This window comes from Myotis daubentonii, chromosome 3 (assembly GCF_963259705.1).
Source record: "Myotis daubentonii chromosome 3, mMyoDau2.1, whole genome shotgun sequence".
NCBI classification, from domain to species: Eukaryota; Metazoa; Chordata; class Mammalia; order Chiroptera; family Vespertilionidae; genus Myotis; species Myotis daubentonii.
This window is the reverse complement of record NC_081842.1, coordinates 129,529,710-129,601,798: the sequence shown is the minus strand read 5'-3', so window position 1 is coordinate 129,601,798 and position 72,089 is coordinate 129,529,710.

Below are 72,089 nucleotides of genomic sequence, written 5' to 3'. Positions count from 1 at the left end.
TAATTTATCTAAGGTCATGCAGCCAGTGACAGGAGTAGAACTTGAACCTAGGTCTATGAGTCCAATCCCTTAACCAATACAGAATATTCACTCCTCCTCAGGGAGGAGTTAAAATTCTTGTGGGGCCTCCCGGAGCTTAGGTTTAATGCCTTAAGCACCTGCCTATTCTTATCTTTAGAAAGGCAAGAATTGCTGTAAACTAAACCAAAACAATGGCAGCTGTTTCCTTAGACCATCCATCATTAGTCACTTTTTCCTTCATCACTTCCCAGTGGATAGTAGGTTAGCAAATGGTTTAACTATTACCAAGATCATCCACACATTTATGCACAGATGGCACTGGGCTAGTTATGACTTAACCTAATTACTCTGGCCTTTCTAACATTTCACTTCTAGTTACAGTCATCAAAAAAGGGGAGATTTTGAAAGACTTACTTAACTATCTTAAAGAAGAAGGACACTTTTTTTTGAGGCAAATGAGTCCTAGCTTTTAGAAAGGGGGATTATTTATTATTTGTCTAAGCAGGAGTTAATTAAGAGGATATTGCATACAATAGCTATTAAGTCAGTAAGGACATGTGAAAGCTGAAAGATCCCACTCACCAATCAACACATGGTGGCTAAAACAATGGGCATCTTTTTTGGTTTGGTTTTGTTTTTAATAATTCTTTATTGTTGAAAGTATTACATATGTCCCCCTTTTTCTTCCCATTGTCCCCCTCCAGCCCGCTCCCGCCCGCTCGCCCCAGGCCTTCACCGTGGGACGTCTTCTTGATATGACTTCACCTCTAGCCTCTGAGTGCTCTGACATGGAGCTCGCTTTCTCACCTCCTGGACTCATTTCAAGACCCTAAGCCGAGAAAAACCAAGATGGCGGCATAGGTTAACGCCGGAGATTGCTGCCTCGAACAACCACTTCAGAGATATAACTAAAGGACAGAACAGACATCATCCAGAACCACAGGAAGGCTGGCTGAGTGGAAATTCTACAACTAGGAGGAAAGAGAATATCATACCCAGACTCAGAGGAGGCGCAGTGCTGAAGTGAAATACTCAGGTGCGGAGTGCGCTCGCGGAGCGGGCTGGCGGGGGAGGGCGCGGTTGTTGTTTTCAATCGGGAGGGAGTTTCAGACTCTGAGCTCCAGATCCGGGCAAGTCTCTGGGGACCCAGACTCAAACGGGAGAAGCGGGACTGTCTGGCTTCGGTCGGAACTTGAAGGCAGCTTTCTCTCTGAGGTTTGCAGCAGTTGCGGGGACTCTGAGAGGCAGAGCCCCTAGGGACGGAACTGAGAGCAGCCATAACTGCTCACTCCGCCCGCCCCGTAGATCCCCGGGGACCTGCCCCGCCCAAGCCCTGCGCAGAACCATTTGCTGGATAGCCTCAGGCAAAGGCTAGATTAGCACCGCCCTAGAGACCCAGCACAGAAGCTCTCCCATTGCAGACCCAGCTGACTCTCATAGCCAGTTAGCCTGGAGGTCAAATCACCCCTGGTATTACCGACAACAATCAAGGCTTAACTACAAGACTGCACACAAAGACCACAAGGGGTGCCCAAGAAAAGATAAAAAAAATGCGAAGACAAAGAAACAGGACGCAAATGTCAGAAATGGAAGATATAGAGCTCAAAACCACACTTTTAAGGTCTCTCAAGAACTGTCTAGAAGCTGCCGATAAACTTAGTAAGGCCCTCGAAAAGACTGGTGAGACCGCCGATAAATGTAGTGAGATCCTCAAGAAATGTAATGAGACCCTCGATGTTATGATAAAGAACCAACTAGAAATTAAGCATACACTGACTGAAATAAAGAATATTATACAGACACCCAACAGCAGACCAGAGGAGCGCAAGAATCAAGTCAAAGATTCGAAATGCGAAGAAGCAAAAAACACCCAACTGGAAAAGCAAAATGAAAAAAGAATCCGAAAATACGAAGATAGTGTAAGGAGCCTCTGGGACAGCTTCAAGCGTACCAACATCAGAATTATAGGGGTGCCAGAAGATGAGAGAGACCAAGATATTGAAAACCTATTTGAAGAAATAATGACAGAAAACTTCCCCCACCTGGTGAAAGAAATAGACTTACAGGTCCAGGAAGCGCAGAGAACCCCAAACAAAAGGAATCCAAAGAGGACCACACCAAGACACATCATAATTAAAATGCCAAGAGCAAAAGACAAAGAGAGAATCTTAAAAGCAGCAAGAGAAAGAAACCGAGTTACCTACAAGGGAATATCCATACGACTGTCAGCTGATTTCTCAACAGAAACTTTGCAGGCCAGAAGGGAATGGCAAGAAATATTCAAAGTGATGAATACCAAGAACCTACAACCAAGATTACTTTATCCAGCAAAGCTATCATTCAGAATGGAAGGTCAGATAAAGTGCTTCACAGATAAGGAAAAGCTAAAGGAGTTCATCACCACCAAACCAGTATTATATGAAATGCTGAAAGGTATCCTTTAAGAAGAGGAAGAAGAAAAAAAAGGTAAAGATACAAATTATGAACAACAAATATGCATCTATCAACAAGTGAATCTAAGAATCAAGTGAATAAATAATCTGGTGATCATAATAGAATCAGGGACATAGAAAGGGAATGGACTGACTATTCTTGGGGGGGAAAGGGGTGTGGGAGATGCGGAAAGAGACTGTACAAAAATCGTGCACCTATGGAAGAGGACAGTGGGTGGGGAGTGAGGGCGTAGGGTGGGGCGGGAACTGAGAGGAGGGGAGTTATGGGGGGGAAAAAGAGGAACAAATGTAATAATCTGAACAATAAAGATTTAATTAAAAAAAAAAAAAAAGACCCTAAGCCATTTTGCCATCATCAGCTGAGGACTTTATCTGGTCATTTTCCTCATTTTGAGATGGATGAAGATGAAGCCTTTCTAACCACTCCTACTTTAAGTCCAATAGGACTGTCTGCCAGATTGAAACTCTTGCCCCTCTCTTACTAGGAAGACCAAAACCAAATGTAGGCAGTAGTACAGGCTGGCATCTTACAACATCTTCCACGGATGGCATAGGTCGTCACCAATCCTTTGGCACAGAAGTAGGAGGAAGTCACCTACGTTTGGGAGTGGGGAAGAAGGGGAGTGTCTCAGCAAGGCCAGACACTGTGGTTTCTGGATCCTAGGAAGCCGTGAGACAGCACAGCTGAAAGCATGTGCTAACTGTCAGGTCGCGCTGGCCCTGGGCCTGTGGTGGTGGTGGTGGTGGTGGTGGGGGATGGGGAGAGAAGGGGGACAGGGCAGCGGGAAGACCAGCACTGCCTCTTAAAGCAGCCAAGTCCCCTCAGTGAGACTGAGAGGCTGCGTGCTTTGTGGAAATAGCTGAAAATATAGCCTGAGGTTAGGCCCTGAGTACTGGCTGCCTGCCAGTGGTGAGGAGAGAAGCCAGGGTCTCCCCTACGCAGGGTCAGACAACGTCCCCTGTGCACCCGGGGCCCAACACGCCTGCCTGCCTGCCTGCCTGGGATTCGGGCTCTCAGTCCTGGCTTGTGGAAAGAGCTCAACTTTTTAATACTATTTGTCCTCTTGCCTGGATAACCAAGAAGTTAAAATAAAAAGGCGTGTCTATGTCTTTTCCCCCTAGTTGGTTGATTTGGGTTACATTTGTAGTTTGCACTGTGCCTCTAAAGTTCATGTTTAAGAGAATGCGGCATTTCAAACCACAAATTCGGCTGTTGAAACACATTTGCTCTGGCTGCTGCTCTCGACCAGATGAGGCAGGTTAAACCCTTGTCAGTCATCCATTGATTTGTTAACACTATCCATGTCCCAGGTAGGAGGCTCAGATGGGTCTCAAAATAGAGCAGGCACACATGGCAGATAAGATGCCAGTGGGCAGAAGGTAATGTTACACCATCTATGACATAACTTCTAGAATAATCGCTGTTGCCCTTTGCTCCAGAATCCAGCCCCAGTGCATTAAAGAGTGGAAAGTCTTCAAGCCGTTGGGGGTTTAGTGTGTGTGTAGTTTCTCTGAAGTTGGTTAAGCCTCCACTGAGCTTTGGAAGCTTATAATAAGCAGTGCACAGCCTTTTCTTTTCTTTTTTTGGCTTTAGAGGGACAGATGGACAAACAAACTCTCTGGTGGCCATTAAGAAGGACAAAATTCTTTGCCGATGCACGTGCCAGCGTTTTACAATCACGGCACACACTGGGGCACGAGCGAGCCCTGGAGCTGGCGGCCTAGGAGCTCCGTGATTTGTGCAGCCGCTGCTTTAGAATGTGAGCGGAGGACACGGGTTAGGAGCAGGAAGTCAGGGTCTCGGGGGAATTGGTTTTCCAGGCTCAGCAACGCTGGTGAAGGAAGGGAAAAGCCCCATTTCAGGAGCAGTTCAGGATCTGCTGACCTGCGTGCCTGATGTCAGGTAGCCTGCCTCTCCCCAGCATGACCTGAATCTCCTCTTCCCTCCTGGAAAGCTGCCTCTCTGAAGGGAACATGCTCTAATGTTTACAGAGGAAACCGGGAAGTGACAGTCTCTGCCCCGCTTCCTGGTCAGGCCGCTGACTCACACTGTCATCCTTTAGGCCATTTCCTTCATTTCTCGGTACCTCAGTTTCTCAGTTAAATGAAGGATGAAAATGGAATTCCCCTAGAGGCACTGGGAGCACCTAATTAATGTTTATGTTTCTTTGAGATAACTGGGATTAAGAAGTCCTATTACAGCAAAGCATCATTACACGGAAGATTACATCTTTATGTCAACTCCAGGCGTACACCGAATAGCTGCAGCCTTTAAGGCCATCTTTCTGATCGTCCCCTCGTGACATTCCCCCTCTCCTTCTATCCTTCCCGGTGTGGACTTCGTGTTGTTTTGTGCATGAAATTTTGTTTCTAAACAGGAGGTTTTAATTTCTCTTCAGTCATTCCAAAACCAAGATGAGAAGGAAGAGAGAGAGAGAGAGAGAGAGAGAGAGAGAGAGAGAGAGAGACTGAGACTTTTTTTTTCTTCTTTTTATCACACACATACACACTGGGAGAGACGTGTTTGAGGAAAGGGATGGATGGTAACTGCAGACACAACCTTCCATGTTCTTTAAGGAGTTCTGCTATGCCTTAGTACTTGATTTTCTTCTCCTTTCAAAATATTGGCTTCATTGTTTGCCTGGGGTAACTATATCACTTCCTCTTGTGTGTGGGGGGCTGGGGGAGAGGGAAGGGGGGGGGGTCTGTGTTCTGTCTCCTGCTGGGACTGAAATGTCATGTAATTTGTTGGGTTTTGCTGGGTTATGTTGGGGGTTCATTTGTTTTTTGTTATTCCCAGATCATCACTGGTCACCAGAACCCTCACCACCCTGCCCCCCGATCCTCAGCACTGACCCAGAGATCTGTGTTTGTGTGTAACTGCTTTCCTGGTTCTGTTGCCTATAAAGGGAGTTCCCCTGCAAGGGCAAAACCCAACAAAACCCACATTGCTTTATCTCTTCTTCCTGCTGTGCAGGCAGGCTGCTCTGTCGCTTTGCTCATTATCTGAACTTCACTGAACAGTGGATCTCCATGCCTCTCATCCAGAATGTGGTGCTAACCTCTTCAGACTTACCAGCCCTTCCTTGGCTCCTCACAGATGACTTTGCCATTCCTGGCAGCAGTGTTTCTCTGCTCTCATCAGTACATTTTGGTAGATGCACTTGGAATTTATTGACTGCATGTGCCAGGCACACTAGACCCTGGGTGTGTGATGGGAATTGTGAGGCCTGAGTGCCTGCTCTCTGAGGGCAGGGTAGTGGGCAGGGCAGCGGGTGGAAGGTTGAGAACGACAAACAGACTCATAAGTTACAGTGCAAAGAGAAAGATTTCTGAAGGTACCTGGGATCTAGTACTAATAATATCCCCAATATTCACAGCATGATGCTGTTATTTATTATAATAAAGATATGTCCCCGAGCTCTCTCTATGTGTTACGCATTGTGCTAATTAATCTTATTCAATCCTCACTCAGCCCTCTGTGCTGAGTGCTATTTCATCTCTGTTTTCCTAATGTGGGAGTAGAGACTTGGGGAGGCTAAGTAACGAGTGTAAGGTTATTAGCTAATTTCAAATTTAGGCAGCAAAACTCCGCTGTCCAGGGAAAGAAAAGCTGGCCAGGGCCCTTAGGGATGGAGTCCTGACTACACCTACGACAGCACTGGAAATTAAGTTTCCCTGAACAGAAAGGATGTGTTTCCTGCGTCCTAGGAGGATGCTGGGTGGAGTTGCCATGTTCTGAAGCACATCGAAGCCCTGGGTTCTAGGCTCCTCTGATTTAGTCCTTCCTCAGGCTCATCTTAGTGAGCTCGCTATAGGGCTTAGGGGAAACTGTGGGCCATTCTGCCAATCCAACGAGGGGGTTCTGGGGTGTGTGGAAATCCAGTGGCAAAGTAGCTCTCCCTTACCTCTTCAGAAAGAAAAAAACTCTTACTAATGTATTTGAAACTATTAAGATTACGTTGTAGACCTCAGATGAGCATCCCTGAAGCTGATGTGCTTATCCGGGTCATCAACAAAGACCTTGTTGTTATATTCAAGGGACATATCACAGTTCTTACTATTTGGCTTTTAGTATAATTTGCTGCTGACTGCAATTTTTTGAATGAACCTATTCTCTTGATTTCCTTCCTGTATCTCTGAAAATGCTTTATTTGTCTCTTCAGTGTTGGTGCTTCATATATGCTTTTGTTCCGGGGGGCACCCTCGTTTTCAGAGATCTCATTCATCATCAGGGCGTCAGTTATTATCAGCCTGATGGGAAGGTCAGTGTGATCAGGACCAGCACCAGGCGCTGGCCGTGGGTGCAAGTGGAGCCAGTGCTGGCAGTGGGTGTGAGTGGCAGCACTGGCACTGGCAGCTGCGGTAGAAGGGGCCAGGCAGGGGCATCGAGGATGGGCCAAGACCCACCCCTGTGCCCACCGCAGTCTCACTGCCCATAGTTCCCTTCAAGGTGCATGAATTCGTGCACTGGGCCTTTAGTTATAGAATAAGAAACAACAGAACTTGTTGAAGGAATAGATGTAGTGGGGAGATGGAATGGGAAGAATTGAGAGTGCTATCAAGGCCCCTGGCTTAGGCAAGTGTCACCTTTGACAGAGAGAATGTGAGAAGAGGGTTTGGGGGTAAAGAGGACAAGTTCAGTGCTGGACCTTTTGAGTTTGAGATGACTGTGAGCCACACAAACTAGTTGGGCATATGTCCCCTACCTTAGAAGAAAGAGGCAGCCTGGACACAGAGCTCTGCAAGAGGCAGCTGATCGCCCCTGAGCACTTCTCCACCTCCTCCTGCTCCCGAGGGGCAATTGGGACAGCAGCCGCCGCTCATACCTGCTACCGGCACCAGCCCCACTCACACCTGCAGCTGGCAGCAGTCCCAATCGCCCCTCAAAAGCAGTGGGAGGTGGAGAAGTCCTCTGGGGAGATAAGGGCTGGCGGCCGCCTCTCTCACTCACTGATGGCGCCAGGTGATTGGGACTGGCGCCGGGTGCGAGCGCAGGGCAGGACTGTGGTGTGTGGGAGCAAAGAATTTTCAGTAACCACTAGAGGCTTGCCCCGATGACAGCAACCAGTGCCCCACCTTGGTCTGGCGCCCCTGCTCACCTGCTCCACCATCCCACTGTGGCCAATGCCCACCATGTTCCGTGCATGCCCCTGGTGGTCAGCGCATGTCATAGCAGCCGGTTGTTTGTTTGTTTCAGTTGTTCCACCATTCAGTCTATTTGCATATTAGCCTCTTATTATATAGGATTACTTGAAACTTTTACTTCTTGCATTTAATTGCTACCATCTCAGTTCATGCTACCATCATCTATTGCTGGCTTCTTGCAGTAACCTACTACCAGTCTTCCCTGTGTGAATTCTTGCTCCTGCCATTCCAGGCAGGTAGAGCAAATTTTCCAAAATGCAAATTTGATTATGTTACTTCCCTACTTAAAACTTTCCAATGGTTGCTACTGCTCTTGGGATAAAATTTCAATGCTTTAACACGGCTTATAAGGCCCTATGTGATCTGGCCCCTGTTTATGCTATACTCCCTCACTTCACACTCAGTTCTCCAATTTAACATGCCACAGCTTGCCTGTGTAGTCTTTAGTGCATGCTAATCTGTCTGCCTGGCCTAGTCTCTCCTTTCCTGATATGCTTTTACCTGGTCTCTCCCCACCCACATTCCCCCATTCATATGTTGAAGTCCTAACCTCCAGTACCTCAGAGGGGACCTTATTTGGAGATAGGGTCTTTAAAGAGGTCATCAGAGTGGCCCTGATCCAATATGATTAGTATCCTTATAAAAAGGGAAATTTGGACATAGATAGGCATAGAGAGAAGACAGGGCAAAGCCACATAGAGAAGATGGCCATCTACAAGCCAAAGAAAGGGGCCTACAAAAGACCCTTCCTTATACAGACTGGTGCAGCCACTATGGAAGACAGTATGGAGTTTCCTCAAAAAACTACAAATGGAACTCCCATTTGACCCTGTGATCCCACTTCTAGGAATATATCCCAGGAAACCAGAAACACCAATCAGAAAGGACATATGCACCCCTATGTTCATAGCAGCACAATTCAACATAGCTAAGATCTGGAAACAGCCTAAGTGCCCATCTGTAGATGAATGGATTAGAAAACTGTGGTACATCTACACGATGGAATACTATGCTGCTGTAAAAAAGAAGGAACTCTTACCATTTGCAACAGCATGGATGGAACTGGAGAGCATTATGCTAAGTGAAATAAGCCAGTCAATGAAGGAAAAATACCACATGATCTCACTCATTTCTGGATAATAAAGACCATTATAAACTTATGAACAAAAATAGATACAGAGGCAGAGCTGCCTCGAACAGACTGTCAAACTACAGCAGGAAGGCCGGGGAGGGTGGGAGGGCAGGAGGGGGGTGGGTAAGAGATCAACCAAAGGCCTTGTATGCATGCATATAAGCATAACCAATGGACATAAGACACTGGGGGGTAGGGGAGGCCAGGGGATTGTCAAGGGCGGGGGAAAAAGAGGAGACATATGTAATACTCTCTAATACTTTAAGCAATAAAAAATAAAATAAAAAAAAAGACCCTTCCTTCACAGCCTCACCTTGACCGTAGACTCACCTCCAGAACTGTGAATGAATAAATGCCTGTTGTTGAAGCCTCCCAATCTGTGGGACTTTGTTATGGCAGCCCTAGCCGACTGAGACACCTGGATACCTGCTTATCCTTTAAATCTAAAACTTACTTATCACTTAGCTGTGACCTCTTAGACTGGGCCAGATGACCCTCTTCTATGTGCCTCCGAAAATCCTGCTCATTGCTATCTCATTCTTTCTATTAGAGCACATGTCACTCTACATCAGTGGTTTTCAACCTTCTGGCCCTTTAAATACAGTTCCTCATGTTGTGACCCAACCATAAAATTATTTTCGTTGCTACCTCATAACTGTAATGTTGCTACTGTTATGAATTGTAATGTAAATATCTGATATGCAGGATGGTCTTAGGCGACCCCTGTGAAAGGGTCATTCGACCGCCAAAGGGGTCGCGACCCACAGGTTGAGAACCGCTGCTCTACATTCATTTTTTTAAAAAAAAATATATCTTATTGATTTTTTTTTACAGAGAGGAAGGGAGAAGGATAGAGAGTTAGAAACATCGATGAGAGAGAAACATCGACCAGCTGCCTCCTGCACACCCCCCACTGGGGATGTGCCCGCGACCAAGGTACATGCCCTTGACCGGAATTGAACCTGGGACCCTTTAGTCTTCAGGCTGACGCTCTATTCACTGAACCAAACCGGTTAGGGCTTCATTGTTTTTTGTCTGTGCTGCCTCAAAGGCTGAGCTCTGTAAGGGCAGGGACAGAACTATCTCACATACCATTGTATCTCCAGAGCCTTGCACATAGAAGGATAGAGGCCTCCATGAGCTGTTAATTGCTGCTTAACCAAAACCCACAACGTACTTACTGGCTTAAGACAACAAATATTGACTATCTTCTAGTTTTTGTGGGTCAGGGTTGGGGAGCAGCTTAGCTGGGTGGTTCTCTCTCTCATGAGGTTGCAGTCAGTGTCACCCATCATCATAGGCTTGACCAGGTCTAGAAGCTTTCGTTCCAAACTGGCTCCCTCACATGGCTGTTGGCAGGAGGCTTAGCTACTCACCCATGTGAGCTTCTCCAAACACCCTTTTGAGAGCTCTCATGACATGGCAGTTGATTTTTCCCAGAGAAGGTGATTCAAGAGAGAGAGCATGGAAACTGCTGTGTCTTGTATGTCCTAATCTTAGGTGAGCCATTATTTCAGCTATGTTGGCCACATTATATTAATTAGAAGTGACTAAATACAGTCACACTGCATTTAGCATACTTTGATAGGCAGGAGTATAAGAATTTGTAGATATATTTAGAAATCACCATAGGACTTGTTGAATAAATGAAACATTTTGCATAAATGCACCAATATAAGGCCCCCCCATTCATTAATTCAGCCAGTATTTACTGAGTACCTTCTATTGCAAAACTTCCTCTGGGTAGAAGAAGGCTGAAAATTCCCTGGGAGAGTGGGACACATAAAAATAGAGGTAGCGCCACCAAAGGTGGTAGACTGGTGCCTCATCTCTCAAATACGGGTGTGACAAAGATCAAAGGGCCTCTCTACCCCAGAAGCCCTGTCGCTGCTGCCCCCAACTATCCCAACTCCTGGTCCTCTTGCACTCATCTCCACTCCTTATTTCTCATTACCCCTGAGCTTTTCAAGATAGCTCTTTCTTGTTTTTATTTTTTAATGTACATTTTGGAACTATTTTCATGATTATTTGTCCCATATCTCCTCAGACCATAAGCTCTTCAAAGACAAAGCAAAGGTGTGTCATATTTGGTACAGAGCTCCGCACACATTGGTTGCTGAATAAACGTTAACAGACTATGTAGGTATAATCCGTCCTGCACGCGCGTGTGCACTTAATAGTAGCTTCGGTTTACACAGCACAGGGGCTGCTGCTGCTGCCATTGATTGGAGAGTTGGGGAACCACCCAGGGCCCTTCTCTCACCTCCACTCCTGCCCCTCAGGCCCCATGTAGAGAGTCAGAACCTTGACTTCACTTTTTGATAGGTTGCCAACCTCTGCCGCAGCCCTTTCTACTTTTTAACACTCTTTTGCAAAGATTGCCTCATTTCCTTCCCTAGCAATCCCTAATACTCAAGGAAGTAAAACTTGTGGTTTCTGGAAAATCCAACTGGAAGAAAATAGCAGTAGAGCATAGTTTGGCCAAACATTTTTAGATCCTTCTCCATGTTACTCAATGTCTTGAGCTAGTGCAAGTATCAGAAGTCATACTTGAGCCAGTCTGACTCCTATCCTGTGCTCTGTCACCACTATTCAACAAGGAAGCAGTAGTTAAGAATATGGGCTTCATAGGAAGGCTGTCTGAGTGAATAGCTTGGTGCTGCCACTTGCTAGATGCTTTAAGCCTCAGTTGATCATCTGTAAAATGGGAATATTAATGGTACCTACCTCATAGAATGGTTGCGATGCCTAAGTGAGATAATCCATGCAAATCTTGGCATATAAGAGCTCAGTAAATATTAACAATTATTATACCTTCCCTATATATATTTTATTTGGGGGTAGGCGAATAGAAAAGATTTCATATTACCCATGTCAGTTAAGAATCTACATTTCCTCATTTTTGTGTCCTAAAGAAGCAACTACAAATCATTCTTTAAAAAATTTTATTCATTTTTAGAGAGAGGAAGGACAGAGAGAGAGAGAAACATTGATATGAGCAAGAAACATCAATAGGTTGCCTCTCCTCACATGCACCTGGCCTGGGAATCAAACCCACAACCTGGTATGTGCCCTGACCGGGAATTGAACCCACCACCTTTGGTGTACGGGATGACAGTCCAACCGAGTCACACCGGCCAGGGTTCAGTTATTTTTTTATACACTACTAGTGGCCCCGTGCATGGATTCATGCACATTGAAAGGAAAATAATTAGAAAAAATATTTTAATATCACTATTTGCCCTTTCTCCCTCAGTGCCTGGGAGTCAGGCAGTGGCCCCACCCCCCACCTTGGCCTGGCACCACCCGCTCACCTGCTCCACCACCCCGCCACGGTCTGGCTCTTGTCCGGGCCCATTGGGGCCCAGCAGTACCTCCACAGCCTCGTTGCCGACACCTGCCATGTTCCACATGGCCCCTTGGTGGTCAGCGCACATCATAGCAAGCGGTCAAACTCCCGGTTGGACTCCCAGGACCACCTGAGGGGTCAATTTGCATATTAGGCTTTTATTATATAGGATATTTTTTGTTCCCCTGAAGTAGAAAGCTTGCTGAGAGCAGTTCTGACAATTTAAGATTAAGGTGGTGGTGGTGTGCACCCTATTTATGTGATAAATTGCATAAAGTTTCTTACTGTCAGCATGTCATCTTTTGGTTATGACTGTGTTGGTTGGGCCAGTCTACTAAGATCAACTGATTGGAGACTCCTATTTCATACCTATACAGAAGAGAGAGAGAGAGAGAGAGAGAGAGAGAGAGAGAGAGGGAGATCCTTTTAAATTTTGCCTGACATTGGCAAAAACTTAGACTGGTATAGAGATTGGCTGTTTATTGCACGAGTCATGGAGAGTGAAACATGAAAGGATGGAGCACATCCTCCTTAACTACTTGGATAAGGAAAGAAAGGGAAAGGGAATTTTTTTATAGGTGGGTATCAGCATCTGAGGAAGGAACCATAAAATTAGCCAATAATTCTCAAATATTTTAAAGTTCCTTTGTCATGTTGCTTTCTGTTTCATTAGTGACTTTCCCTCTGCCAATATATTGTTTAAATAAAGCAAATTGAGAATAATTTTATTTGAGGACAAACATGTATCACAATTCCCATTGTAGTATAGGCAATCTATACTAACAAAAGGGTAATATGCTAATTAGACCGGGAGACCTTCTGGGAGACCTTCCGGACATCCTTCTGGACAAAGCCATGGTGGCAGGGCAGAGGCAGAGGAGGTTAGGGGTGATCAGGCCGGGAGTGGAGGGCAGTTGGGGGTGATCAGGCCAGTGTGGGGGGGGGCAGTTAAGGGTGATCAAGCCGGCAGGGGGGGCAGTTGGGGGCGAGCAGGCCAGAAGGCAGAGTGGTTAGGGCGATCAGGCAGGCAGGCAGGTGAGTGGTTAGGAGCCAGGGGTCCTGAATTGTGAGAGGAATGTCCGACTGCCAGTTTAGGCCCAATCCCTGTGTTGGCAGTCAGACATCCCCCGAGGGATTCCAGATTGGAGAGGGTGCAGGCCCGGCTGAGGGAGATGACCCCCCACCCCCATGCACGAATTTCATGCACTGGGTCACTAGTGATTAAATAATGAGATATATTTAAATGAGGCCAGGAATGCCTGGGCAGCTTCCTCTGCCAGGTGTAGTTGCCCGAGTGGCTGAAGTGGGCTCCCATGCCCACTCCTGATGCCCTTTCTTGAGCTTCATTAGTTCCCAAAACATTGGTGCTTCCCCCCACTCCTTTAATTCTTTCAAAGGGAAGGTTACTCTTAGAAGATTCCCGGTAGCTACTTTATTTTGCAGAAACAGAGTCCAACTTTCTACATAACCCCAGTAGCTTAAGCATGTAGTTTAACTTTCTTTTGATTCTCTTATCCCCAGACTGATAACTTAAGACAGAAGCTTCAGATAAGGTCCTAAGCAGCAAATGGATTATTTGTGACATAGACCCAGGAGGAGGAACTTGGATGGCTTTATTTAACTCCCACTCCAACTTTATTTTACTAAGGACTTTTAGAGATGGAGCGAGGAGGGTGGGGACAGTGGTTTGTTTTTCTGCGTTTAAAGTGCTGAAATGCTCTCCCCTTCTCCTTCCCCTTTATCCCTTGGCAGTGATTCTTTTTCTCAATCCAGAATAGCTTTGCTGCTCACAGCGCCTCCTGTATGCTGCACACTCCTGTTAATGGCAGTAAAAGCAAGGGCTTCTCTTCTCAGAAACCCAAATGCATTCATTAGAAAGGAGGTTTTTTTTGCCCTAACTGGTTTGGCTCAGTGGATAGAGCATCGGCCTGCGGACTCAAGGGTCCCAGGTTTGATTCTGGTCAAGGGCATGTACCTTGGTTGCGGGCACATCCCCGGTGGGGAGTGTGCAGGAGGCAGCTGAATCAGACATATCCCCGGTGGGGAGTGTGCAGGAGGCAGCTGAATCGATGTTTCTAACTCTTTATCCCTCTCCCTTCCTCTCTGTAAAAATTCAATAAATATATTTTTTAAAAAAGAAAGGAGTTTTTATTTTGGAAGTTCCTTTGAGTAACTTTAGTTGTGTTTTCCCAGTTTTGCCTTCCTTCTATTTGATACATTCTGGGTCTGGATTCTGGAAGTCCGAGTTATCTGAGTGAGTGCCAATAGAGAGGAATGGATTTTAAACAGAGGAGCAGGGCGATCCAGTGCCTAGAACTTGGGCAGGGGAAACTCGCACGTGGTGCCCAATAAATGTGTGAAGTGACTTGGGCCTGACGGTTTTCTCAGACTCCGAGACTTGCCTCTCTTACTGGAGGATACCAGTCTCAACAGTTGGCAAAGCACGTTTTCCTTTTACGCCCCTTATGATGTTCATTTCTTGATTTTTCTGCCTTGCACTTGCTCATTTTCCTTTTGCTTTTTGCCGACATCACTGCTCAGCACTTCATTTTCCAGACTCAGGCAAGAGAGCACAGAGCCAGGAGCAGTAGGGGAAACTGCTTGGAAAATACTGGCCTAGAGGGCCTAGAATTCAGGGTCAAGGCTCCCCTTCTTGTCCTTCACTGACAGGCGATATCAAGCATGAGGGAGCTGCTTGCTGTGCACGGGGTGAGAGGAGGTATTTTTCAACATTACTACTTGCAAAAGTGAGGGCTGCCTCAGAAACCAGACCCCTTGCTGTGCAAACTCATCAATATTGTTTAAATGTACCTCAATCTGCATAGCATATCAGACTATTTTCTTGAAAGGTACCTCCTTCTAGAAATGCACAACAAGCTTGCATTCCTCAAGCAACAGAGAATGACAAGGAGAATCATGTAAAATTGGAACACATGGGACAAACAGACAGCAATGAAACCCTGACACAGGCACACATGAGTTATGCACACTTCATACCAGAGTGGAATATTTTTACAAAAGCAAAGAAACTATGCTATCACAATCATTAAAGAGACAACTTTACTTTCCATGATCTTTCCATGATCTTTCTTCTTTGTAAGCATTAGGTTTGTGTGTTCCCCTCCATCTTCTTTAAGGTGTGTTCACGAGGCAAGAATAAAATGCATCAGAAGGAAATCTCCTTAAGGGCTTTAGAGTAACTCTCTAAGACACTGCTGGTGAATTAAATTTATAAAACCAACAACTTCTTTGGCTCATATTTATTTTATCTATTACCTGGCAAGACTTGTGAAGAAACAGATGAAACCAACAGAGGCTCTGCCTTCAAAAGCTCTTGGTCTAATAAATTGAACCATATGAAATTGCTATTTCTTTAAAAATATTTTTTTATTGATTTCAGAGAGGAAGGGAAGGGAGAGAGAGATAGAAATAGTAATGATGTGAGAAACTCATCGATCAGCTGCCTCCTGCACGCCTCACACTGGGGGTCAAACCTGCAATCCAGGCATGTGCCCTTGACCAGAATCAAACCCAGGACCCTTCAGTCCGTAGGCCGACGGTCTATCCACTGAGCCAAACTGGCTAGGGCTGAAATTGCCATTTCTGTGGGACAAACACAGTGGACTGTTGGCTGTCTTATATGGTTCGACCTGGTGATAGGAGAGAGGGAGGGGGATGTTTGTAGCTTCCGATCTGGGAAAGCTTAACTGAGGGGTGGCTGCTCAATGTGGCAGACAGCCCTTCAGCGGCCACCCCTCCGTGTATCAGCTACCAGGGGGCAGGGGCGCCATTGCTATGCTCACGGCTTCCTTCCGAGCTGCTTGCTCACACTGATTGCCTGCTCTGCCCGTTTCTGCTCTGGAGCCTCAGCATTACAGCCTAGTCCTCGGGACAGGGCACAGCCTGTGGCACTGACCTTGGTCTCTCCAGCTGGCTCGGCTCCTCCTCCCTCTGGACTGTATTAGGAAAACAAGCTCTGGTTGAACTTGGCCTCAGAGCCCCATCCTCAAGGTCATTCATTTAGGTGTATGTGGGGCCATTTTAGGTGCAAAGGACAATATTCTCAAAAGTGAGGGGCATTTGGATATGGCCTAGGGTCCAGCTGGGCGGCAGTGCTGAGCCCTGTCCTGGGACAGACCTTATGGGATCCCCTATGATCTCTTACTCAGAATGGGGTCCACTCTCAGGCCCCTCCTGCCCAGTGAGACACCTTGTCCCTTGCTTTGGGCTTCCTGCTTGCTGACTACACTTCCATCGCCTCTTGTCACACTTGCCACTGACCATCATCTACCTGAGAGGGCCTCCCTCCCAGCCACTGCAATGGGTCTGCCTCTCCCAAAGCCTGCTCCACCCTCCTGCTGCAAGACTGCCAGCCTCACCGGCCTCCGGGGCCACCCCCGAAAAGGGTGTGTTGGAGACCAGGGAGAGGCAGATTTGGTGTCTATTTGTTCACTCGTCCCTCAGTTACTGAGTTCTTCTCTGGGCTGGTTGTGATGGGGAGGAGCTCACAGTCTGGCGGGGAAGCTCATTCTGTGAGCATGTGATCCCATATAGGATGCTAAGTGCTAGGAGTCAGGCACACAGATGAGGGGATGTCTGACAGACAACACAGAAAGGCGTAGCTTCCATGAGCAGGGGAATCTGGAGGACAGAGAAGGGAATTCATGTGTTGCCTCAAGAGGCAAATATTGACTGGCCCTATTTTGTGGAGTACTGGGGGATGCAATAGCAGAACCAGATAAGGTTCTGGCCTTGTGGAGTTTATTTCTGTTGGGGGACTATTAATGAAATAAGCACAAAAATAAATGAATACTTAAAAACTGTAGGAAGGATGGGGGAGCATGGGGAGAGCTGTTGGAAGGGGAATTGGCTGGTCCGGGGGATGGAGGAAGGATTGGGATCTGAAGAATGAATCGGAGTTAACCAGGCATAAAGGGGGTGACTATGAGTGTTTCAGAGAGAGGGCTAGGGCTGGTAAGGGCTCCGTGGTTGAAGGAAAGCCATACATCCAGGGAGCCATGGTGGAGCACAGCAGCAGGGGAGGGGAAAGGTCAGGATAAGGATTTGTTTAGGCTTTCTCCTAAGAATGATGGGAATCCAAGGTTAAGTTTTAAGCTGGGGAACAGGGTGCACACAGGGCTGGTGACAGGCTCCGATTTGAATTTTGCAAAGGCTTTTGGCAGCAGAATAGAAGATTACAGAGTAGATGAGCAGAGGCAGGAAGTCAGTATTTATTTATTTATATATAACTAGAGGCCTGGTGCATGAAATTCGTGCACGGGGGGTGGTCCCCTCAGCCCAGCCTGCACCCTCTCCAATCCAGGACCCTTTGGGGGATGTCCGACTGACGGTTTAGGCCAGATTCCCAGGATCGGGCCTAAACCGGCAGTCGGACATCCCTCTCACAATCCTGGACTACTGGCTCCTAATCGCTCACCTGCCTGCCTGCCTGGTCACCTCTAACTGCCCCCCCCACCTCCCCTCCGCCAGCCTGGTCGTCCCACGCAGCCTGCTTGTACAGTCATTTGGTTGTCCCTCACTAACCCCACTGCTGGCCTGGTCATAGGCAGCCATCTTGTGAGGGCATGAAGGTCAATTTGCATATTGCCTCTTTATTATATAGGATGGAATTCTATTGTATGTATTGTTTTGTAACTTGCCTTTAAAAAAAACTTACTATTTCATATTGTCTCATTCAGCTTAATGATGCTTCCCAATATTCTGTAGGATAGCTGTACATAGTCTATGCAACCATGTGTAATTTATTCAATGATTTCTAAGTTGCTCCTAATTTTTCATGTTTACAAACTCTACTGGCAGGAACATCCTTGAGCATGGGCGTGGCAGGCAGACTTCTGAGACAGCCCTAGGATTCCCACCACTGTGGCACTCACCTTGTGTAATCCCCTCCACTTGCGTGTGGGTAGGACCTGTGAATAGGGTGGGATGTAACTCCTGTGACTGGGTTGATGAAGCTGTATTATTTAGGGTGGGCCTGGTTTAAACTGGGGATCCCTTAAAAGCAATCTCTGAAGGGAAAGATTTGAAGTGTAAGGGGCGGAAGGAGGGGGGTCACAAGGCAAGGTCCTGAAAGTGGGCTCTAGTTGCGGGGAGTGATCTGTCTCTGCCAGCTAACATGCACACAGGACCTCCCTACACAACTGCAAGGACATGAATTCTGCCAGCAACCTAAGGCAGCTTGGAAGCAGCTCTTTCTCCTATTCAACCTCCAGATTATAACGCACTGGGCCGACATCTTGACTTCAGTCTTGTGAGATCCTGAGCAGAGGACCCAGCTAGAACCTGCCTGACTGAGATAACAATTTTGTGTTGTCTTAAGCTGCAGAATTGGTGGTAATTTGTTATGCAGTAATAGCAAACGAATACCATGACCATTTGAATACATTTTCCAGTATTTCTCTAGGGTAGATATACAGCAGTGACTTCCTGGAGTTTGAAGGTATGCACATTTACATTTTAAAAATGTATGTATTTTTATTGATTTCAGAGAGGAAAGGAGAGGGAGAGAGATAGAAACATTAATGATGAAAGAGAATCATTGATTGGCTGCCTCCTGCATGCCCTGCATTGGGGATGGAGCCCACAACCTGGGCATGTGCCCTGACTGGGAATTGAACTGTGACCTCCTGGTTCATAGGTTAAGGCTCAACCACTGAGCTAGAAGGCCACATTTACATTTTTAATAAGCATCTTCAAATTGTTCTCCAACTTACATTCTCACCAGTGGAGACTAAACGTATCTATTTTTCTACACTCTCACTGATTACTATCAGTTTTTAAGTGTTGCCAATCTGGTGGATAAAAATGGTATCCCATCTTTTTTTTTTTATGAAAATATTCTTTGTTTTTTTACTCTATAAAGTTGTTCATTTTTTTCTTCTATGACCAAAAAAAGGTATAGAAAGATCCTGATATATGCTAAGGGCTTGCTAAATGTTAGTGATCATCACTACCATTATCATCATCATTATTGATTCACAGGAATTAAAAATATAAATATCCTATTACTCTCTTATTATAATTGTTGCATATGTTTTATTTCAGTGTGATTTTTATGAAAAAAATCCCATTTTTAAAATGTTGGCAATGAATTCAGCAATTAAAATTAATACATAAATAAACTATATTTCAATTTAAAATTGACAGAACCAATTTTGTGGGTCAAACAAAACCACTAGTGTACTTACCTTCCCTCCTTTCTTCCTTTCCATTTTGCTGTCCTGACTCATTTTTTAGTACAATGATATTTATTCCTATTAAATGAGTGGGGATGCCTTGGGTAATTTCCCATGTCAGGAAATAGTTTATAAGTAAGATTTATCTGTTTTTTTTTTTTGAAAGATTGGAAGAACTTACCTATAAACCTGTCTGCATTTGATGTTCGTTTTTTGGAGAGGAGTGAGGTATATTTTTGTCTATTTTTTAAATTTCTTGTCTGTTCATTAGCCTGGGCTGGTTTTCTATCATTACTTTAAGTCAATTTTTAACATATATATTTGCATAAAAATTACGCTTTTCATCTAGATTTGCATATGTATTGGTACCAACATTTAAATGAGGTTCTCCGAATACTTTTTGAATTTTTATCAAATCTATAGTTATGACCCTTTGCCACTGCTAATGTAACTTCTTTTTATTTATTTATTTATTTGTAGATTGATTTTTAGAGAGAGAGAGAGAGAGAGAGATTGATTTATTATTCCACTTATTGATGTATTCATTGGTTGATTCTTTCTTTAAAATCCTCACTTGAGGATATATTTATTGACTTTTAGAAAGAGGAAGGGAGAGGGAGAGAGGAACATTGATTGGTTGCCTCCCATAAATCCCCAACTGGGCATCGAATCCAACCTCGGTATGTGCCCTGACTGGGAATTGAACCCACAGTCTTGGTGAATTGGAATGACCCTCTAACCAACTGAGTCACCTGGCATGGGCGCTAATGTAATTTCTTGTAAAATATTATTTTACTTATTTGTGAATAGGTTATTATACATGTGATACAAAATGTGATTCAATATGTACACAGGATATACAGTAAAATATATGTGTCCTGGGACACCCCTGTCCCCTAGCTGACAAGTCCCTTTCCAGAAGCAACAACTGTAATCTGTTTCTTGTGTAACCTCCACAACAATCAATTTTAGAACATTTTCATCATCTCAAAAAGAAACCTTGTACCCATTAGCTGTCACTCCCTATTTCCCCCCAACTTCCCCTCACCCTCCAGCCCTATGCAACCACAAATCTACTTTCTGCTTCCAGATTTTCCGTTCTGGAAATTTCACATAAAAGATATCATAAATATGTAGTCTTTTGTGACTGGTTTCTTTCACTTGGCATAATATTTTCAAGGTTCATATTCCATTGCATGGATATAGCACACTTTGTTTATCCATTCGATTGATGAATATTTGGTTGTTTCTACCTTTTGGCTATTACAAATAATCCTGCTGTGAACATTCTTATACAACTTTGTGTGTGAATATGTTTTCATTTTTCTAGGAGTGATATTTCTGGGTCATGTGGTAACTTCTTGTTTAACATTTTGTGGAACCACTAAACTGTTTACCATAGTGGATGCAGCATTGTACATTTCTACCACCAATGTACAAGAGTTTCAATTTCTTCACATCCTTCCCAACACTTGTAATTTTCCATTTTTTCCCCAATATGGCCATCTTAGTGAGTATGAAGTGGTATATTATTGTGACTTCAATTTGCACTTCCTTAATTAGTAATGATGTTGAACATTGGCCTTCTGTATTTTTTTGGGTGGAAATATGTGTTCACATCCTTTGCCCATTTTTCCATTGGGCCATTTGTCTTTTCCTTGTTCTCTTAGGAACAATTTCTGAACAATTGCATTAAGTGTCACAGCCATACTATTCCCAATTATTTATGCTGTCCAATTGAAATACAATGCTAGCCACAAATGCAAGCTGCTTATGTAATTAAAATATTCTAGTAGCTACAGCCATGGCCACATTAAAAATAAACAAGAAGATGCATCGCCAATGTGGCTCAGTGGTTGAGCATTGACCTATGAACCAGGAGGTCACTGTTTGATTCCAGGTCAACGCACATGCCCGGGTTGTAGGCGTGGTTCCCAGGAGGGAGCATGCTGGAGGCAGCCGATCAATGATTCTCTCTCATTATTGATGTTTCTATCTCTCTCTCCCTCTCCCTTCCTCTCTAAAATAAATAAAAATATATAAAAATAAAAAATTAAAAAATAAACAAGAAGAAACAAATAAAATTAATTTTAAGTGTATATATATTAAAAGTCCTTTTTAAAGATACATTTTTATTGATTTTTTAGAGAGAGAGGAAGGGAGAGAGACAGAGAGAGAGAAACATCAATGTGAGAGAGAAACATCTATCAGTTGACTTCCGTACCCACCCTGACCAGGATCAAACCTACACCTGAGCATGCACCCTGAACAGGAATCAAACCTGCAACCTTTTGGTGCATGGGATGATGCTCAACCAACTGAGCCACACTGGCCAGGGCTTTAATGGTATATTTTAACAGTATTTATTACTTAACCCTATATATGTAGAATAGTATTCTTTTTTCTTGTATAAAGTCTTTTAAGAACATACTTTACATCTACAGCATATCTCAATTCAGACTAGTCATATCACAAGTGCTCAATAGTCTCAGGTAGCTATTGTCTACCATGTTGGACAGACGTGCTTAGATTTTACCGTAAGTTTACAATTGTAAAAGTATTGTTTTGCTTGCTGCTGTTTCTTGTATTCCACATTTTCATCTATGTTGGCTTCACATTTTGGGATGGGAAGTGAGAAAATTCAAACCTAGTGGCCTCTTTTTACTCTGAGTGGCATGAGGCCAGTTTGGAAATGGTGCTGGGACTTGAGGGGAGCACCTAGAGACAATGGAGAAAGAAGTGCTGTAGACTAGGACACCGAGAGTGAGGCACTTACAGCACTGTAGAACCATAGTTGGAATTGGGATGGTGGCTGTGGAAAAAGAAAGGAGGGGACATATTCCAAAGACATTGAGGAGAAACCATAGAAAGGGCTTAATTGATCAATTGGGTGTGGAGAACCAGGGAGAGGAAAGAGTTGAGAATGACTGGGGACTCTTGTCTGGGTGAATGCGGACACACACTCAAAGGGGACTTCAGAAGAAGGCAATGGTTTGGGGAAGATGCTAAGCAGTTTGACTCCACAGAATCCGAGAGGCCTCTGTGCCATCTAAGGGAGCTGCAACATGGGAAACCTGGGTGTGGCACTCAGTGAGGAGGGGGATGGGAGAGCCACAGAGGAGGGTGTGGGACTCATCCACAGAGAAATAATAGCTTGAGACGACCATTGGGGTGAGGCTGCCCAGGAGGGATGGAGGCCAGTGCTTTGAGGAACTCCTCAGGAGTGAGAGGATGAAGAGGAAGCAGGAAAACAATCTGAAAAAGAGCAGCCAGGAAGAAACAGTAAAGCCAGAATGGAAGTAAGTGATTAGTGTGAGATGCAGTAGGAAAGTAAGTAACAACAATAATAAAATACTGATATTAATCAGCATGGGGACTATTACTCTCTATGCACTGAACTCTGGAGAATGAGACAACCATTGCTTTTCATGCGTAAGAATGCGATGACTACTAATATATACATTTTGGTAACTCTTAAAGATAGTGTACATTTTGGGCCTTTGTTGTTTTCATCCTCACCCGAGGATATGTTCATTGATTTGAGAGAGGGAGGGAGGGAGAGTATCAATGTGACAGAGAAACACTGATCAGCTTCCTTCCGCATGTGTCCCAACAAGGGATTGGACCCGAAATCCTTCCATGCACGGGATGACGCTCCCACCGACTGAGCCTTGCTGTTTGGGGAATCCATGACTTTAACACCGCCCACCAACCCACAAGCCGTTGGGTGAGCTTAGTACATCCTGATTATGTCAGCCCTGCTGCAAGGCTCCAGAGCCTGCCTAGAGCCTTCAGGGTGGAGCCACTGTGTCCAGCATAAGAACCTGGGTGATCTGGCACTGGCCTGCGTCTCCAGCTTCTCCTCTCCCCAGCCCACCTGGTTTTCTGCACCCGCCCTCACACGCATCCCTTGGAATGGGCTGCCTCTCCAGGGGCCTTTGCACATGCTCTTCTTTCACACTCTCTCTCTTCCCCACTCCCTCACCCGACCAAGCAGCTGGGGCGATTACTTTAAAACACAAATCTAATCATGTCACTTTCTGGCTTAAAACCTTTAACAATTTCCCATGACGTATACAATAAAATTCAAACTTGTAACCCTAATCCATAAAGGCTCGTGTGATCTGGTCTTTGCTTATCTCACTGATCTCAGTCAGCCCCTTCGCAATGCTCCTTGCACTAAATCCTAGCCACAGTGGTCCGTTTTCCTCTCCGCTCCAATAGCACAGCAAGCTGTCCTTGCAGCCATTTCCTCTGCTTGAACATCCCCTCACTCCATCTAATCACTGAAGTGTTGGCCTCAGCAACCCCATCCCCCGCACCTCCTTGGCCATGTGGTTGCTCGGTCACATTCTTCTGTGCATTAGAGGGTCTCTGCCTCCTGGAATGTAAGTTTCCAGTGAGGAGGACCTTGTGTGTGGGGGCCACTGCTCCACCTCAGCACTCAGAGCGGCTCAGAGCCATGATAAGCACTCAGTATCAGCAGGAGGGATGTAGACGCTAGAGTCACCTCCATCCCAGTCTGGTTTAGGCTCTGCTTGCATGGAATCTGCTTCTCTTGGGCCCAGCACCTTCTGTATTAGGTTGCAACTGCCTTCCCGTCTGACTGCCCCATTGCCCAGTGAGCTTGGAGGCCCAGGATAACTCATCTTGGTCTTCCCAGTGTGCGGTAGAGCTCCTTGGCCAGCACAGACCTGCAACCAGTGTCCATTAGATGAACAAGGCAAGGGTAAGGGCAACTCAGAGAGGAGTCCCTCTTCCTGCGACTCCCGGAAAACATGCGGGTTCCTGTGGTCCCCTCTCCTGGGTGAAGCAGGAGGCAGCCATTCTTGCAAAGTGAAGGCCTTGACACCCGTGGCCCGTGGCCCGGGGCGTCGGCAGAGGCAGAGGCACGGGGAAGGGTTTCTGGCTGCAGCGAGCGCCCCAGTATATGCAGGCCGGGCGCCACGGGCAGGGGGCAGGGGAGGCTTGTGAGACGGGGTGACGGTGGAGACCAGCCCGGGTGGATCAGGGGACGGGCGGGCAGGAACCGGGCCTGGAAGAGGCGCCTGAGTAGAGTAGCCGCTGGTCTGGCGGCCTGTGGCGGGGTGGGGCAGGGACAGAGACGGACACTCCGCTGACCCTGCAGGGGCAGGAGGGGCCAGAAGTCGTCGATTGAGCATACCCTGAAACAAAAAGCTGGAAACAAGAGCATCCATGGAAGAAAAGCCTAGGAAGGAGGTTTGGCTTTAAACCAAAAGGCCACGTGTCTCATGAATGATTTTTGCACCCCCCTTGGCATTGCATGAAATTACGGTAGATGATCATGGATTTGAGCTGGGGTAAAGACACCTGGATTCTATGCTCACCAGGTTACTCAGTTATTCTCAGAACCTCAGGTACTTTAGTCATCCCCAGTCTTGAAAAAAATTTTGCAATACTATATTTATACTCATTGTGTAGTTTTACATTTCAGTTTTTGTATTTGGACAAAATTCAAATGTTCAAGGTTGCTCTATAAAAGCTTAAAAGTAAAAAACAAACAAAACAGCAACAACAAAATTAAGTGAAGGCCCTGCCTGCACCTTTGTGTATGTCATTCCCTAGTGTGTCTGTTCCAGACACATCTTCCCGGGAGAGCCAGGTAGTCGGGGTGTTCCTGGGGGAGTGGGCCCAGCGCTACAGATTGCCTGGGAAGCTTGTCCTGCTGGGGAGAGGCTGAGGCCCAGAAACTGGCCTGAGTGATTCTTACCAATCTGCCTTTGAGTGCATTTGCATGTGAAATGTAACAAAACAGTTACTTACCAATCACTGTCTGCAAAACCATGTCAGGCAAAAACAGTTTTACTCAACCTGATCTTGGTGAAGTAATCATAAAACTTTAAAAGTCAAACACCTGGATCTAAGTGGCAAACATTATTTAAGAATTAATGTTCTAAAACTTCGCTTTCGTGTGTGTGTGTGTGTGTGTGCGTGTGTGTGTGTGTGTGTGTGTTTAATATCACCCTGAGGCATTAACCCCATTTCCTTTTCATAGGTGCGGTGCTAAGGTTGAGGTGCTGAAACGAAAGAGAGTGTGGTGGGAGATACTGGGTTCTTCTTGATCAGGGGAAATGTGGTAAAGCACAGCACACGAAAGTCAGAAGGTAAGGAAAGTAAATCCAATGAAATGAATGTCCTCTTGGCTTTCTCATTCCTCTTCTCCTTTCCTCCACCAATTCTTACCCCAACTCCTCAAAAAAAGTTTTCCAAGTCACACTTCCTTGTTCAAAGTTAGACCCACAAGCACTGCCTCAGAAGGCTGGAATTCAGGCTGTGAATCTCCCTGTGACAAAAACAAGGGAAAAAATGTCTGTGGCAGATTGGATTGGAGACTTGAGGGAGAAAACAATGAGCTAACTATTACTTACTAGAATTACATACAGGTACACTACGGTCCAGTGACAAACTGACTACCACAAGGCAAGGCCCTCCCACCGCGGCATCTCCATTGTGGCCAGTGGGACAAGTGTCCCAGAACTCTGGGAGACCAGCTGTTGGTCCACAGGATTCCTGTCTGTGTTTGTCGACTCCTTCAATGCATCCCCCAGAGTGTAGGCAGCAAAGGAACTTTATTATGATTATTATTTTTACATTGCAAACACTTCCAACATTGACCCTCCCCCTCCTATATGTTCACTTGTCTGTTTTTTGAGACACTTGTACTGTTGTTTTTTGGACAGTTTGGGGGCAGTGGAGGGGGTGGGGGGAGTGGGGAGGGGGAAATGAAGGTTCCCAGAGGCCCTAATTCTTGCCTCTGGCAGTCTATTTTTTTTCTGGACAACTTTTTTTACTTCATCTTTGCTCCTGACTTTCTCCATTCCAGGCCTTGACTGAAATAGATGTCCTTGCTGCCTTTTGCCAGTAAATCAGCCTGGATGGTCAGATGAGCCACCTGGTTGACCTTGAACCCAGGTCCCTCCAGGAACACCTGTGGAATCTTCTAGGTTTGGGTCTGCACCATGCCACTCAAGATCCCAATTTAATCTACTTTATATTTGCTCCCGTGCCAAAAAGGAGTTGCAGTATTTTCCAATGTTTTCATGCAGCTTCTAATCTTGCTAAACTACAGGGATTTTGTCTCCCATTTCTTTTCTCCCTAAGGCACAGCCTCCACTTATATTTTTGTAAGGCTTTCCATGAAGGTGAACTGGAATTTCCCATTTCTGTGTCTTCTGCTCTGACCAGTCAGGGAATCAAGCCTGCAACCAAGATACATCCCCTTGACTGGAATCAAAACCAGGAACCTTCAGTCTGTGGGCAGGCACTCTATCTACAGAGCTAGGGCCTCCATCTTTCTTTTTGTTCCCCCTTCCATCTTGTGGCTTGGCTTTTACTAGGACATCATGGACAGATTGCACCCCCTGTTCATTGCTAGGTTCTTCTCCCAGGAGCCTGCATCTCGCCTTTTCTGAGAGAGTGGCCTTGGAAAGCTTGGGTTGGCTTCAGAGCCTCTATTGTTCTGACCACACTGCAGATAACATGCTAAGTTAGGTATGAAAGATGGAGATTTTTCAAACCTGAAATTTCCTTTGAATTCTCTGTGAAGTATTACAGGTTGAGAAGGGCAGATGGGCCTTTCTTAGGGAACCCAGAGCCCAGTAGGGGATAAGAGAGGTTAAGCAAGGATGATAAACCAAATAATGGTGGGCTGTGGGCTCTTCAGGGAGATATAAGTAACCTACTTTCTCACTTAGACATGCCTTTCCTTCATGGGCTCACTATAGTAAACAATGTCAGGGAGGGAAAAGGGACCAGAGGAGAAGTGTTTGTCTCATCCATGCTTCCAAAGCTGCCCAGGCCCTGACTTCCCCATTTCTGTGCCTGCATCACCTTCTCCCTGTGGTGGGACTCCTTGCTGCTCTCACTTGCCAGAGCCTGCTGGGACAAGTCCAGTAGATGATCTCTCACAGCTGTCTTCTTCTTTCCCCACCATCCTGTCTCCTTCCTCAGCTTCTTGTGGTCTGTACTCTGGTCTGTCCCATCCTGGATTCTAAACCTGGCTGACCAGCCCACACATCGTGCCCTTGCCTGCATGATTATACTCCACCTCTCCTTTTGCTCTGGGCCCTTGGCTCTGTACTCCAACTTGGTCTAGCTATCCCTCTCTGGCCTACCTAGGAATGGCCCTTTATCTGGCTTGCTACCTTTATTTGGATCTCTAGTCTCCAGCCTGCTTTCTGGTCTGGCCAAAGCCAGTCCCTCTGGCACAGCATTATATAGAGACAGGCAGTTCCTTTGCTTTTATGTGATTTTTATTCAAGCGAGAGGGGCTAGATTGAAAGAACAGAATCAAGGGACAAGTTCTGAGGGGGCACTGTAGAGGCCAACCCCTCTCACATTTTGCTAAAAAGCCTACAGAAGACCTAGGATCTGAGCCACATTTGTTGAACAAAATACACTACTGTAGTTGTAGAACACAGGACATGTAGAAATGCTTAGAAAAGGTGCTAGAAGAATATAGTATACTAAACTGATGGGAGGAATATTCTGTCTTTCCTCCTATAATCTTTCATGTAAGAATATCCTAATAGCCTTGGCCGATGTGGCTCAGTTGGTTAGAGTGTTGGCCAGTGTACTGAAGGCTCTTGGGTTCCATTCCCAGTTAAGGGCACATGCCTGGGTTGCAGGTTTGATCCCCAGCCCCAGTCAGGGCATTGGTTGGAGGTGACCAATTGATGTATCTCTCATGTTGATGTTTCTCTTTCTCTCTCATCCCTCCCTTCCTTCTACTCTCTTAAAAGGAAAAAAAAAATCAATGGAAAAAATATCCTCGAGTGAGGATTCAAAAAAAAGAATGTACTGATATAATGTGTTTTGTATGTATAATTTTTTTTTTAATGGAAAAGTAAAGCCCAGTCTACCAGTGCTGGAGAGGACAACCTATATTAGCATTTCTGACCATCCTAACCTGGTTCTTGGTGGTGGTCAACACCAGGACAGGATCCCCAGGGAGGACTGTGTCTGGGCTCGGTCCGTGAGGGGTTAGCTGAAAGCAGTCCATTGTGCCTCTTAGGCTGCATGAGGCAGAGGATAAGAAGACCTCTGGGAAGGATTTTAATAGGTAATGTGAGCTTGGCCTCCTGGGAACTGTGAGAGTGCAAAACAGATGTTGACTCAATTGACTTGTCAATGAAGCAAACCAAACATCACCACAGTGGGAATTAGATTAATGTTGCTATTTTATTTTTATTGCTTAAGTTAATTTAGTGTGAACATATTTGGTTAGTGTGGACTTTACTTATCAGATACTATCACATCCTAATGGCTGAACCCTGGAAATACTGTGTCCTGGATTTTCAAGAGAGCATGATTGATTCCTAGTTTCATAAACTACACAGATAATGTGTATAAACTTCCCTAATTACTAATATCTTGCTCTGGTTTAATTACTCAATTTCAGTATCCTCTTGACTGCTCTGAAGATATAAGAATAAATTTTATGTCCTACTGCCTTGTTATTTTAACAAGTAAAAGGGTTTCTGGTGTCGCTGGCCTTGCTTTTTAAGTGTGACTATGCTTTACGTGGGCTACCATAATACTCTTCAAACTTCTTACCCAGGCATAGTGGGACCACTACACAATGTTGGATGGATGTAGAAATAGCACTCCCCGTAGGAATCAACCTTGTTATTATGGAGCCAATATACTTACTGTGCTTAGAGTGCACACTTTCTGACCTGAGGAATGTTCAGATGCTTGTGCTAATGAGCTGTGTTATAATGAAGTTCTCCTGGTCTTTGAACACTACCTTTTACAGACAGAGCTACTTCAACTCCATCATGAAACACATTTGGCAGCTAGAGAGATTAAAATCTGTTGCAGTTGCCCTGGCTGGTGTGGCTCAGTTGGTTGAGCATTGTCCCATGCACCAAGATGTGGCCAGTTCAATTCCAGTCAGGGCACATGCCTGGGTTGCAGGCTGGATCCCAGGAGGCAGTGTGCAGGAGGCAGCTGACCCGTGTTTCTCTCTCTCATTGATGTTTCTCTCTCTCTCTCTCTCTCTCTCTCTCTCTCTCTCTCTCAAATCAATAAAAAAATGTAAGAAAAAAACCCATTGAGGCAAAATGACTCCTTAGTGATACATTTAGGCATTTTTCATTTTTGCTAAAAGGAAACAAAAAAGTCGTTCCTTATATGGCTGAAGAAACCTAGCAAAATGTTTCATTAACATTTAGAGTTGACTAATAGCCCAAAGTCATTTATAGAAAACCTAAACTTTGGCACAGAGCACAATATACAGTAATGAGCAAGACAGAGAGAAATGGTGGTTGCCTGAGTTGGTCTTTAGCCTTTTCTAACTGCACTTTTCTGGATCTTAAAACTCTCAGCATTGGTGTGGACTACCGTGGCTGCTCGAGCTCCTCAGGGGATGACGTCAATATGAGAAGAATCTACCTTACAGGTCTCCGTGAGCCCACCTCCTGTTCCCTCACGGGGCTCTCCTGTGCAGTCTCTGTTTCCTAAGAACCCCACTCTAAGCTTGTTGTTCTGTGAAAAACCAGTCTTTCAGGACAAGGTGTGGGGGTCAACAATCACTTTCCCTCAGAGCTATTTTTATTTTACTAGGAGATTCCTGTTAAAAGTACCAGTGCCTTCATCTAAGTAAATAAACCTCTGGTGTTGGGAATTTGAGGTATGTGGCATGACAAGTTGGGTAGATATTTTTGCTTGGGAGAGGGGTTCTCCGACTAAACATGTGTAGGAACTAAACATTTTACAAACCATCATCACTAAGTCACTTCTTTTCATTTCCTCACCTGTTAATAGTTTCCTGCTCTAACATTTTCTGATTCCATGAAATGAGTGATTTCTTGGTACTAGTGAGATAGAGGTCACCTGCTTAATTTTCCTGGGTGTAAGTGGCTCACCAATTCTTAAAACTGTGTGTTGACTATTTGTACAACTAATTCATAGCAGCATTATTCACAATAGCCAAGAGAGGGAAGCAATCCAAGAATCAATCAACAAATAAATGTATAAATAAAAAGTGATAGACACAAACAATGGAATATGATTCAGCCTTAAAGGGGAAGGAGATTCTGACACAGGCTACAACATGCTAAGTGATATAATCCAGACACAAAGGACAACTACTGTGTGATTCTACTTATATGAGGTTCCTAGTGTAGTCAAATTCACAGAGATAGGAAGTAGAATGGTGCTTGCAGGGGCTACATAAGGATGTTAGTATTTAATGCAGCCATGGACAAACTACGGCCCGCGGGCCGGATCCGGCCCATTTGAAATGAATAAAACTATTGAAAAAAAAGACCGTACCCTTTTATGTAATAATGTTTACTTTGAATTTATATTAGTTCACACAAACACTCCATCCATGCTTTTGTTCCGGCCCTCCGGTCCAGTTTAAGAACCCATTGTGGCCCTCGAGTCAAAAAGTTTGCCCACCCCTGATTTAATGGGTACAGAGTTTCAGTTTGGGAAGATGAAAAAGTTCTGGAGATGGATGGTGGTGATGAATGCAGAACAATGCGAATATACTCAATGCCAGTGAATTATACACTAAAAAATGGTTAAATTTTATGTGTATTTTCTCACAATAAAAATTTGCATTGAACCTAGAGTGAATACTTGATAATTGATCAATACATGAACACAGTGCAGCACATTTCAATTTGTAGTCATTTTATTTCACCATATTGGTTTGTACCTGCTAAAAGTAGTTGAACCATGTTACCACAACTCTTCAATTGGTTTTATTTTATTTATTTATTTATTTATTTATTTATTTATTTATTTATTTATTTATTTAATATGCTTTCATTGATTTTTCAGAGAGAGAGGAAGGAAGAGGGATAGAGAGATAGAAACATTCATGAGAGAGAAACATTGATCAGCTGCCTTCTCCACGCCCCCTACTGGGGATGGAGCCCAAAACTGCATGTGCCCTGACTGGGAATTGAACCAGTGACCTCTTGGTTCATGGGTCAATGCTCAACCACTGAGCCACACCAGCTGGGTTTATTTATTTATTTTTAAACATTATTTTATTGAATTTATTGGGGTGATGTTGGTTTCCACTGTTGTTTTTTAAATTTTTTTTCCCACTGGTTTATTTATTTTTTATTTTTTAGATTTTTTTTTTATTGCTTAAAATATTACAAAGAGTAGTTAGTACATTTGTCTCCCTTTTTTCCCCCTTGGCCTTCCCCCAGCCTCTCCTACCCCCCGTGTCTTGTGTCCATTGGTTATGCTTATATGCATGCATACAAGTCCTTTGGTTGTCTACTGGTTTTTAAAGAGCAGCTCTGATGTGGTTCCATGGTCAGTTTGGAAGGCAGGGTCTGAACAGTCATGACTCGGCCACAACTTGGTTTTGCAGATCGTCAAAAAGGAAGGGAGAACACGTTTTGCCAAGTGTTATCACTCATCTAAATGAAACAAATGTGACGTAATGTAGGTAATCTGACACTATCCTCAATTTCTCTTTCTTGTGAATATGAAAAACATTTTTATAAAAGGCAAGTATGTCTTCTACCCCAAAGCACTGAATTTAAATTTGCAATTTCCTTTATCTCCCTTCCTCCACTTTCTCTCCCCCTCTTTCTTCTTGAGGGGAAGGGGGGGGGGGAGAGGTTAATATCTATAATAATAAAAGTGTAATATGCTAATTAGACCGGATGTCCTTCTGGACATCCTTCTGGATGACCTTCCAGACGAAGCCGGGGCTGCAAGGGAGGGATCCAGGCAGCCGTCACACGGCTGTGAAGGCCTACTCTTGCACGGATTTCATGCATCGGGCCTCTAGTTTAGTATAAAACATAAAGCAGTTTATTAAAAGGAAATAATTAGGTTTAATTCTTTCAGTTTAAATGACAGCTTTCCTGTACATCTGGGTTTGAGTCTGAAGATCCCTCTGTAGCTCCGCCTTGGGCACCCGCCCTCTTGATGCTGAAGCTGCATGGTGAACCTGGTGTTAAGCAGGGAAGGTTGCAGCTGGAAGGGAGACCAGCTAGTCAAAACGAGCATTTTCATATAATTTTTTCTTAATTTTATTTCCCCCCCGTGTATCAGAGTAAGACACATACTTATTATAACTATTCTTCTTTAAAATTTCCTATTTTGGTAAAATATACATAACATAAAATTACAATTGTAACCATTTTAAGTGAACAGTTTAGTAGCATTAAAGTACATTCACACTGTTGTGCGATCATCATCACTGTCCATTCCCAGAACTTTTGCATCTTCCCAAACCGAAATTCTTCACTCATTAAACACTAACTCCCCATCCTGCCTGTCCCCAGCCCTTGGCAACCACTCTTCTATTTTCTGTCTCTGAACTTGACTACTTTGGGAACCTTATTTAAGTAGACTGGCTGAGTTCACTTGGCATAGTGTCCTTGAGGTTCAATCACGTTGCAGCCTATGTCAGAATTCCCTTCCTTCTCAAGCCTGAATCATACTCAATTGTACATATATATCACACTTTGTATATCCATTCATTATGGATATTTGAGTTGTTTCTCACCAAAGATAATTCTGGAAAATACAGAGGCACATACAGAAAAAGAAAAAAATAAAGTTCTGTCACACCCCCACTGCTGAGAGGCAATCATTGCACACAGTTGGGCATGTTTTCTTTCAGTAGTGAATACTGACATTTATGGCTAACTCCTCCCCATCACAAGGGAAGACAGCTTCTCCAATGTTTCTTTGTCTGAATTCCTGATAATGTTTCTTAGAAAGGAAGTCAGTCACAGGGCCAGTGGGTGTCAACATTTTTAAAGCACTTGATGGATAATGCCAAAATGCCTTCCAGAAATAACTGCAGTTTTAACACTAGAAACCTGAGTAGCAGAGAGGCTGCCTTTGTGTCTCTCTTAACGGCGGAAAAATATTCTGATAAAAACCCAATTTACACATTCAATGGAGTAATTTCACAGGTGCACACTGTTAGTACCATACAAACCAAATATCCGATGCTTGATTGATTTCCTTCCCCATGATCTATCAGAGACTTGGTCCTTGAACATGTCTCTCCATGCAGGGATAGAATGACTGGTTCTGTGTGCAGGCCTGATTGGGATCTGGCATCAGGGACTGAAAAGGGGTCAGGGATCTGTACTCATGTATAGGAGGTGATGATAGCCACAGGGAGGCTGTGCGATCTGGGACGTCACGTGGGTTATGTGTAGCTTCACTTCCTGCTGCCCTGAGAGTGACGCTCGAATGCTTGTGTGAGGTCCTGTCCTTGCTGCGTGGGGGAGAGCTGGGCGCTCAACCCCATCCTCCAGGCCTCTCCACGCAGGGTTACAGAGAAGCCCAGCCACAGCCTGGTCCTGATGAAGTTTTGTCCACGATGTGCACCGCGTTGAGATTCTGGTCTGCCCAAACTCGCCAGTTTCTTTGCAGAAGCCACGTGGTTTTGTCGACAGCACCCCCGGCAGCTTTGGAAGGTTTGCCTTTCATTAATTTGGTGACCTTGGGGACACTGCTCGTTTCTTTGAATTTTGGTTTTTCCCTTGGTTTCCTCAGTGAGAATCAACTCAGACTCCTCTTTTAAAGGGACTTGGAAACCAGAAAAGGTCTAAGTAATTATCTTGTGTTGTTGTAAGTCCAGGGGCCATTACTTGGTGCTGCAAAGATGGTGGTGGTATCGATCAACTCTGAAAACAACCAGCTCTCTCAGATTTTATTTTCATCATAACAGTATCACTTTAGAAAATACATGACTTACATCATTGCTTGATGCATTTCATTTGCTGTCATTTATATTTGCACAGTTGTTACATTTAATCCCTACAGCACATGGAGTAGCTACTGACACTTCTAATGCAGAGGAGCATGCTGTCCCATGCGGTGTAGTGATTTACCCCCGGTCGCGCAGGAGCAGAGCTGGGGGGAATGCTCCTGCATACAAGGCCATTGTATTTCTACCGAATCCCCAGCATCTGAATGTCCCTCGATGGGAAGATTCCATGGGTATTTCCTGCTTTCCTTGTGTGAACTTGGGCAAGTTACTGCAAATTAAGGACGAGGCAGCCTGGAGTTCAAGGGATAAGAAGGTTCTTTCCAGATCCAGATTCCGAAGTTCAGGCAGTGTTTACTCTGCAGGCTCTGCTCTTGCCGTGACTTTAAGCGGCCCTGCCTCCCCTGTATGGGAGTAATGTGAGGACAAGAACTGAGGCCTGAACACCCCCTTTACAGCCCCTCCCCTCCCAATGAAAGCCACTTCTCACCGTAGCGCCCAAAATAATATGCTTCTTCTCTGTTGTTAATTTTGAAGGCAAGATGCTTATTATTTATTAGTCATTCCGAGACAGTCTATTTAGAGCAGTTATTGCCTATTTTGCAAACACTTTAGTGATATGTACATATTGTGGTGTTTGACCCTGTAAACAAGAGTTTATTATTATCCTCAAATGCTCACACTGCCATATAAAAAAGTGACATTAATATCTTACATTTCCCTTCCCTGTGGTTAATGCTAACTAGCAATCTGTGTTAACCATTTTCAGACTGCTCTCATGGGAGGAAGAGAAAGGACTTCTTATGCTGTTTGTGAATGGAAAATGGCAGACAGTGGGAGGGGAGGTAAGTGGTTAAGGCTTTAGTGCGTTAGCTGTTTTCAGATGTGTGGAACCCCTGCAGAGATCCTTGCTGGGCACAGGAGTGGGCGGGACCCAGCTGCGGTGTGCTGGATCTGATTTTATGCAAACCTGTAATGCTGCCCAAACGTGGTTTCCGCATGAGTCCAGACAGCCTTCTGAGGACTGTGGCCGTGGAAAACCGTCTGCTGCGATGAGCAAATCCAGAGTCTACTGAATGCCAGCGATTGTCCTGCCGAGACCAGTTCTGTGCTCTGTGGGGATGGGTGATGCAAGTCAAGGAAATTATAGGCCGCCCAGCCACCAGGCCTTCTGAAAAGATTACGGGGTGACTTACTGATCTTTAGGTGGTCAGGAGTTTGGGGGAAAGGTTAGATTTAAAGCATGTACTTAGAGTTGAAAAGACTGGGCCTGGAATCTCAGAGATGGAGATAGACTGGAGAAGGCTCCAGGCAAAAAGAGATCTGGGCTCTAGTCCCGTTTCTGACCGAGCCGGTGGGCGGACCGCTCGGAGCCCCCGCCGCTGCTGTGCATCCCTCCACGGTGCTCAAACGTCTCCAGCTGCTTGGAGTCGGAACAAGGACTATACCCGCGCTTCACCGTCCAGGCAGGATGCTTTCCGTGCCTCACCATGATTTAATTTCAGTGATTCTGCATCAGATTTTCTCCCCTAATGCTTCCGATAGTCCACTTTTAATACTTTTCATATTTAGTGAAAGAGGTGTAACTAGAAACAGCCGTCAAGAGAGTGAGTCTAAGAGAACGAGTTTGGGAGGTTTCAGTGTGAGTACTGTTCTCTGCCCCTTGTTACGGGCTGAATTGTGTCCCCTCAGATTCATATGTTGGAGCCTTAATTCCCAGCCTCAGGATGGGACCCTCTTTGGTTCTGGGTCTTGCAGATGTAATCAGTTCAGGTGAGGTCATTCTGGAGCAGGCTGGCCTGCATCCAGTATGACTGGTGTCCTTACAAAAGAGGAACTTGGGCACAGACACCCACAGGGAGATGCTCCTGTGATGATAAGGGCAGAGATCAGGGTGCTGGTCCCACACGCCGAAGCGATGTCACTACACCTCACCACCTGGAAGCCAGGAGAGCGGCTGGGCCTAACCCCCCTACAGTCCTCAGGAGGAAACAGTCCTGCCGCCACCTCAGGCTGTGAAGCAAGACACTTCCGTGGTGTAAGCCGCCCCGTTTGTGGTCCTCTGCTGCGCGGCCCCAGCAAGCGAACATGCGCCCCTGACTCAGTGCCCTGGGTGGATGAGACCTCTCTGCTGCCTGCATGTGATCCCTGTCAGCTTTTTCTCTCACCCACATAGTTAATGCTCCCTAAAATGTTTTTTTTAGTACTGAAAGAAGCGTGGTAACAGGGCAAAAAAAATTTAAGGAAATGGGAAGCACCCCATTTAATTTTAAGACATAGTTTTAGTTAGAATTTTTTTTTTTCCTCACAAAGTGAAAAAACATTTTCTAAAGCAACTTATTTGACAATTTTTCTTGGGGACCATCCTGGCATTTTTACCCAGGTCATTTATCCCTCAATCCAGTCCCAGAGTTTATATTGCCTGCGAGATTTGTGTCAGACTTGACCTAATAGAGAATGTGCTCCTTTTCTTTGGCCTAAATATCGCCCATACTTGCTGGCCATGTCAGAAGGCCTACCAGGGTGCCAGGATCACCAGTCCCACTTCGCACTGTGGGTCCCTCTTAGGTCCACTCTCTGAGCATGTGTTTGGCCCACGCTGACCACTCAGAAGCCATGTCACAGACAAAGTTGAGCTGCCTCCTCCACAGCCAGGTCCTCACAGCTGTGGACTTGTGTGTGACCCTCACACCCTTCAGGCTATTGCATGTGACCCTCACACCCTTCAGGGCTATCCTCAGCTTTAGAAGCCCAAAACTCATTTTGTCCATTCATCCAGACTATTCTGTGACAATGAAACTTTTAAAGGAATGATATGTAAGCCTGCCTGTCAGGAGGTGTGTATCTTTCTGGGAATTGGGGTACCCAGGCTCCTCGTCCAATGATACTTAATGAGGAGGGGGTCAGGACACACAGAGCTGGTACCCCTGAGAAAGCCTCATGACCACTGCTGCCCCACAGGCCATCGAGTCCGCATACTCTGCACAGACCACCCTACACCTGTTACCAAACTTCTCCAGACAGGTTCAAGTCTAAGCCATTAGGTTAACGCTTTCCTTAGATTAATTATAGAGATAGCTGTAGGAAATCTGCTGTTTTTGTGTGTCAGAAACCTCCCAGTATTGACAAGTTCATATAGTTTAATCTAATAGGTTTTTGAACTTTTTATTTTAATTTCATTATAGATGAGCAAGAAGTTTGGAAAACAGAAGTTCCATGTACCCATCGCCTAGCTTCCTTCCCCTAATGGTGGCAGCCTACATAATATGGTTCACTATCAAAACCAGGAAATTGATGCTGGCACCACATAATTGACCAGTTTACAGTTTTCTGTGCCACATTTTCATTGATCCTCATTTCACGGAGTGAAAGACGGTTCTGAGAGTGATTGCCTTGCCGGCTGTGGTTCTCTCCCCCATCAGCTCTCTCCCAGGCGGCCTCCTGCTCCGGGGAGGCTGTCTTCCTTGCCTTCTGGTCATTCCATTTTTCCAAAATGATTCGGTCCTCTACCTCCAGGGTCTAAATTTTCGGTGTGAACTCCTGGCCCTCCAGTGGATCGGCTTCTCGGCTTTCCCTCGCCACCCTGCTCACCCTCCCCGGCACAGCCAGCCATGTGCACTCCCGACCTGTGACCCCTTCTCCACCCGCCACGCTTGTCACCTAGCATTTCCCGTTTGCAGGCCCGTGTCTCTCCCAATATTACTCATTTGAGCACACTTATTCATTCTTTATGGATTCTGTTTCCTCATCAGTAAATGGACTGGGCTGGATCACCTATAGGCTGTATGGTCCAGAGCAGGGTGGGCAAGCTTTTTCTGTAAAGGGCCGGGTAGTAAATATTTTAGACTTTGGAGGCCGTACAGCTTGTCACCACCACTCAACTCCCCTTGTAGCACAAAAGTAGCCATAGACGACATGTAAATAAATACATGTGGTTACATTCCAGTAAAACACTGAATTTCACATCATTTTATATGTCACAAAATATTCTTTTTTTTAAAAAAAATACACACTGTTTAAAAATGTAAAAACTAGGATTGAATTATAGATAGTATAAAATACAGGTGGTGGGCTGGATTTGTAGTTTGCCAACCCCTGATCTGTAGTTTGCCAACCCCTGGTCTAGTGCGAAAAGACTGAATTTGGGGGCCAGACAGATAAGGGTTTGAGTTGCTTTTGTCACTTGCTGGTCATCCCAGGTCACACTTACACTGTAGGCCGTGCAGAGGGCACCCCATTTATATCAGTTCCCTTTTTTATTTTTTCCTTGAAGATCCCTCTAAAACTGGAATTTAGGAACCAGAATACGAAGTCCCTTTATGTCATGACACCTCCAGGCTGGCTTCAGCGCTTTCTCTGCCCTGATTGAAAATGTACGTATGTGTGACCAGAGCTTTTATGTTTACATCTGGGCTCCATGCCTCGCCATGGCAACAGGGAGAAATTACCTGACATATACCCACCTCCAAGAGGTCCTGAGTTTTAGATTGCCTGTGAAATGCCTCAGTTTTGCAATTCCTTAATCTTTAGGAATTTTATAGCTCTTTGTGGTGTTTTTTTAAATCAGAAAGTTTTAATAAAAAAAAAATCAATGTGTTTTACATATTTGGTAAAAGAGACATTTCAGGAACTCAAAAACCCTATTATCTCCAAGTGCCCTGCCACAAAAGCTCAGGGGTCATGGCTTCCAAGTGAGGAATCTTCAGGCCTCCCCTGGGCTCTACTCACTGCCCTGCCCAGCCAGGTTCCATGCTTGGATATTTTAACCCATTATAGACCTGAAAGTGATTTACCTGCACTATTTCACTTGACACCCAGGACCAGTTGTATCAGTATCTTTTCTCATGAGGAAACAGGCTCAGAGAGGTTAAGATAATGGCGCACACCACACAGTGGTGGAAGGACTAGAATGCAGGCCCTCGGACCCGGGGCTGGCGCTCTGTCGGCTACACAGCCTGCTTTAAGCCTTGTGTTTGCTTCGTTCTGCTCCTTCATCACACAGTTTTGGAAGGCGCAGTCTACATCTTTTTTTGTGTGTTCTGTGAGACATCCTCAGTACCTTTATACAATGCAGTTTGTCAATTGGCACTTAATAACCATTTGTGTATTCAGACATTCAGAAACTGTCATTCAGTGGTTTCCCTTCAGTGAGTTGTCTGCAAGCATTTGCTGAGAGCTTTTGGGAGCCCAGGGATGATACCATAAATGCTAGGGAGGCTGCACAGAGATGGGTGTCTGTCAGGCGTTTCGATTTGGTAGCTGTTGTAAGTAAGAGCAGGAAGCAGCTATGGTGTTAAACGGACGCGGGTCTACATCTCAATGCTGGTTCAAGCCAGATTTTGGGTTCCGTAACCTCCACAGGTCTTGGCCCTCATCTGTAGAGTGGAGGATGAATATCTACCTCATAATGATGTAAGAATTAAATGTGTGGTTTCTAAACAGTGCTTCAAAATAGTAGCGATTATCAATAATAAGCAATTAATCATCCTATCAGGCGTCACAAGCGAGGTTACACTCTGGCAGAAGGGGCTCCAGATCTCAGTCTTACCACTGTGTTTCCACGTGTTTGTGCTCTGGGCCCATCGTGGGTGAGCTGTCCTCTGCTCCGGGGCATCATTCCCTGGGCCGCAGGCTGGCTGAGAAGCGTCCATCGGGAACACCAGGGCAGAGGAAAAGAGAGCTTGGCAAAGCCCAAACGGGCGCTGAGGGCTGGAAGTGACATACATTACTTCTTACCTTCTGTTACCCAAAGCAAGCTCCGCAGCCAAGTCTGGCATGATCGGGAAGAGAAAATACAATTCTCCCTCAGGTAGGGGCAGAGAGCATTTTTGACCACTGTCACAGTTTACCACAATGCACAATAACCTGTAGGAAGGATGAGAAAGTGCGCTACAGAAAAGACATGTAAATGCTGAATAAACGTTAACATTGAGCGTGCTTTCAGGCTTAATTGCTTCCAGAAAAACGATTCTTTAAGAATTTTCTGAGAAAGGCTTGTCATTGTAACTCTTGTCAGGTTTATATAAAACAAAAGATTACTGTACATACACTCCCAACAATTGTCAAATACAGAGTTCTATGAAAACCAAGCTTCTGTTTATCTTCTTGAAGGCTTTCAGAGGCAAACACTGATCAAAGCAAATAGTTCTTTTTGTCAGCCAATCTAGGCTTTTAAAATGAATTTAGAGAAATTAATGGCATTTGGAGACTCATTAACTTAAACACACACACACACACACACACACACACACACACACACACACACACACACAGTTGTGAACCCTTTGGACCCTGTATCAGTCAGGGCCTGCTAGTTACAAACAACAGAATCCATTCTAGGGGGGGTAAATCTAGAAACAGCAATTAGGTATTTCAGAAACTTTCCAGGAGAGTTTGCACTTAGAAACAATGGTTGAATTACACTGATTACATTGCCGGCTGTTCCAGTAGAGATGTGACTGCTGCCAACATTGGGCATGAAGTGCTGTTACTAGAACCTCTGCCAAGCTGCCCCTGAAAGCTCAATGCCTCCCTTCCCAGGGCTCTGCCACTGTGGATTCTGGGTGACTTCCTCCTTTTTTGTTAAATTTTAATTTTTTAAAACCTTTTCACCTTGACTACATGATCAAATTTTGCATTCCTAATAGTGAGAAAATCTGACATAACATGTCTCCTATGTGATGCATTCTGACCTATGACAGCATTACCTATGAAATGTTCTCTTATCAGGATGCATATGATGTCTGGCTATCTTTATTTTTGTGATGGTAGCATCTATTGGTAATGGTTGCCTAGATCCATTCATTCATTGGGGGTTATTCTATTTGGTGATATTCTAATTTTACTATTTTAAAATAATTTTTAGTTAAAATAATTTAGTAACAATACCCTTCCCCTTATCTGCTTTTTGGTTACCCAGTTGTTCAGATCACAGTGGAACTGCAGGATAATATTTAACTTTTCATTCCCATTATTTACTACTTTTCAAGATTATGAATTGGCTCCCTAGCACCTATAATTCTCTAAAGATGACCAATTAGTTTTTTAAAAAAATATATTATTATGACTTCTTGAATAAAAACATACTTGATGAATTTCAATCAAATTGAAGTTATCATTTTTGAAGCTCAATTGGTCTATCTCTAGCTAGTGGGAGCCTATTTAATTTGATGCCTGCGATCTTTTGATGTAACCCTTGTGGTCTTTCTTTTTTTAAAAATTTAAATTCTTTATTGTTTAAAGTATTATATATGTCTCCTTTTTCCCCACTGACCTCTCCCTGGCCGCTCCCACCCCCCAGCACATGCCCTCATCCCCCTACTGTCTGTGTCCATTGGTTTTACTTATATGCATGCATGCAAGTATTTTGGTTAATCTCTTACCCTCCCCTCTCACCCTCCCCTGCCTTCCCTCTGAAGTTTGACAGTCTGTTCAATGCTTCTGTGTCTCTGGATCTATTTTTGTTCATTATATTCCATAAATGAGTGAGATCATGTGATATTTATCTTTCTCCGACTGGCTTATTTCACTTAGCATAATCCCTTATGGTCTTTTATAGTTTTCTCACTATCTGGTATGACAAAAATATCAGGCTTATTTTGTACCTTGAACTAAAACCAGTCATTTCTTCAAGAAGCCCTGGTTTCTTTTAGTGAGAATTAGTATTTCAAGACCATGATCTGGTCACTAATGTTTGTTGCTGCTAGGTTGGCCATTGTTTCTGGGTATCTTCAGTGGGCAGAGCTAGAAGATCAATACATGTAATATTACGCATACATATATTACATATATTTTAAAGATAAAATAAAAGGTATTAAGATAAAGTACTTCATGGGTTTATAACTGGTACTTCCAATTCAAATTAATGACTAGATTTTTGATTTAACTGTTTCTAAGTTAAATCTACATATCTTTTCTTTCATACTGAATACTGAAAAACCTGATTCTAAAAAATATAGGGGATGATATAATTAGAATATCCTATGATTATTCATTTATTTATTTTTCTCATATTGACCACATAATAGTTTTAAACTACTACTACTACTACTACTACTACTACTACTACTACCACCACCACCACCACAAATGGAATTTTGTGTTTTCTTTCAATTTTTAAATAGTTGACCTATCTAATTTACCTGAGTATATGGGCAATACATACTGTACTCTTTCCCCTTTAAACCTCATTTAGTCTTCGCTCTACAAATAACTATATGTTTAAAGCTCATCACCAGTCTCGATGGCTATTTTGGTTGTCTAAATCTTGCTCTCTAGTATATTCTTCAGAAAGAACTATGGATGGCAAAAATATTCCCTGTTTTTTTGCATGTTAACTGTTTGTCCCTTTATACTTTATAGTCAGTTTTTGAGGATATAAAATCCTTAAATCATATTTTCTCTCCCTAAGAATATTTATACATTATTTTAGTTTTTTCTAGCATACAGTCATGTTGCCAAAATGTTTTATGAAAATTTAATTTTCTTATCTTAAATATCACTACCTGTTTTGCCTACATGCCCCAAAGGACTTTTTTTTTTAAGTTTTTACTTATTTTCATAATATATTTGTATTGATTTCAGAGAGAGGAAGGGAGAGGAAGAGATAGATAAAAACATCAATGATGAGAGAGTACCATTGATTGGCTGCCTCCTGCATGCCCCACACTGGGGATCGAGCCTGCAACCAGGGCATGTGCCCTGACCAGAATCAAACGTGACCTCCTGGTTCATAGGTTGACACCCAACCATTGAGCCATACTGACTAGGTCCAAAAGGACTTTAATGTCCAGTAATTTTTTTCTAGAATATATTTTGATGTTGATCATTATGACTTGGTATTTTTAGATACCCCATGTGCTCTTTCAATATTGTTTCAATTTGTTTTTTCTTTTTCTTGGATAGTTTTTGAAGTAAACGTTTTAGTATTTGTTCTGTTCCCTTGCTTTGGTTTTCTTCTTTAGTGTCTCCTATTATCTTATGTATTGGATCTTCTTTGATTATTGTCAATATTTATTACTTTCTTCCATATTCCTTTTATTTTTGTTCATTTGTAAATTTTATTAAAATTTTTTCTAGTTATCTTAAGGCATTATGTATTGTTTATTCATGATAATTTTATCTTTATTTTTAAAATGATTTTTTCATATACAATTTTTTTCTGAGTTCTGTCATATCATTTCTGAGTTTTTATTTTTTTAAAAAAATATATTTTTATTGATTTCAGAGAGGAAGGGAGAGGGAGAGAGATATATAAACATCAATGATGCAAATTATCGATTGGCTGCCTCCTGCATGCCCCTTACTGGAGATTGAGCCCAAAACCAGGGCATGTGCCCTTGACAGGAATCGAACCCAGGACCCTTCAATCTGTAGGCTGATGTTTTATCCACTGAGCTAAACCAGTTAGGGCCTGAGTCTTTATAACTTCTAATTTATGTTGTCCTTTTATGACTTGTATCCTTTAAATTTATATTTTAGTGTTTTGTTTGTTTGTTTTAAATGGAAAGTACACAGTATGAAGATGGCCAGAGGGAGGGAGATAGGGGCTGGGTGAGGGCTGGTAAATGGGGGGAAAAGCAGACATCTTTAATAGTGTCAAAAATAAATAAATAAAAAATAGAAGCTACACTTTTGATCCCTTTTTTATAGATATGCCTTTTATACATGTGGGTTTTTGTGATCTAGAGAGAGGTTTTTCAGTTTCTTGATCTCTTTTTTCTTTATAATAACTTCATGTGGTATTTGGTCTTGAAATTTTTATATTGCTTATTTTAAACAGTAATTATCCCGTATTTTTAGAAGGAGGCATGGTTGAAAGTACTCTTTCTAATTTTTATCTTCTGTTTTCATGTAATGTTTCTGACTCTGTTCTTTTCCTTTACTTGTAACTGAGCTGTCTCTTTCCTTTGTCTCTATCCACCTCACTTTTGATTCTGCTTCCAGAAGTTCTCAGTGGGGAGCCCTGTTCCGAAAGAAAGGCCTGACTTACCACTTCCAAAATTCACAGGAGCTTCACTTCTCCAGACCCTTGAGTCCTCAAGAAAAGCCTCTTGTACTCACCCACTACTGCCTCGGGAAAAGCCTTCCTGCTTCAGTGGCTGTTCTCAAATCCTCCATGGCGCTCTCCTTTATGCACCTGTTGGCTGTTTGGGAGATCTCTTGATCGCAGGTCCAGCAGACACCCTCTTGCTGCTCTCTGATTTCTCCTGCACCGATGTTGAGACCATGCAGATTGTGTGACAGTTGGTGATCTTGCACCCCAAATGTTGAGGTTTATGGAGGAAATGTTGTCATCTAATTTTGTTGTAAATGTTGTACATGGCAATTTGGTTTTGCTATCTAGTTACTTTACCTGTTTTTCTGTGGGGATTCTGAGAGATTAAAAAATTCCTGCCTCCGTCCTCCCAGAATTCCCTCTATATGTATTCCTCTTTGAAACTTCCTAACACAATTAAAACAAAAAAAAATCTCATGCAGGTATATCTGATTGGTTGACTTTAAGTCACATGTTTTGTCCTAATTACAGAAGGGGCTGGGAAAGAATTTTCTGGCTTCCACCTTACGAAACTGGGTCTCATAAGATCGGAAGTGCCCTAGTATAGGAAGGGTATTGAAAATGCATTAACTATATCCGTTATGGATCTATAAGCATAGATAAGCTGGGTTGATGCCCTTGCAATGTCATTTGGGCTGCAAAGGTCCCAACTGCCCATATTTGTACTAAAGACTTGTTGGTACCTGGCTGGAATGGCTCAGTTCGTTAAGTGTTTTCCTGTGGACCAAAAGGTTGAGGTCTCAACCCCTAGTAGGGGGAGTGCAGGAGGCCCCTGAGGGATGTTTTGCTCTCAGAGATCAATGTTTCTCTCTCTCTCTCCCTCTTTCTTCCTCTCTCTCTAAAAATCAATAAAAATTAAAAAAAAGACTTGCTACAATTAAGGGGCATTAAAATTAATTCTAGGATAAAGATATTGTCTATTAAAGACTCCAAATTTCATTTTAATACCAAAATCATGATGTTTAGGAAGTTTAGGTCAATTTATCTGACTAGAGGACTGGGGAAATGGTTGGTTTATCTCAAAAACCAGTCATTTGAACAACTGGTTTTCGAATTGACTTAATCATTATAAATTGGCTGTGTATATACACAGAGCTTTTGTTTCTAGAGATCTGTTGCAGCAACTCAAATAATCTTGTCCATTTTGGATATTTCTGTGAACCGAGGACAAGCCAGCCTGCTACTTCTCTTAGGGTCTTGTATATGATACTGCTGAGAATCTTTTATCTGTGATAGTACTACAGTTCAATTGGTTCTGACCCTTTCCTGGTGTATCCCAACTTGTTTACCTTCCTACTGGCCTGCCACAGAGGTCCCAGCATGCTTTGGAGTGAACTCTTAACAGCTTATAAAGACATTCAGGAAAAAATTTTAAATCTTGACACATCTGCTCATTAATTAAAGAACACAGGTTTCTTTAATTCTTTCATCACAATGGCCCGAGAGGCAGATGAAGTGGACAAATTTGTGATGGACAACATCTGTTTAATCTTTTCAGTAAACGGACTCCTCATTTCTGTACCAGCCCAGGGTTCCTGGTAGAATATGTTATTTATAGCACCACATACAGTGCCTAGCAATGCAGTGTGGGCAATGAAACCTGACAACTGGTTGACTCCTAGGGGAGGGAAGCTTCCTTTAACATCGCCTTGTTTCCTGTTTTTGCTGCTATATTTGCTAAGAGTGTCTGAAGCATGTCACTTAATGAGTGTCTAGGCTGAATACTTTTTCACCCAGACAAGCCAGGAGGACTACCACTGACTACTGTGTTTTCCTTTTCTTTTTCTAAAAAATACTAGTATGTTTTCATTGATTTCAGAGAGGAAGGAAGAGGGAACAAGAGATAGAAACATCAATGATGAGAGAGAATCATTGATCAGCTGCCTCATGCATGCACCACACTGGAGATCAAGTCTGCAACCTGGGCATGTGCCCTGACTGGGAATTGAACCATAACCTCCTGGTTCCTAGGTCGAGGCTCTAACCACTGAGCATGCCGTCTGGGCCCACTGACTATTTTCAGAGGAGATGTTGGTTATCAGCAGTGGAAAGCCTGCTGAGTAGATCCCGCTATTGATTCTGAGGGCAAATCCTACATCTTACTGAACACTTACTATGAGTCAGGCTCCTCTCACATGTATATTTATCATTTAAGCCTCCCAAGAACATCACGCACAGCATTCAGTTTACAGAGAATTTTAAAGTTCAGAGTGATTAAGCTGTTCAAGCTCATTGGTGTGCAATCTGGGCAGTTGCACTGGTCCCCATGCTGAAAAGGGTGAAAAGGGGCCTGTATTTGGTCTAATGCTCTGTTATTACCATCATGAAATTCTTAATCATTTTTTTAAATAGGAGGCCCCGCATTTTCATTCTGTAGTGGATCCTGGAAATTATGCAGCTAATCTTGTTTAAAAGCACTAACGCTTGTCCTTTTCAAATGCCCATGTCTCTCTCTGTGGAGGTCACAACTGCCCTCAACTTCCTAGACCTCAAGAGGCAGGCTGGGTGGCCCTGCCAATGCTGAGGGGCATGTCCCAGGTCCGGGGAAAGAGAAACCATGGGAGAAGGAGGTGGAAGGAGCTCCCCATAGGTGCTGGCAACACCCCACTCCTGTCCGACGCTCTTTCTCTCCGCAGGTTCGTCCCTCCCTCCCAGTGCTGCTGGCCTTCAGCATACGCACAGTGGATGCTGAGATCGGAACCCAGGTCTGCTGCTTCCAAACCCCATGCTGTCCTTGCTAACCCTGCCTGTGGACAGACAGGTGTGCTTCTTAGTTTCAAGTGTTTTAGCAACTCTCTGATTAGTCCAGATTCACACCACCCACATCCACATTTTGTGTTCTGGCTGGACTTATTTGCAGTTGGGAGGATGACTCTCCAGCTTCAATCTCTATTTGTCAGCTGGTTTCTGGATTTCAGGCACCAACTGGACAAATGCAGCTGGTATTTCTGCAGGTACCTCAAGCAAATCATCCATTCTCTCACAGCTTGCCCTTCTCCCACAGTCTGTTCTCAGTTAGGGAGGTCACCTCTGGGCCAAATGCCTTCACTGAATGTCTTAGGTTGTCTCCACCCCTTCCCTTTTTCTTATTCTCAACATCACTAAATCCTATGAATTTGTTCCTCTCCCTGCCCTTCCCCCCACCCCCCTGAAAAGTCCCATCCCCTTTGCTATTGCCTTAGTGTGTTTCTTGGTTATCTTTGCCAGATTTTTACAGCCATGGTAACTGCTCTCTCTCTCTCTTTAGTTAGTAACACTTTAATTTGTAATATATTTGATGTGTCAAGAAGGGGAACCTTCTTTAATTTTTAAAATCAAAGTATAATTTGCATATAAAATTACATTAGTTTTAGGTGTACCACATAATGATTCAATATTTGTATACAGTGCAAAATGACCCCCACAATAAGTCTAGTTAACATTTGTCACCTTACTAGTACTTAGGGTAACTAGTGTCTTTGCCCTATCAGCTCTTCTAGGCCATCCCCCTATTTCCTATTTATCTATTGATAAAACAATCTTGATCATTCACTTTCTTGCTTGAAACCTCCACAGGCTCCTTTTTTTGGCCACAGGATCAAGTCAAAATGCCTTTCACTGTCTGGCCCCAGTCTGTCTTCTCAATTTCACCTTCCTTGTTTCTCTCTTGCACTCCATGCATCAGCTGCCCAGGTTCCCTGTTCTCCATTAAAAGTAACTTTATGCCTGCCTTTTTTTGCATTTGCTATTTCTTTTTCTTTCTTTCTTTCTTTCTTTCTTTCTTTCTTTCTTTCTTTCTTTCTTTCTTTTTTTTTTTTTTTAGGACAAAACTATAGAACATTTTTTATTTTATTTTATTTTTTTTATTGCTTAAAGTATTACAAAGGGCATTTGCTATTTCTGCCTGGAATTCTCCATCTTGCCTTTCCTCACTCTCCTGTGATGTATGCATTCTTCAAGACGTTGCTCAAATGTTGCTGGCGCTAGAAGGTCTTCCCAGAACCCCAGCACTTCTCAGTCTCCCTCTTATTCTCACTCCTTATCACACTGTATTCTAAGCATTTGGTCATGCATCTATCTGTCAGTGGTAGGAGGGTAGGAATAATGTTTATCCCTCTTTGTATTTCCAGTGACTAGCACAGTGCCAGGCACATAGGAGGGGCTAATGAGATATTTTTCTGTGTATAAAATCTTGAATTATTATATTGTTTTTATAACTTATTTTGTTTTCCAAAGAGGACATACAGATGGCCAATAGACATATGAAAAGATGCTCAACATCACTATCAGAGAGATGCAAATTAAAACCATAATGAGATGTCACCTCACACCTGTCAGAATGGCTATCACCAAATCAATAAACAACAAGTGCTGGTGACGATGTGGAGAAAAGGGAACCCTCATGCACTGTTGATGGAAATACAGATTGGTGCAGCCACTGTGGAAAGCTATGTTGAGTTACCTCAAAAAATGAAAAATGGAACTGCCTTATAACCCAGTGATTCCACTTTTGGGAATATATCTGAAGAAACCCGAAATACTAATTTGAAAGAACATATGCATCCTCATGTTCATTTCAGTGTTATTTACAATAGCCAAGATTTGGAAACAGCCCAAGTGCCCATCAGTAGATGAGTGGGTAAAAAAGCTGTGGGACATTTACAATGGAATACTACTTGGCCATAAAAAAAGAAGGAAATCTTACCCTTTGCAACAGCATGGATGGACCTGGAGAGCATTATGCTGAATGAAATAAACCAGTCAGAGAAAAACAAGTACCATATGATTTCACTTATATGTGGAATTAATGAACAAAATAAACTTGCAAACAAAATAGAGATAGACTCATAGAGAGCAGACTGATAGCTGTCAGGGTAGTGGTGGAGGGATTGAGCAAAAAAGGAGAAAGAAACTCATGAATACAGACAACAGTGTGGTGATTTCTGGGGGAGACAGGGGAGGGAGGTGAAGGAGGGTATAGGAGGGATAAATGTTGATGGAAGGAGACTTGACTTGGGGTGGTGAACACACAATACAGTGTACAGATGATATGTTGTAAAATTGTGTACCTGAAACCTGTATAATTTTGTTAACCAGAGTCACCCCAATAAATTCAATAAAAAGGAAAAAACTTATTTTGATTTTTTGAAATTTTAAACAGATAATTTACATGATACACATTATTTTTGAATTAGAAAATGACATCAACAAATGTGTTTTATTCTTTTTTGATTGTTGACACTATTACAGATGTCCCCCATTTTTTTTTTATTGCTTAAAGTATTACAAAGGGTATTACATATGTATCCATTTTATCCCCCCGCCCTAGACAGTCCCCTAGCCTCCCCTATCACCCAGTGTCTTATGTCCATTGGTTATGCTTATATGCATGCATACAAGTCCTTTAGTTGATCTCTTACCCCCCTACCTCCTGCCCCCCAACCCTCCCCGGCCTTCCCGCTGCAGTTTGACACTCTGTTTGAGGCAGCTCTGCCTCTGTATCTATTATTGTTCAAAAGTTTATAATGGTCTCTATTGTCCATGAATGAGTGAGATCATGTGGTATTTTTCCTTTATTGACTGGCTTATTTCACTTAGCATAATGCTCTCCAGTTCCATCCATGACATTGCAAATGGTAAGAGTTCCTTCTTTTTTACAGCAGCATAGTATTCCATCGTGTAGATGTACCACAGTTTTCTAATCCATTCATCTACTGATGGGCACTTAGGCTGTTTCCAGATCTTAGCTATGGTGAATTGTGCTGCTATGAACATAGGGGTGCATATATCCTTTCTGATTGGTGTTTCTGGTTTCTTGGGATATATTCCTAGAAGTGGGATCACAGGGTCAAATGGGAGTTCCATTTTCAGTTTTTTGAGGAAACTCCATACTGTCTTCCATAGTGGCTGCACCAGTCTGCATTCCCACCAGCAGTGCACAAGTGTTCCTTTTTCTCCACAACCTCTCCAGCACTTGTCGTTTGTTGATTTGTTGATGATAGCCAGTCTGACAGGTGTGAGATGGTACCTCATTGCTGTTTTGATTTGCATCTCTCGGATGATTAGTGACTTTGAGCATGTTTTCATATGTCTCTTGGCTTTCTGAATGTCCTCTTTTGAAAGGTGTCTATTTAGGTCCTTTGCCCATTTTTTGATTGGATTGTTTATCTTCCTTTTGTTAAGTTGTATGAGTTCCCTATAAATTTTGGAGATTAGGCCCTTATCAGATATGTCATTGGCAAATATGTTTTCCCACACAGTGGGTTTTCTCGTTGTTTTGTTGATGGTTTCTTTTGCTGTGCAGAAGCTTTTTATTTTGATGTAGTCCCATTTGTTCATTTTTTCTTTCGTTTCAAGTGCCCTAGGAGCTGTATCAGTGAAGAAATTGCTTCGGCATATGTCTGAGATTTTCTTGCCTTTGGATTCTTCTAGAATTTTTATGGTATCCTGTCGTACATTTAAGTCCTTTATCCATTTTGAGTTTATTTTTGTGTATGGTGTAAGTTGGTGGCCTAGTTTCATTTTCTTGCATATATCTGTCCAATTTTCCCAGCACCATTTATTGAAGAGACTATCTTGGCTCCATTGTATGTTCTTGCCTCCTTTGTCAAATATTAATTGAGCATATTGGTTCGGGCCGATTTCTGGGTTCTCTATTCTATTCCATTGATCTATATGCCTATTCTTGTGCCAGTACCAGGCAGTTTTGAGAACAGTGGCTTTGTAATACAACTTGATATCTGGTATTGAGATCCCACCTACTTTGTTCTTTTTCAGGATTGCTGCAGCTATTCGGGGTCTTCTTTTATTCCAGATGAATTTTTGGAAAGTTCGTTTTAGATCTCTGAAGTATGCTGTTGGTATTTTAATGGGAAGTGCGTTGAATTTATAGATTGCTTTGGGTAGTATGGACATTTTAATGATGTTGATTCTACCAATCCATGAACACGGTATGTTCTTCCATCTGTTTATGTCTTCCTCTATGTCTTTTTTCAACGTCCTGTAGTTTTCTGAGTAGAGGTCTTTTACCTCTTTAGTTAAGTTTATTCCTAGGTAGCTTAATTTTTTTGGTGCAATGGTAAACGGGATTGTTTTTATAATCTCTCTTTCTGAAAGTTCACTATTGGTGTATAGAAATGCCTCAGATTTCTTGGGGTTAATTTTGTATCCTGCTACATTGCCAAATTCATGTATTAAGTCTAGTAGCTTTTTGATGGAATCTCTAGGGTTTTGTATGTATAATATCATGTCGTCTGCAAATAAGGACAGTTTTACTTCCTCTTTTCCAATTTGGATGCCTTTTATTTCTTCTTCTTGCCGAATTGCAATGGCTAACACTTCCAGTACTATGTTGAACAGGAGTGGTGAGAGGGGGCATCCCTGTCTTGTTCCTGTTCTTAGGGGAAATGGTGTTAGTTTTTGTCCGTTGAGTATGATGTTGGCTGTGGGCCTGTCATATATGGCTTTTATTATGTTGACAGATGTCCCCCATTTTAAATATGTTTTTAAAACTCTTTTAAATGGTATACAATTAATCCTATCTAATAAAGCAGGAATATGCTAATTGACCCTCACGCTGTCACAAAGATGGCGGTGCCCATAGCCAATAAGGAGGGAATATGCTAATTGACTGCCCTGCTTTCAAAGATGGCGGTGCCCACAGCCACAAGATGACCGGCAGGGGAGGGCAGTTAGAGGCGACTGGTCCAACAGGGGAGGGTAGTTAGGGGTGACTGAGTCAGCAGGGCAGGGCAGTTGGGGGGGGGCCAGGTAAGCAGGGGAGGGCAGTTAGGGGCAACTAGGCCAGTCGGGGAGGGCAGTTAGGGGCAACTGGACAGGCAGGGAGGGCAGTTGTGGGCAACCAGGCTGGCAGGGGAGGACACTTGGGGGCGACCGGGCTGGCAGGGGAGCAGTTAGGCGTCAATCAGGCTGGCAGGGGAGTGGTTAGGGGGTGATAAGGCTTGCAGGCAGAAGCGATTAGGGGCAATCAGGCAGGCAGGCAGCGAGTGGTTGGGATCCAGCAGTCCTGGATTGTGAGAGGGATGTCCCAGATTGGAGAGGGTGCAGGCTGGGCTGAGGGACAACCCCCCCCTACCCCATGCACAAATTTTGTGCACCAGGCCTTTAGTATACAATAAAATGCACATGTCTTAAGTGTATAGGTTGATACACTTGACAATTTGTATATACTTGTGGAACCACCCCCAACCCCTACCCCCCCCCCAAGCAATGTTTTGGCCACTTTGGAAAGTCCTTTCTGTGACCCATTTTTGGACTTTTATCATCACAGTTTTGTTTTGCCTGCTCTAGAATTTCATATAAATGGAAACATATAGTATAAATTTTTCTGTACCTCCCCTTCCCCCTCATATCATAAAGTTTTTGAGATTGTTCTGCTTAACGATAGTCATTCCTTTCCATGGCTGAGAAGTATTCCATTGTAGGAGTGTGTGTCACAATTCATTTATCCAATTCTCCGAGCATATGTGAGTGATCTTGATAACCTGAGAAGGCATAAGCCACCCTGTGAAATTGACGGTGACATCAGTGAGAGTAAAACAGCCCACTTGGTTCTTGTCATGGAGCCTCGAGGTCAGGTGTTACGTATGGTAAACAGCACCAGGCTGATTGTTCTTTCTATTGCTTTTGTTCTCTCGATTGCCATTAGATTGATGGTCGACACATCTTTCTGCTTACATTGGGCCTGCTCATGGCATTTCTCTTGTTGATTTGGGGCTTCTGTGTGGCAATGGAACACAGACAACCAAACATCTTGGAATCATTTTTTGAAGAGTGGTCTGAGAAGGGCTCTGTTATGAGGGTCTGTGTGATGTTGAGTTTTGCTCCTCGGAGGTCTTTTCCCCTTCATAATTTTAGCTTCTTAGCCATGTTCCAGCTGAATGGAATAGCTCCTGGGTTGTACCCTCTGGCTCAGTTTGGGTCTCTGAGCTCCAGATTCCTTTACTCTGATCACAGATGTCCTGTGCTCACTGATTGCCTTGCATCTCTATTGACTGGCCCAGCCTGCAAGTCCTGTAGGCACTGCACCGTATGACTCTCTTGCTTAGGATTCTCAACACTGACCCAGTCTCCTACTTCAATATTGAAACTTGTCTGGGTGTCCCTGAGCCTAACTTTGTGTCCCAGACCTGACCTCAGCTTTACTCTCATCACTCACTATATCGCACACTCTCCTGGCATAGACACCTTTCAAAGTGAAACTACATAAATGCCAGGTTATGAACACTGGGGACAGCCAACAGCACCTGTATTCATCACACCTGCCCACAGCCTTTCCTAACACTGAAAAGTATTTTTTCTCTGATTACTTTATTAATTATTATTATTATTAATCTTCACCTAAAGGTATCCTTGTTGATTTTTAGAAAGAGGGGAAGGGAGAGAACACACAGAGATAGAGAGATAGAGAAACATTGATGTGAGACAGACCATTGATTGGTTGCCTTCTGTACTCGCTCTGACTGGTAATTGAACCCTCAGACTTTTGCTATATGGGACAATGCTCCAAACCAGCAGTCACCAACCTTTTGGATCTCACGGACCACCAGTTGGCGACCGCTGCTCCAAACAACTGAGCCACACTGGCCAGGGCTCATTTTTAATTTTTCAATTATAGTTTACTTTTAATATTATTTTGTACTACTTTCAGGTGTGCAGCATGGTGGTGAGACAATCATATGCTTTCCCAAGTGTTCCCCTGCTATTTCCAGTACCCACCTGGCACACTGCAAAATTGTATACTTATACAAGTACTAACTACTTAGCTTTCAGCAGAACTGTGAAGCTCATGAAAGCGTCACTGGGTTAGGACAACTGTAGGAATGAGTAAGGAACAATTAAACAACCAAAAAGAAACCCCTCGCCTTCCCCGTTTGCCTAGGACCCGCCCAATTTAACAGTGCATCCTGCATTTTGGGAGGCCCCATGGTTGTAGGCTAAACTTAAAAACAACGTTGAAAACAACCTTTTTAATCAGAAGACCCTCTTGAATTTAGTTTACCTGATGAAGCCATGATATTGTAATCTCAAAGTACATTATCAACCCCCAAAAGATAAATTTTTAGAGTCTGGCTTTTACAGAGTATTCCATTCTCTAGGATTAGCTAGCTACATGTCTGTTTTCCCCAGTGCTTCAGGTTTGGTATAGACCCGATTGAGGACAAGCACAGAGGGCTTACCTCCCTGGAGAGCCCAGATACTCATGAGTTCATGTCCAGGACTGAACACATTGCCAGGTCACTAATGCTCCAGGCACTTTGTCCCTAGAACGTACACAATCACACAATATGCACTGCGGGAGGGAATATTTACTCCCTCTCCGCATACTCAGGAAGTGCCAGCTTGCAGGAACTCTTTATTCTGAGAAATCTCCTAGAAGAAAGCAAAAACAAAGACTAGGGACGCTCTCAACGCTTCTCACCCAGGAGTGCATGCCCTGGACAATGGAGACCACAGCATCCTGACTCAACCTGGTGAGAAGGACATGGTACTGTCACGGACATTTACACTGTTTTCAATAAAATAATTTTTTTCAGAAGATAGTCGAGATTCAGGGAATACTTTTAAAGACAAATTTATAAGTGTTACCTTAGTGGGGTAGCTCAGTGGTTAGAGCGCCCGCCCAGGGACTGAAGGGTTCCATCCCCGGTCAAGGGCATGTACCTTGGGTGCAGGTTCAATCCCCAGCCCTTGTAGGGGCCTGTGCAGGAGGCAACCAGTCAATGTGTTTTTCTCACATTGATGTTTCTCTTTCTTTCTCTCTGTCTCCCTGTCTCTCTCTCTCTCTCTCTCTCTCTCTCTCTCTCTCTCTCTCTCTCCTCCCTTCCTTTCTCTCTCTCTCTAAAAATCATATCCTTGGGTGACAGTTAAAAATAAAAATGAATAAATAAAACTGTTGTGGTAGGTCAAGCTGCAGAACAAAACTGGACTCAATATCCAGGGAATGGCCGAGTCTGGGCAGAATGAGTAAATCCATAAAAATTGGAATCACTCTCTAGGCAGAAACAAATTCATTTTCTTTCTTTTTATTTTATTCCTCACCTGAGGATATGTTTTAAAAAAATTTTTTGTTTGTTTGTTTGTTAATCCTCACCTAAGGATATTTTTTTTCCATTGGGGAGGGGGAGAGACACAGAAAGAGAAACATCGATGTGAGAGAGACACATCAATTGGTTGCCTCCTGCTTAAGTCCCGACTATGGCTGGGGATTGAGCTTGCAACCAAGATATGAATCAGTGACCCCTCAGGCTGCAGGGCCAACTCTCTAACCACTCAGAAAAACTGGCTAGGGCTTTAAAATTGATTTTAGAGAGAGAGGAAGGGAGAGAGAGAGAAAGGGAAGGAGAGAGAAATATTGATTGGTTGCCTCCCCTATGCACCCAGATCAGGGATTGAACCCGCAATCTATTAGTGTATTGGACAATGCTCCAACCAATGGAGCCATCCAGTGAGGGCTCATTTTCAAAAGAGTGATAGACACCAGCATCTCAGAGGAGGGCATGGTCACTGTGAGCTACAAAGCTTTGGGGGAGCTACAAAGCTAGGTTCCGAAGGAAAAGTAGTGTGTGAATGAGTGAATGACAGGCTGGACACATGCATATGCACGCACGTTTCTGAGTCCCATGGCTACATGCTTTCACTCTGTGTGGGGCCTCTCATTTTTGCAATTTTCCCAGCAAAGTGCCATAGCGAGCACTAAATATATATGCTTTTAATTGAACCAGTAAAGTTCTTTATTTTTATTAAGAGCCCTGGAGTTCTACAATGATGGTTTTGAATTCTAGCTCAGCCCTGGGTGAGTTGTGGGGCCCCCAAAACCTCAGGGTCTTCCTCTGTACAATGAGGTAACGCCTGCCTGGTGTCTTTCCAGGTGTGTTGTGAGGATTAAAAACAAGAATGCACATGGAAGTGCTTTGGAAAATGTAGACTTCTATGCAGATAGGGTACCAAATTGTTATGGACTGAATAGTGTCTCCCCCCACCCCCACCCCTCCTCTGCAAATTCTCATGTTGAAGCCCTAATCTCCAATGTGACTGAATTTGGAGATAAGGCCTTTAAGGAGGTAATTAAGGTTAGATGAGGTCATAAGGGTGGGCCCTAATGCAATAGTACTAGTGTCCTTATAAGAAGAGGAAGAGATCAGAGATCTCTCTTCCCCTCTGCGTGAGCACCGAGGAGAGGCCTCGTGAGCATGGAGTGAGAAGGTGGCCATCTGCAAGCCAGGAAGAGAGGCCTCACTGGAAACTACTGCTGGCATCTTCATCTTGGACTTCCAGAACTGTGAGAAGATAAAAGACCTTGTTGAAGCCATCTAGCCTGTGGTATTTTATGGCAGACTAGTGCTGACGAGAATCAACGTTTAAGTGGCAATTAAAATTTACAGAATGCTTTGCTGTGCGTATTCTTTTATTTTTGGTTGACAGGGTAACAAAATACTATCGAGCAGTGTGTTGAAATTTGATTTAAATAAGTGCATATATTTCTTGCATCACGAAGTGCTATCTTGCCTGCCTTCCTGCTGCTTTGCATCCGTGAAGCAGATGGAACTGTGACGGACAATTCAGGAGAGCAGCTGAAAGTGCAGAGCCATTAGTATTATTTGGAAGAAATCTCCTTGCGCTTTTTACCCTAAATTTCCACCCTCTTGTTCCTGGACACGTTGTTGGAACTGCTGGGGCTGAGATGATGTTTTTGCTGTTGTTGTTTGTGGCTGTGATAAATGGGTTAAGATAAGAGGCTACTGTTTTGTGGAAAGAATTTTCAGAACCATGAACTTCCTCCTTCCTCCCTGCCACCCTGACCTCTTGGACTAGCAAGTCATGGACACAATTGCTACACTCTGGTTCCAGTTTGTTGTTCCGACTGGTCCACTGCCTCCCCCCTCCCCCCCCTCTTTGTTCCCTACTAACTTCCTTCCTCTCCCACTCCCACACCAACACCCTGCCTCTCCCTCTTAATTTAATAAGGACTATAGAAAATTGGAGTTCAGAGGCCCCATCTTATGCTACCTCAATCCAGAAGGGCCTGGGATAGCTCGAAAGAAAGCATCACCTTTGTCCTGTCAGGAATATAGACTAAGTACTCAAATATTTTGGCTCGCATGGGCACTGGGGTTTCCTGATCTACTGATGGAAAACGAGGCTTCTTCAGGTCTTTTCTTTTCCTTTGTCAAATATGTTAAACTTGTGCAGGTGTGTAAGTTCCCATCTTCCAAAATCTTTGAGCACCTACCTGTATAACCTGTCGACGAGGGTGACAGTTTTAAAGGTCTGCCTGGGAAGGATCAGGGCCAGTGTGGCCACAGGCATGAAGGGTTTTGTGGGTTGGTCTCAATGGGATGATTATCCTTAGAGTAGGCACTTTTCCTTCTTTTTTTAAATTTCAGTAGATTATATATAACATGAAATTTATCATCTTAAACATTTTAAAGTGTATAGTTCAGTGGGGTTAAGTACATTCACATGGTTGTGCAACCATCAAAATCATCCATTTCTAGAACTTTTTCATTTTCCCCAACTGAAACTCTGTACCCATCAAATATTAGTTCCCCATTCCTCCTCCCCTTAGTCGCTGGCAACCACTATTCTACTTTCTGTCTCTATGAGTTTGACTATCCTAAGTACTTTATGTAAGTGGGAAAAGGACAATATTTGTCATTTTGATCTGGCTTATTTCACTGAGCATAATGTCCTCAAGGTTCATCCAAGTAACCTGTGTCAGAATGTCCTTCCTTTATCAGGATGAATAATATTCCATTGTGTATACCCTGTTTTGTTTGTTCATTCATCTGTGGATGGATGCTTGTGTTGTTTCCACTTTTGGCTATTGTGAATAACACTGCTATGTATATTGGTGCATACATATCAGTTTGAGTCCCTGCTTTAATTCTTTTGGGCATATACACAGAAATGGAATTGCTGGATCATATGGTAATTGTATGTATAACTTTTGGAGGAACGGCCAAATTATTTTCTACAGCAGCTGCACCATTGGACATTCTTACCAGCAATAGTAGGCATCTTTGTAATGGGTGCATTGATGTATTAGTCACCTTCAGATGCTTAATTAAAGCTATAAATAAACAACAGGTACACCTTCTAAAAAGCACAATGGCACATGGGCCAGTTGTGCCAAATAAAGCTGTATTTTCTTCATGTTTTCCCACCAGCCAGGTAGGAAGAAGCTTTGGGTTTGTGAGGTTTAATATATGAAAATGTTTGATCAAAGACAAACCAAACTCCTTGTGCTCTATTAAAAGTGACCTTCTTTTCTAGTAAATAAACTCCGTGGACACAGTTGCAGCTGTTTGCTCACACACGATGTGGCATTTATGTACCCAGTAACGAAATCTGTCTCTTCATTTGTTCCATAGGAGTTTGTTGAGCTTATTGGGGCCAGTTCTTCCTTAGTTTAAGTTTTTTTCTCTTTGCCCTTGAAATCAAATCAGTATATACCTTCTCTTTAACTTAAACTTCTCTAAATTGTGTGAGTATCTATAGGGTCCCATGTAGAAGATGCTGAGTGAGTGTTTTCTGGAGTGGAACGGATGCTTTCTGAGTAGTTTTACATCAGTGATGGACTAGCACTCCCCCCCCCCCACACACACACACAATGGTCCGGGGCGAGGAGGGAGAATGGACTTCCATGTGCTGTGTTACAGAGATGTTCGCCGTGTGACTGCTGTAGTACTTGCCAGTGACAAGCAGACCACTAGTCTTTAAAGTGGTCTTTGCTTTGCTCCACATAAGTCTCCCCCACCGTGCTGACCACATTAGGTTTAATGGCTAATTAAGCAGCTGACTCTCCTATTGGACTAGAGACGATCCTCAAGGGCCGGTTAACTGGAGGGTTACTGATCCTGCTGGGTGAGCCTCAGGAAGCTCCTAAGAGGGACACTTGTCTACCTGACAAGACAGATAAAAGCCAGTGGGAAAGGATTGAAGGCCCATGAGGAACAAACACAAGTGCTGGGCTGGCTGGGAGAAGAAATGGCAACCTTCTCTACCAGCTGCTGCTGTGTCCCTGACCGGCTGCCACACCTGGGCATTAGACTTGTTCTCCAGAGTGCACGTGTGCAACCTCGATGCCCCAGTGCAACACTGCACATTAGCCTCTTAATCTTCAGGGGACGTTATCATCTGATATGGTTTTCCTGTCCAATGCTATTCAAACACAACAATCACAGCATAACATGGGTCTATCTCTTTTTTTAAAAAAATTCTTTATTGTTGAAAGTTTTACATATGTCTCCTTTTCCCCCCATTGGCCTCTCCCTGCCCACTCCCTACCCTCCCTCCCAGCATATGCCTCCACCCTCCTATTGTCTGTGTCCATTGGTCATGCTCTTATGAATGGATACAAGTCCTTTGGTTGATCTCTTACCCCACTTCCCATAACATGGATCTCTTGCTAACACACATATTCATCCTAATGGGGCTCATGGTGGCTTGGGGTGGTTCCATAAGCAGAGTCCTTGGGTGAAGATGCATTCCTTGGCAATGAGAGCACGTGGTTTCCTTTGTGGGCATTGGGGGTCAGCAGTAACCTGGTGGCTCTTGACACACATGCTTTGGGCATGGGCCTCCCTTTGCAAATGGAGCAGGAAGTCCATGTGTGGTGAAAAGAGGAGCTTCATGGGTTCTTATTAGCTTCTTTGGTGTTGAATCTTTTTCTTTTTCTTATAGCCTGTTCATGGAGCCCAGCCTTCCTTATGGTGAGTTTCATCCCTCCGGCTGCTGAATGGTGGTCCCGGCTCTTGGTTAAGAGACTCCTGACACTGACAGTGTCTGTGGGGGACTTGCCTCTTGAGCATCCTTTTGGTGGTATCAAGAAGACACTTGGTTGAGGGTGGGACTAAAACATTTTTAAAAACGTTTTTCTCACTTTTTCACACATGTGCTTTCCTACTGCTGACTTTTGGTAGCCTTCTAGAATCTGGTTCTTAGCTACATGGAGGATGATTTACTTTGATGCAACTTTTAACTTTTTCCTCCCACACATTTTATACCTAAGTTTTCACTGATTGTGGTCAAAAGGGAGGGTAATAACTCCTGGGTTCTTTCCTTTTTGCAATCTCTCCACACATTTGTTCTTCTGACTGATGATCCTTCTTCTATTTCCTCACTTTTCCCAAGGCAGTACTGAGAGTTTAAAATACACACACACACACACACACACACACACACACACACACACACACACACACATATATATTTGTTTGTGATTGTTTAAGAGCAATTGTTACTATTTGAAATACTCGTTTGACCTGATGTACTGGCTTGCCAGCAAATTTGATTGTGTAAGTAAAAAACAAGCCATGTCTAAAACTTATGTTCTCTGTGATACTTAGCACACTGTGGTCTTTATATGTTAAATGTCACTAAAGGTAGTGTACACAGGAGATGATGTGAATCTTGGGGGTAGACATTATTTTCAATACATTGTATAACACTTTCTGGCCTAGATCAGGCTCAGTTACTTTTCTCTTTGCATGTCAGTCCCGGAGACCTTACTGTGTACCAGGTTCCAGTGGTAGAAGAAGAAGACGACAAATTAATTCCTTGTCCTCAAGAAACTTCAGGAAGGGCCTGAGAAGTAAACAGTCACTTGCAACATGGTCGTGGCTGGAGCTGAGGCAGGGAGACTGCTTCTCTCTTCCATGGAGGAAGGAGAGGTTTGGGATAGCAGAGGGAGTGAGGGTTGAGCTAAGTCTAGACAAGGGTTTCCCATCCTGGCAGCTGCTGACCTTTCGGACCAGATCCTTCTTTGCTGTAGGCTCTGTCCTGTGCACTGTGCGAAGTGGAGCAGATTCTGGCTACTGCCTACTAGATGACAGTGGTAGTGACCTCCTCTCTCTAGTGAAAAGTGTACCCATCCAGAGTCAAATGTCTCCTGGAGGACAAAATTGAATCCCTGAGTCACCAGGGAAATTCGAGAGGAAAGGACCTTTCATGCCCACTCGGGCACCCTCAGTGGAGCAAAGTGGGTGGAACTCAGGACACTTGGAGGTCAGAAGGTAAATGGGCCTGGGCTTGGCAGTCTCACATGCAGAGCACAAACTAACCTCTTAGGTGCAGGGGCAGCAACAGGGAATAGCGCCGCACAATCAACTCAGGGTGTTACTGGGTGGCTTACCCATGGGTGTCATTAACAACATGTACCATTTGGCAGCTCCTATTGTAACTAACCAGTCTTGCTAAGTACACTCTGAGCTTTAAAAATCATTATTTTAAAATGCTGTACACTGAAGTTTGGTGCCTTGGGGCAAAGTCCAGGTCTCTGTCGATGGCCATGCACATACCAGGAGCCAGTGAGAAAGGGTTCAGTAGAAGACCCTGTCACAGCAAGACAACCTGCCATGAGACATCCGAGGGCACCAAGACTGGGGTCTGGGAGAGCTGCTAGGAGGCAACAGAAATAAGGGGACCTGAAATGAAGACAGTGCACCTGGGGTGGGGGGAGAGCTGCCTTGAGAAGCTGTCATTGGCCTCTCAGGAGCCTGGGGAGGGGTAGGAGCAGCCAGAGCAGCATGGATTGCCTGGTTGGACATCTCCCTTTGGTAGGTCACAGAGATGGGAGCTGAGAAAAGAGCTAAAGCAGGTAAGGGGAGGACAAAGATGGTAAGTCAGAGCGGGGACAGTGGGGCAATTACCTCACAGACTATCACAATCTGGGGAGAAAGGACCAGGCTGAAGATAAAGGTTCTGGGCATTGCATGAGGTGGTAGTTAAAGTGTGGGTGAGACTGCCTGGGGGAGTGTGTAGCAAGAGCAAGCTGAGGAACAACAGCCCATTTCATTTCCATCAGATCCACTCCAAGGCCCTCCTTCCATGAGCCCTTTCCAAACCCACAGCCCACTGTGATTGTCTCCCAACCACCCCCTCTTTTAAAATCTACACCACTGGTGTTCTACCTAAACAATTACGATTCTGGAGAAATTGTGAGTGCAACAGCTCTGTATTTCTGTGAACATTTTCTGTGTTTTGCTCTTGTCTTTCTGACTCCACTGGGAGCTTCATTTTTGTATCCTTTCCCCCCTAATCTAAAGCAGTTAAACCTAGTAACGATTCCCCCATGAGGGCTGTGGGAGCCTTAGTTGAAGATTCTGGGTCCAGTTAAATATTTTGACTAGAGGACAAAGTTCAGTTCCCCTCGGAAAAGCCCTACGCCATGTGCTTCCTGCCAGCACCTGGCTCAGGACTGACTCACTGAATCAACATTTCTTGGGTCTCTTGGTGGATTCTAAGCCCTGATTCCACCACCAGCCTGAGTGGAGAAGAGCCTCCTCGGCCTTAGCTCTGAAAACACCCCTTGAAAGACTGGCGGTTTATTTTACTAAATATAATAAATGGGTGAACCTTTTTTTTTTTAGTTTAAATAAATTGAATAAAAAAATAAGCTGGATGTTGAAGCAGCATGTTGAAAAATAAAGTGCTGGGATCATTGTTTATTTTGGAAAAAAATATTGAAACTCCATTAATCCTGTTGTAATTGGTGATCAGCACCAGAAAGACTGGTTGGAGGCCGTCCTTAGCCAGGCTGCGGGAAGGACAGCTCGGAGGGAGGGACTGTGTTCGCTCTTACTGGGGTTATTGGCCAGGAGAGATGCCGCTTATCACCAGGGATGTTTTCACCGGCCGCCTCTGACCTTTAACCCACTGTCGCAACTGGGGTCACGGCTGCAGCCACGGGTTCTGGGCTCCACACAGCTAACCCGGGCTGCTGGCCTTCTGTCAATGCGTGCCCCGACCTGCACAGCGGGCACAGGCTGCTGAGGGATGTGGGCAGCCCAGGGGGTAGTTCTGGTGCATTAAAGCAGGTGTGCCGGCGTGGACGCAGGACTCCCTGGAGAAGCAGCCGTGGTCCAGGGGAGCAAGGCTTCTCTACACTGGGCTCCCTCTCCTCGGAGGGCAGGAGCAGTGCTGGGGCAGAGGCGGGTCAGCAGCCACAGCACAGGCAGCCCAGGCTGATTCCCCTTCTTGCCCAGGCTGCCGGTAGTAACGGTGTGAATCAGAAGCGGCGGGTCGCCAGCACCTCAAGCAGGCGGCACCCAGGCATGTTTCAGCGGCGCAGCGGCTTCGGGAGCTCAGCCTCCCCAGAGCCAGGGCTTTATTTCAGGGCTGCGCCCTGGGCTGCATTTACTGTGGCTGGTGCGTCAGGCCTCCCTCCCTCCACTGAGCCGCGCGTCCCCACGTCCCCTCTACCAACAGCTCAGGGGTGGAGAGGGGCTTTCCTGGGACCAGTGATCTTTCAAATCTTTTTGGGGAGTATCAGAGCTGAGAGGATGGGAATACTGGGTTCAGCGTACCCCAGTCTCTCAGCATCTTCGCGATATTTTTAGGTTTAAAGGATTTAGGAGCAGCGGCAGGCAGGAGCACTTCCATTCAGATAACGTAATTTAAAATTTGAGGATCCTACAATGTCTCTCCTTATTTCCATGTGTGTGCTAAGTTTGTAGTTGTCAGCTCCAATACCTCAACGGCACATAACGTTTTCATTTTACCTAATTATCTTTGTGGCTGGAGGCCCACGGGGCAGAAAGCGAGGTGTGCCAAGCCCTGCTTCTCCGTCCTTATCCAGAGGTTGGCTAACAGCTGGGGGTGGGTGAAAGCCTTGGCCATCTCTGACTTCAGGGCAGAGGTGAATTTGGATTAAGGTTGGGGGTGAAGTAGAGAGGGAGGGAGACTGGGGGAGGCCTCGGCATTCTGCAGACACTTTACAGGTAGCCTTGAACCCTTGCTGGCTCGTGCGTGTGCTTTTATAACTCATCCCACAGCAGCCCTGCGGCCCTTTGCATGTGAGCTGGTGTGATTGGGGAAACATGGGCATACGCTTTGGAGATGTGGAAGGCAGAGGGAGCAGCGCCCAGCCGATCAGGGGAAGCTCTCCCTCCATTGCTGACACACCTCCAGCCTTCCTTCTTTGGTGGAGACACTGAACGCCAGCCACGCTTCCCCGTCCTCACAGGTTGCCTCCAACAGCTGCGCTGCCGGAGCTGCGGAAACACGTGGCAGCCCATCGGCAGTGAGTCAGCATCCCACCTTTCTCAGGCCCCGGGAACCCGGCAAGGGCACTCGTCACCTGAGGTTGATTTTAACTGTCCAGGCAGGCCCACAGCAAATCCGGGGAGAAGGGTGCGGCATCCTCAGGGTGGAAGGCTGGGTGGAGGAGGGGATCCAAGAGTCCTCTTCACCTAAGCCCTGCAAATCGCCCGGCTTCCCCACCCTGAAAATTCATTTTCTCTCTCCCTAACACTCAGGTTTATGGGTGAAATACTGCAACTGGCTTGGCCCATGTCAGGGAGGGGCCCAAGGGCCAGAGTATGGTCATCACTTTTTAGAGGTTAAGGATGATTTAGGGTCAGAGCAGGGTTGGAGGTCAAAGTCCACCATCTTTAAGCCTGGGAAGTGTTATTCTCTAAGCCTTCGTTTCTGTTTCCTTATCAGAGGAAGACGGCCACGGTGGTGTGTACAGCGAGTACCGCGTGGACTTGATGGTGGCGATTATCTTCTTATGAATGGCTGTTTTCCGAAGGGGCGCAGAGTTGGCCCAGTTAGAGAGAGATCCTTAGTGATGCTGAGTTCACTTGGGGCCTGAGATGTGTTGATTATAGAGTAACATCAGGTCTCTGACATGTGGGGAGATGGATTCAGAATGATTGTGAGCACTCTAGCCTTGGGATTCGGGCAAAAGGGTCATTAAGTTGTCCTTGTCATGTCTCCCGCCCTTGGAGCCTTATCATCATCTGCTGACAGATAACCAGTCTTGGCAGATGACTCAGCAGGGTGGTTTAACTCCTTCTGGGATTGTTCAAGACCAGCTCCAGGGGGAAACTGGGGGAAAAAAAGAAACAAAGAAAGGAAGATTTATTTGTTTATTTGACACCATTATTGACAGCCACAGAAATGTAGAGTCCTGGGCAAGACAGACAAGTTCCCTGTTTTCATGCAGCTTCCATTCCAGCAAGGAAGAATAAAAAAAAATAAAGCATTTAGGTAAACAAACAAGAGAATGCAGTAAGCACTGTGAAGATATCGAAGTAGACTGTGGTTCTCACACTTGCATTGGATATACCTGGAAGGTCAGTTAAAACACAGACGGCTGGCGCCCCCTCCCCCGCCCCCACTCCCCCAGCCTTTCTGGTTCAGTGTGTCTGAGGAGGGACTACAATTTGTCTTTCTGACTAGTTCTCACACTTTGAGAACCACTGATAGGGGAGTCGGATGAAGGAATGAGGGAGCTGAGGTCAAGGTCTGAGCATTGCATCTCCTTGTAGTTGTCTGGAGGTGGAAGGGACGAAGGCTGTACTTTATCTGCAATTCTTCTGTGGAAAGAACAGCTGCAAAGCAAAGGAAAACAGTCTTGCTCCCTTCTCACTCTACTTTATTCCTATTCAGATTAGCATTTGGAAACCCACTGCTCAGGCAAGTTGTGGCCTAGAGCAGTGGTTCTCAACCTTCCTAATGCCGCGATCCTTTAATACAGTTCCTCATGTTGTGGTGACCCCCAACCATAAAATTAATTTCATTGCTACTTCATAACTGTAATTTTGCTACTGTTATGAATCGTAATGTAAATATCTGATATGCAGGATGTATTTTCATTGTTACAAATTGAACATAATTAAAGCATAGTGATTAATCACAAAAACAATATGTAATTATATATGTGTTTTCCGATGGTCTTAGGCGACCCCTGTGAAAGGATTGTTCGACCCCCAAAGGGGTCGAGACCCACAGGTTGGCGACCCACAGGTTGAGAACCGCTGGCCTAGAGTATTTTCACCTATTTGTTAGTTCTCATGAAGCAGAAGTTTAAAGGCCAGATCTGAGTCTAAACACTTCAGGAATGTCACCGATACCAAAGAGAAGGACCTTCTTGTTCTAGATGTGACCAGCTCCAGGGCTCACCGGGCCCCTTCTCACCAGCTATTCACTGGGTAGTGTTTTCTTATTTAACCTATCTGTATGTAAATAAAGATAAAAGTCATCACGGAATAATAGATTATAATTTATCTGAAGGCAGAAGACATAACGTCCTTATCTTTTTACTCTCAGTGTCTACCAGCATGCCTGACTCTGATGGTAAGCCATACATATTTGTTGATTTCAAATATTTATTCAACTGTTTATTTACAACTGGGCACTATGCTAGGTGCTGTAGGTACGATGGCAAAGGTGACAGACCCAGGCCCTGCCCTCATGGAGTTTATGGTCTAAACAGGTGCTAAAAGTTAATGGGTAATTGCCATATGGAGTGGGACAGGGAGCTATGAGAACTTATAACCTAAGGAGGTCAGGAAGGCTTCCTGAAAGAAGTGACATATAGCACGAGGGCTGAGTGAAGTGGACAAAGAGTGGCGCAGATGAGGGCACCAAGCAGAGTTTTCTGGTTAGGGACATGGCATATGCAAAGGCTTAGAGGTGTGAGAGAGCACAGCACAGAACCTGACAACTGGGGCCAAGACCTGGAACTTGATTCTGACGGGCCCTGTAGGGCTGCACGAGCAGGCAATGTTAGGAGACACTGAGAAATGTCTTAGGGATTTCACTGTTTGGTTACTGTTTGCACCAAGTGCAAAGGTTCTGACTTAGGCCCAGAATGGGAATTAACCTAGTATCCAGTTTGGGGAAACTTGTGGTGATGATTGGATTCTATTTTGAGTTGGCTCTGTTTGCAGGTCCCGATTCTCAGATTTTCACTTCCTCCCACCTGTGAACAGGGAGGAACCAGTTGGGATCAAGGAAGAGGCTTGTTGAACTCTCCGCCATCAAAGAGCACTCTTGGAACAAAAGTGACAACTCTGTTACAGTGTGGCTTGGGAAAGATCACGTCCAAAACGGTTGTTGAAACGCTAAAATAGAATTTTAGTGTCAATGGCTTTGGCCCCGAGAAGCACAGATATTTCCTGTGAACTCTGTCTGTCTGGCTCATGGGCCTCAACTCATGACTCCATGACCTGGGGTAAGTCAGTAAGCCTTTAGGCATCTCACTTTTCATAGTTACAAAGTGAAAACAGTCTCTGCCTCTAGGACTGTCTGGGAAAGATGTGCATAGAAATGAGATGGAGTTTGTGAAAACACTAGGCTCTTGGAGGGAAAGTTCAAACATCCAGGATGTTGATTTGTTAAAAGCATTTAGTTGGGGTGGCAAAGGCCACTGCTTACTGTGTGTGTGTGTGTGTGTGTGTGTGTGTGTGTGTGTGTACTTAATGGTTAACTATTCAGCCTAAAATCTGTATCTAGTTTTTTTCATAAAAACGCTTTCCACTTGCTTTTTTATATATATCACCTTCTGTTTTACTTATATAGAGAATAGTATGTTCAGAAACTTTAGGTTAGTAAAGCATCCCAAATATAAAGAGAATGAGCTGTCTACAACTTTCCCCTTTTCAGTTAATTTTTAATGTGCTTGGGAAGCTGCAAATTTTTAGCTACCAATTTGTGTTTTGTGTGAGAAGTGCTTCATCTCTAAAACTCGTTGCATCCCTTCCCTTCCTTTTTGAAATGCTTTTTCTCTTAACAATTGAGATTCCGCTGAGCACAAGCTTCCTTCTTCCCAGGCAGCAGCGCCTTAGATGCTCGGGTCTTACTTAAAGGTGACGCTGGGATAACACCCTCTGTCCCAGTGGCCTTGTGCTTGGACCAGCTTCCTCCCGCTGGAGCTCACCTGCATCTCCTCCCTTGCACTTTGGCTTGTTGACCCTGTGAAATACTGAAGCTCAGAGTGAGGTTACATGGACGAGACGTGGAGTTTTGTAATTGTTCAGGATGTCCTGTTTTTCAGGCTCACTCACACACATGTTTTGCAGACAGAAAAGAAACTCTCAACTCTGAGAGAAAGAGAGAGCCTTTTCATGGGGTTTCTCTTTCTGTCCGATTTCCTTCTGATTTCTCACTGCCATGGTGAAGACTCCTGTGGATGGTGGAGAAGTGAGCTTCCACCTTGAAACATGAGCTATGCATGTGCTTCATCAAGAAAAATGGAAGCTACCAATTCTAAGTGGCTGGTTTTAGTTTCCGGCAAGTTTTAGTTTGTGGCTGAGAGAATAGTTAAGTCCAACTTTTTTTTTGACTCTGAAGTCCAATGTGCGATTCCTAAAGGAAAGCTAAGTGTCTTTAACCAAACCGAATGAAGCATGTCAAGCCAGCTTCTGTTCTGGTTGGTGTCTAAGAATGAGTCATTGGAACCAGAGTTTTAAACGTCTATATTCTCTTAAAATACAAACTTGGCTTTAAGTGGAAGAATATTGAAAGATCAACGCAATGCATTTCTTTCAGATTACACAAGGTAGGCTCACCTTGGAGCATCATTTCTTGTTTGAACCTGTCAGTTTTTAAAGGCCATGTGCCCAGACTAGCTGGTCTTCTTGATGTTAGTCCTGCTTCCTTAGGTCATCTTTCAAACCTCTCCCATGGCCATATATTAAGAAACAAATAAACAACAAGAAAAAACAGAGCTGCTGTATATCTCCCCCATTTAGTTTCCTGCAGTGGCTCCCCATGAACTGTCAAATCCATTCCAGGCTCCTCTGCACACAGTCAGCTCTCTCCTTTCTTTCCCCGACATCTACTGCTCTGGCTACAGTGTACCTTTTACACACCTGCCAAGAATCTCCCACCTGCGTTCCTGCCTATCCTTCAGCGCTCAGCTCAGTCCTAACAGCCTTTCCCCTCTGAAGCTCTCCTGTCTTCCAAAAGGAGACTTCTCCTCTGGCCTGGGCAGCATTGTGCCTGCACTGCCATGTTACCGCCTTGACTCCCAATTCTGCGTTGACACCTCTGTGTGCCTGACCAGACTGAGAGGTTTGAAGGCAAAGATGCATCTGGTTCAACCAGCAGATGGTCTGGTTCAGAGCTAGTGATCAATAATTTTGTGTTCAATTAATGATCAAAGATTGGGATGGGATGGAAGAGGTGTGGAGTAAGAATTCACTAATACTTTAAAAACGTCTCCTTAGAATGAGGGCCTTGGGTATGACAGCTGAAACGGTAAGAATAGTACTTAGGTTGGCTGGCGCCTGACGTGGCGAGTCCTTGGAACTAAGTACTTTCAAGGAAGCTTTCTGTCAAAGATTGTGGACTGGAGAGGAGGGAGACTGGGTGGGGAGAACAATGGAAGAAAATTTGAAGTGTGGAGAGAAGGGTTATAGGAGATGTGGGAAGACTTTGGAAAAAACTGTGAGAATAAGTGAAATTTCAAGATATAGCTGTCTGGTTTTTGTGATTTTAAATATATTTTTATTGATTTCAAAGAGGAAGGGAGAGGGAGAGAGAGAAACATCAATGATGAGAGAAAATCATTGATGGGCTGCCTCCTGCACTCCCCCTACTGGGGATCGAGCCCTACACCCAGGCATGTGCTCTGATTGGGAATCGAACTGTGACCTCCTGGTTCATAGGTCGACACTCAATCACTGAGCCGCACTGGCCGGGTTGGTTTCTGTGATTTTAAAAATTGCGAGTTTCCAGAACTGGAAGAGGTCTTCAGAAAGCAAGGTGACTCAGAAGGAGTAGGTTAGAAGACTTCTTTTGGTCTTTTTTTCTCCCAGTTTTCCATCAAATTATTAGCTAATTGAAGTCAAAGTCAATGTTCAATTTTTCCAATTATTTTCCAATTATTTTAATCATAAGAATGATGATGTTTTACAAATAATGCACAATATACAAAATAAAGATGAAAGTTACCCTCATAGGACTGCCACTAGTCCATATGATATGTTTTGTGTGAATTAGAAAAAGCACTCCTGCTTCTGTCAGAAAATTTTATCACATTAAACATACAAATCCACCATAAAACTGTAAAACCGTCCTATGCTCCTCTACATACCCACATGAGGCCACCCAGCCTTTGCATGCCTCTCTTTAGCCATTCCCCTCCTCAGAGGGGACCAGATCTTTATCTGTCCACAAATTAACCTACATGTATGTGTACATATGCATATATAGACACATTTACACACACACACACACACACACACACACACACACACTCATATATAGAGAGAGGAGAATGAAGAGGAGGTTTGTAAAAATGGGACCATATTTTACAGTTTGGTCACTTGCTTTTTATCCCTTGACCATGTGTCTTGGATACAATTTTCTATCAGTTTATGCGAATTGATCTCATTCTTTCTAGTGGCTTCACAGTATTCCATAGCATGGCCGTACTGTATTTAACCATCGTTCTGTAGAAAGACATTCAGTTTGTGTCTGCTGTTGTTTTATTACATACAATGATGTAACATGTATGGATATTCTAAAGTATAGGTTCCTAGATCCAGGCCAAAGGATCTATGAACTTTCCCATTTTTCTAGATAATGCAAAATTGTCTCCCAAAAGTTTATGCTGAGTTATGTTCCTGTTTCTTCACATTCTTGCCAGCAGTTATTATTAACTAGAGGCCCAGTGCACAAAAATTTGTGCACTCAGGGGGAAGGGGGGGTCCCTCAGCCCGGCCTGTGCCCTCTCGCAGTCTGGGACCCCTCGGGAGATAACACCCTGCTGGCTTAGGCCTGCTCCCGGGTGGCAGAGGGCAGGCCCAATCCCTAGGTGCAGCCCCTGGTCGGGCTCAGAGCAGGGCTGATTGGGAGTTGGGGCGCCGCCCCCTGTCTTGCACAGAGCAGGGCGGATCGGGAGGTTGTGATGCCACCCTCAGTCACGCTCAGGGTAGGGCCGATTGGGGGGTTGGGGCACCGCCCCCTGTCACACTCAAGGCAGGGTCGATAGGGAGGTTGCCGCGCCACTTCCTGTCACGTACAGAGCAGGGATGATCAGGGGGTTGGGGAGCTCCCCCCTGTCACGCACAGAGCAGGGCCCATCAGGGGGTTGAGGAGCCCCCCCCCCCCGTCACTCACAGAGTAGGGCCGATAGGGGAGTTGGGGCACCGCCCACTGTCACACAGAGCAGGGCCGATCAGGGGGTTGGGGCGCTGCCACTGTCACACTCAGGGCAGGGCCGATGGGGAGGTTATGGGTCTACCCCATCACACACAGAGCAGGGCCCGTGGGGGGGGGGTGGGTTGGGGCGCCGCCCTCTATCACCCACAGAGCAGGGCCGATCAGGGGGTTGGGGCACCACCACTCTCACACTCAGGGCAGGGCCGATGGGGAGGTTATGGCTCTATCTTGTCACACAGAGCAGGGCCGTGGGGGGGGGGGGGGAGGGGGTTGGGGCGCCGCACCCTGTCACACACAGAGCAGGGCCAATCAGGGGGTTGGGGCGCTGCAGCCTGTCATACACAGAGCCGCAGGGCGATCAGGGAGTTGGGGAGCTCCCCCCTAATCAGGCACAGAGCAGGGCTGATCAGGGGGTTGGGGCACCTTCCCCTGTCATGAACAGAGCAGGGCGGATAGGGAGGTTTTGGGCCCACCCCCTGTAACACACAGAGCCGTAGGGCGACCAGGGGGTTTGGGCGCTGCCCCCTGTCATGCTGATCCCGGTGCTGGGAGGCATATTACCCTTTTACTATATAGGATAGAGGCCTGGTGCATGGGTGGGGCTGGGTGGTTTGCCCTGAAGGGTGTCCTGGATCAGGGTGGGGGTCCCCACTGGGGTGCCTGGCCAGTCTGGGTTAGGGGCTGAGGGCTGTTTTCAGGCTGGCGGGTGACGGAAGCTCCCAACTGCTCCTTTTTTTCTTTTTTCTTTTTTTTTTTTTATTCTGGGCCAGCTTTAGCTCTGGCTCCAGCTCTGAGGCCTCTGCTGCTGAAAGAAGGTATCTGGTTTGTTTCGGTTCTATAAACGAAACAATGTATAACTCCAGCTCTGGGATCCCGGGTTCGCTGAAAGCAGGTTTCTGGGGTTTTGTTTAGCTTCTATATTTGTTACAATGTTTCTTAAACTGCAAGCTCAGAGGCCGGCAAGGCAGGCGGGGAACGTTGGAGTCCTCCGTTACTGAAGCAAACAAGCCTCATGTTAGTTTCAAGCTGCCTGGCTGGCCGCCATCTTGGCTGGCAGTTAATTTGCATATCTTGCTGATTAGCCAATGGGAAGGGTAGCGGTTG